The 60,948-nt window shown below is 40.4% G+C and overlaps 1 protein-coding gene across 1 annotated transcript; it reads right to left on the reverse strand.

Annotated features, from left to right (window-relative positions):
- Positions 1 to 29,891: 29,891 nt before the first annotated feature.
- On the reverse strand, positions 29,892 to 60,412 carry LOC124789668 (ORM1-like protein 3). The gene is made up of 4 exons (XM_047257104.1): positions 60,274 to 60,412; positions 59,932 to 60,104; positions 50,673 to 50,824; positions 29,892 to 30,251 (listed from the first exon to the last, which is right to left on the reverse strand). The coding sequence occupies exons 2-4, from the start codon at positions 60,100 to 60,102 to the stop codon at positions 30,116 to 30,118; spliced, it is 459 nt and encodes a 152-aa protein (XP_047113060.1). The 5' UTR covers positions 60,103 to 60,104; positions 60,274 to 60,412; the 3' UTR covers positions 29,892 to 30,115.
- Positions 60,413 to 60,948: the final 536 nt, after the last annotated feature.

Below are 60,948 nucleotides of genomic sequence, written 5' to 3' on the forward strand. Positions count from 1 at the left end.
TTCAACGAAACCATAGAGGTGATACAGTAATAAAAGAATTTACTTTTTTCAGAATTTCTGCTAAGTATTAAAAGTGTGAAGACCTATTCAATAAGTATTTGCTTTACCAATAACCTGTAGTACAAGCACATGTATAAGCAGGTAATCAAGGGAGTCAAGACTTATGTTAAAATTAAAGATACTGACTGGTATTACTTGCTCACAAAACATTGTAGTTGCTGTACAGTTTATGCTGTAAGTGGTGTACCCAATGTGATTCCTGGAGGACATAATATTCTGTTATCCTATGGGAGTGCACTGCTACCACACCTGTTGAAAGTAAGTTTTGCTGTGGAATAGTTGTATCAGACGTCTGTATCAGAAAACAAATCTCCACTGTGACACCCTCATGTTCTTGGTATGCTATTAGCTATAATTACAGGAATACTCTTCACATGGAGGAGGGAGGGGGGGGGGAGAGAGAGAGAGAGAGAGAGAGAGAGAGAGAGAGAGAGAGAGAGAGAGAGAGAGAGAGAGAGAGAGAGATGGGAGAAAATGATGTTCTTAGGAGGAGCAAGCTTTACAGCAGCATATGCTGTTAAAAGCATAGTGAGATTTTCTTTTTCATCATTTCCAACATTGTACACAACTTTCTTGCACTTTTGTCACATTTTTCCCTTGAGAATGGAGAAGAGAGAGGAAGAAGAAAAAAAAAGAAAAAGTAAGCGAGCTTTCATAAGAACTGAAAACTCTACTTGTGTCATTTGTTATTTTCAAAATGTTACTCTCTTTCCAAATTCTGTTCTATTTCTTCAAACCAATTCTGAATGTCTCAGGTTATTACATGTTATTTACTGTACATTGTCCAGCAATACTTCTGTTGTTACTGGATAGTTTGTAATTTGGCACTACCTTTGTACCACTGGTATTGTCTAGTGTACTTTTGCAGATAAGAAAATCCTGTCAGTATAGGACAAATTCAGACAATATGGAACTTTTTACACTAAATTTGCTATATAATGTCACCCTTGTCTAACACAGATTGTAGCAGCTATTGGGGTGCCTGTCAGGCCAGCTTCTACAGCTTTCGCTTTCAGGTTTGTTTTTTGCTTGGGCCATATCATGACAACCAGTCATTCCAGTGATTGACACCATGTCAAAGACTGGAACCAAGATTCACAGAAATAAAGTTCCATGGTTGTAATTCATAGTCTAATTAATTTTGCTCACTGACATGTTTTGAATTCAGTTTTAAAATAAAACCATGGTAACAGCCATTATTTTGGTGTCAGACTGGAAAATTACAGTTTTAAGACACCCCAACCTTAAAATTAACAGCTGTGATCGATATTATTTTCAACAAGTTCCTTCACTTCCTACATCATCATGGATCAGTCCAATATAATATTATTACAACACTTAACTTCCAAATGATAAGAGTTATGCATTTAAGAGGAGCCTTAACGTTGGCTTTGTGTTTGTCTCATTTAAATGTATTTCTTGTCTCGTATCGAAGACTAAGCACTGTCAAAAACTGGTGCTTCTACCTAATCACTCAGTTAAAATACACTGTGTCATGTACAGGCGTTAATAAAATTATGGCATTTAAATTTCTGATCAAAGTGAGAGCCAAATTCGTAAGTGAATGTTGCAATTACAGTGTCAGCATATATGGAGATCGGTAATGCATCACTTCAGATAAAGAAAAATAACAGTTTTTCCGTTTATAACTAAGTAATACTTTAATAGTTCAGTTGTAATTTCTGTTGTCAGTAAAGATACCCCTAAGCAAACGATGTCAACTTTTTTTCAAGACACGTCTTCACTGTTTTCCACACTTGATTTTCCGAATTATACCTGTAGTTAAAAGCTTTGGCAACCAAGGTAATTTGTTGAGCTCCATTGAATCTTAAATAGTATTTTAAAACGGGCAAATAAGTAAAGAACTCATAAAATTAATAGTAAACAATTTATAGGTCAGCTTGGGGACTAGTGCAGGAGGGGATACAACCCGTCGGCTTTGAACAATGACGTCACAAGTCGCCAGAGAGCATGTATTACAGAGATGAAAGAGCTGAGGAGAATGTTGAGAAACAAAGGAATGCGAGAGAGATAAACATTGATCTTGTCAAAAGCATAATTGTTTTTTGACTTTTTTAAAAAAAAATCTCAGAAGATAGAATAAACTGATCCTCCTTTATTAAGCAATATCTTGTCAAAAGCCGAGAAGCGATTGTTCTTAATGTTCTAGCTCCCTTCAGTACGTAATAAGTGTTTTTTGACTTAAAAAAAAAAAAATCTCAGGAGATAGAATAAACTGATTCTACTTTATTAAGCAGCTCCCTTCAGTACCTAATAAGTGTTTTTTCGCTTAAAAAAAATCTCACGAGATAGAATAAACTGATCCTACTTTATTAAGTAATAGTGTTTTTTTTTGGCTTTTTAAAAAAAAATCTCACGAGATAGAATAAACTGATCCTACTTTATTAAGCAATAGTGTTTTTTTGGCTTTTAAAAAAAAAAATCTCACGAGGTAGAATAATCTGATCCTACTTTATTAAGCAATATCTTGTCAAAAACCGAGAAGCGATTCTTCTTAGTGTTGTAGCTCCCTTCAGTAGCTAATAAGTGTTTTTTGGCTTAAAAAAAAAAAAAATTCACGAGATAGAATAAACTGATCCTACTTTATTAAGTAATAGTGTTTTTTTGGCTTAAAAAAAAAAAATCTCACGAGATAGAATAAACTGATCCTACTTTATTAAGCAATATCTTGTCAAAAGCCGAGAAGCGATTCTTCTAGTGTTGTAGCTGCCTTCAGTAGCTGATAAGTGTTTTTTGGCTTTAAAAAAAAACTCACGAGATAGAATAAACTGATCCTACTTTATTAAGCAATCAGTAAAAAAACGAAATTGAAACATAACAGCAAAAGCTTATTAGAACACAGAACTGCTTTATTATCTATGCCTCGAAGTGAAGACATTAAGATCTATGACTAAGGAATGACGTCATTGTTCAAAGCCGACGGGTTGTATCCCCTGCTGCACTAGACCCTCAGCTTGTCAAACTTCCAAAACACACTCGAATTTAGGAATTTCATAGCTGAGCTGTCACTGTTTTTTCTCACTAGATTAGAAACACTTCATTATGTTGATGTGTAGATATCTAGAACATCCAACATAAAAGACTTATCAGGGCGCAGAACGAAAAACATTTTCATCCGTGTTTTGACACTTCGTTTTTCGCCAAATTCAGATATGGCGGACACTCAATGATATAATCTTTGGCCGGCACGCGCTAGAGCCATCTATCGGTAGGTCCGGTAGTTGAGCATCCCTCATTTCGCTAGCTTTAGATGCCTGTAGTGCGGCCCGGCAACGTGCGAGGGCCGGTAAAACTCTGAAAGGGCAGGTACCGCTCGGAGCCGACGCTCCTAAGCACACCTGAGCTACAGGCTGACGTCAAGACCTTGCAGGATCTGTAGGATCATGTTCTATACTGACCTAATAATGACACCTTAAGTGCATTACTTCAAATAAGCTTCGACTGTACTGTGGTCATGTTTTAATGTCTGTTTGCTATCTGACACCTGCAGGGGTCACAGGCGTCATTCAGATGTTCGTGATTTGTAGATAATGTAACAAAAAATACAATTTGGATTCCAAAACACATTTTCTTAAGAAGGAAAAAAAGGAAACTGGATTCATTTGAAATTATATTTACTTTAAATGCGCATTTTTAAGATTGACTCTGACAGAGGACGTCAATTTAGTAGCATGTTTGTTCCTGGTGTGAGAGAATTAGCCGTCTACATTTATCATAGACGCCCGGGGGACGCCCGGATGTGTAGAAATTAGTAAGCGAAACACTTTTCCTGCTGCTTTTCACATTGGAAGGTCAATTAACCGCCATTACGAACAATATACGTTCAATAACTGACCACACAAAACAAAAGTTTACACGCTTTGATGTTAGCTTAGACGCTGGAACTATTTTAGACTGAGTAATCCGACAGTGAGCGCGGACGCTTATAAGCGTCAGTCGCTCTGGCCTGTGGCTTGTTGTGACGCTTATAAGCGTCAGCCGCAGCCAAAGTGTTAAGAGGTCTGATGACTTCTGAACTACTTCCTTATCGGACTCCGAGGAATGCGCTATATTTCAGTGCTGCTACGTTGATAACGAGGTGATCAACAATAGGATCTCAATCCACTAAAAATCCTCTTTTATGACGTGCTGTTCTGCATTTCGCCATCGCTCAGCAGTGACGTCTCACAAAGCTTCGTGCATGAGTTCCGGTAAGCTTGGCAGCGTAAATATCTTGTCTTTTCTCGTGGCATATCCCTTAACGTGGCTCCCTATCAATACTGTTGGATTCAGATTGCAGTGTTACGATGGCAACTGTAAAAATGTAACATTTGTACAATGTGCTCGACTCCGTAAAAGTTGTGTTTTCAATGTTTCCATGACGCTTATCACTCTGGCTCGTACGAGGCCACAACTATCTTATAAAACAATGGACATATTCGGACAGAGTATTCGATTTTTTATTTTTCTTCAAAAAAATGTAATCGTGTAATGGTTTCTTAACTCCAAAATCTGTTGATGGATGTTAATACATCAGAATGTCTTTACATTCCATTCATGGTGACATAGTAATAAGATATCTAATACATGAAGTTGGACCTATTTCCAAGAGCAGAAAACCACCGGTGTACGAGAGTTATGGCTGCGCACCAATCATCGCTTTGTGTTTTTTGACATGTTTATTCTCATGATGAAAGTGGTATAGGCAGTAGCACTCACTCAGCGTCGGCCGTGTCAGTGCTGTCCCTGCTGGAATACTTGTTATTCTTCGTGTTTTACTGTCCCTCTTAATACATATCAGTAAAATGAACGCCATAATAGACTAATTTGGGACCACTCTATCGAATGGGCCACATATAATTCTTCTTTACAAATCACTTTGTTTGTAATGGGAAACAAACCGACGCCTTCGTCGAGACACTGCGTCACATGAAAGACATGTTTGAACTGATTGCAGCGCTCACTCTTGCTCTCTCTCCCCCGCCCCCTCTTAACGAATGTTTAATATTCATAGCGTTACAAATACGGGCTATTAGCCGAATAGGAAGTAGTCCTAATTGTAACAAGTGAAACTGTGAAGATTAGTCAAGAGTGAGAGTGATCAGTTGATTGTGAAGTATTAATAATAGTAATTTCTCAGTAAAAATATTATGAGACTCGTAACAATTTTTTTACTAATAAGAAAGAGTAGCACATAGAATTCATCATTTAAGGAAGAGAACCACAATTCCAACTTTTTTTATATCATAAGATGGCATTGTATCGTACTGTGTATAATCAGTTTTATTTAAATTGATTTACACTTTGAGTGTGACTTGATTATTTTTTATTACGGTAAAAGTGAAGTTAGCTCAAGATATCTTTAGCGCCCCTTGCTTGAGGTTTTTCTGTATTCACCACTGCCCTGAACTGAGTCAGTTCAATTTGATCTACTGTGTTTGACAGGTGGCATGAGCCCCCTCTCATATTTCTATCTTACTCTGAGTAATTCGATTTGGGGAAGTATAGCCCAGTATGGTCATTACAAGGCTAGTATTGAGAACTCAGAAGATACGAATATTTTCCTCTCTAATTGCATGCAGTGAAAAGTTGCTGTTCCTTCACACGCGGACTTCCCATGAAGTGTCTCTCATCACCCGGGTGATCCGGTGACAGGCGGGTTCTGCTATCTTGAAAGGGTTATGCCGACAGGTGTGAGGGAGCCGAGTGGATGCTATCCAGACGCCGACATTGTCATAAGAGTGGGGGTGACATGCACACAGCGGCCAGAAGAACAGGCTGGCGTTAGAGATTCCATTACTTCGCAGAAACTTGGTGAAAACACTTTCTGACGTGCTATGAGCGAAACGTTGGAGTGACTTGTGTTCCCAGGCAGTTTTTGCGGGCAAAGTGCCGCGTTTTCTGCAAAATCATAACTGTGATTGGCTTGCTCAGGGGATAGATCCGTGACGTAGTAACATCGGCCCAGAAACTGGCGCCAAGTATCTCCATTGGTGAAATAGTAGTGCTTCGGCAATAGAGTGGAATTTTCCGCCAGTTTTCGGGTTGCTGATTGGCACATTTAACTACGGCTACGGTCGTGGGGGCGGTAATGTTCTGTGTTCGACTTGTACGGGTGCTCAGAGAGCTCTCGCTCCTCTGGACAGCCTGCCTTCCGTTGGCTGTCTAATATACTTTCACTTAATTGTAACTGTTTGACGAAGTTGCTGAAGTTTCGACTTCAACGTAACTTTCCGAGTACAGTTGGCAATTGAGCGTTCTGCGTACAAGCGGCCTATGTTGTCTGTCTTGAGCAGTTTTGGCTAAAGTTGACTGTATCGGAGTTACTGTGTGACTTCACTTGTTAAAATCAATCACTGTACCGTCAGTGATTGATCAGCGAGCCTTCTTTGTCTCCCTCAGGGGCGCATTTGTGTTGCTAGGAAGTCTTTAGTCTGGAACAACCAGACCAGGATAATTTGTTTTGGGCTATACTCGCGACATTATCATCACCATGACGGGACATCGAAGCAACCAGCCATCGTCTCCAGTACGCCAGATCGTGTCCTTGCAGTTAAGAAGACAGCTTGGTAATGTATGTCCGCAGCACCGGCAAACCAGGGAATTTTACTGTGTGACAATCAGAGCTCAGCAGAGCGCGCCTGTTCCCGTCTTTTCTAACGTGGTTCATTGTCTGCGTTCTCACTACTGTAGCAGCAATTAATGTTGGGTTGGCTGGGTGTTTCTCTTAAGATTTGAATTGCAAGGAATTGGCTCCACATACCACTTGGTCATGAATGTCAATCTAGTTTATGGACGAGTTCACCTTCACAGCATTTATTTGAGAATCCAATTTGACGTATTTTAAATGTTTCATGTGTTTTGTTTATTATTTTGAGTTCTCATAATAAATCAAATTGTTATTTTGGACAGAACTTTCATTCTGTGGATCGGTAAAGCAACCCTTTCATTTCTCACTACTTTAATGAAACTTTCCTTTATCAAATTAATTTCTATCAAATTAAATTATTGCAGGTGGGTCAATTACAGTCAGTTCGCGTTTCTCCTTAATCCGTGTACAACAGCAAAAGACGGAGTTAGAAAGGGGGGGGGGGGGCTTAGTGCATCATTTCCATATGAAGCTTCTAGAAGAATTTAGTGTTAAATACATGGCTAGCCCCGGCACCTCGCATGCTTAGTGGGTATTTTTATTGCGTATTTCCACCCACCAAGATATTTAGCCACTCAGTAAACTCAGTCTTCTGCGAAAACTAATGTAACTTGCATGACTGTTTTCAAATGTGTATAAACTGCTTTGTATGTTATGTTGTGTGTTTATTGTGAGAGAGCAAGCAAAGGCGATGAAAGAGTCACCTAACGCGTGTGGCAAAAAATTTGAACAAGGGATGCTGTCTGCCATTAACACCATCACACAAAAGCTGCAAGGAGAAAAAAACCATTTGAGCTGGCCACTAAATCTGAAGTCCATCATGATAGTAGTCATTGTAAAAATTAACAAAACTGCTCCTGTTTTAATAATTGTTTGAGAGAATTCGCTGGAGTGCTGCTTGAGCTAGTACATCCATCATTGTGGTATACGTTGGGCCGGACTTATATATTACAATGTGGCAATGTATGTGAAGGGACATGCTTTGAATATAAGGGGGGGAATACGTGGGCAAGGAAAAATATTCCCGGATTTCCCGGTTAAAATACACTTTCTCCAAGATGAAAATACACTTTTTTCCGTGTTAAGTGACAGTATACTCTTCCTCGGCATTGTAAAAGTCATCAATCCTTTGAATGTTTATGGTTTTATATACCGACAAAGAATTTCTGGGCAGTTAGCTGATGACAGCAATTGGACACGTGATGTAGTCAGCCAATAGCAAGATCACTCTTAAGTAGCACGAATACACAAATAAGGAAAGTTAATGGCTTAAATTAATATACATACCATTCACATATAATATTGGTCTCGAAGATTAATAAGTTGGAAGAGAAGCTAAGCTTCCACATATAATGTTGATCTTTTTTGCGCTGTTGCACTTTGATACACACACAAATGTGCCAGTAAAATTTTAGTAACGACGCAAATGTCTCATCTTCTCGGCTCGAAGTACTTCTAAATGGTCGGCCTCAACGAGTTGATTTTTAAATGAGAGTCAAACGCTTTGTGATTTAAGATATTCGTTGTACATTCTCGCACATAATTCATCTTCCGTAAAAAGAAATCTGCTTTGAATGTAACGCTTTTCAAACCACCATTCGCAATATTTTCCCGCGACCTGTTAGAAATAGGTTCGTTTCAGCAGTTGCAAGATAGCCAACAGATAACTGGCGTCACCGCGCTTGGGCAGCTACGACGACGCAGGAAGCCCATATGTTCGTACGTGTAAAACATTAAATGATCTTACATTATGTCATAAAAGAAACAAGACATCAAACGATACTTCAAGAGCGTCGGGATTTCGCGCACTAAAGTGCATAATTTGGCTTAAAATGCATATCCGTATGTAAATTTTCTTGGAGTACCAGTACTCATGTTTGGTTCTTTATTATTGCATAATGCCATACGTGCCCTTGAAATGCAGCGAACAGTTGAAACTAGCTAACAGTGTGAAATTAAACACTTCGTTTCAAATAAATTGACTGCCTCAGTAGAAAGGATTAAGAAAAGCCAAATCTCTTTAGCAAACCAGCAAAAATAACTTCATTGTTCTGTAAGGCATTAATGCTTGGCTGTCAAAGGTGGAAATAAAATCTGAAACTATTAACATATTTTAGCCTACCGTAATTACGCGAACGTATTTTAATTCATTTGATAGCTCCCGGCCACAGAAATTCGTTTTGTTATTTAACGTGAGAGCAATAAACGAAGAGGAAACAACAAAATCACAGAACTTTAAACACAGGGCACATGGAGACGACCCATCTCCCCACCACAACTCGGACTGTTCTGTGCATCATCCCCGGATCCACGATTATTTCCGAACCGGGGCAATATTAAGTAGTGGCGCCCAGCCACAATTCCGTAACCAGAAGCGGGAGAAGGTGCTACCCATACGCGACTCAACTGCGCATGCGCAAGAGCCCGCCCGCAACTGCTCAAACGAATCTAATTTAAACAGCTGCCAAATCACGCTCATCGGAGCGAGACAATTTGTTGTTATAAAGCATTGCAATGTTCCTAAAGCCTTTGACACAGTTTACTGTTGGCAGACGCTTGTATGAGCACTGTTTTGTTGTTGTATACGGCGCATTTCCTTTGCAACTTTATTTTTATTTTCTTTTTTTTTTCTCTCACGTTCATGTTTTGTTGGTGCAGTATCATTCTGCAGTAGTGGGATACAATAATATCCTTTGTTAGAGTATTGGTTCTACCAGTCAAAATCACAAAAATTTAACTGAAAACTAAAACAATGAAAAATTCCCGGAATTCTAAACAATTCCCGGTTTTCTCCCGGATGGAAAAATTCCCGAGTTTTTCCCGGGTCGTATACACCCTGATATATGATGTTGACAAGAGTGCTCCAATCTAAATTATAAAATATTTTGGAAAGTGATACGTGATTAGTTTTAGGGCAAGTTTGCAACAAACACATGTAAGGGGTAAAAAGCTATTTGCTGTTTGGTATGAGTGAAAGGTGGCATAGCCGAGTGATTTTGCTCAAATTTTTGTTCATTCTCTTGATTAATAATTTTAGGGTAAAGATTGTACAGAATTAGCGGAATTTATGATTTTTCTTTGATTCAACATCACACCCATCAGTCCTTTTTTGTATAATAAATGAAGAATCTTGGTTCAGTATCCTCATGCGTTCATTTTATGTACAATTAAAAAGGTAAATAAGAAACTGATACAGGAAATTTGATTGAAGTGAAACTATTAAATGATGGGCCAGATGCCTTACGTGAAAAGTAAGTAAACAATTTTCTAAGGGAAAGATAAAAGTTGTTTCTTGTGAAAATACTGCACTCCAATGCTGATGAGGCAAAGATAATACAAGAGTGCGTTGCACTTGGCATACCTCATCAATGAATAAATATGATATTGAATGACAAGCTTGAACACCACTCAGTGATCATTGCCTAGTGACATTAAACTTCATAATTGTGAAACACGAAGTAAACCACAATTTATAATGGCTAAGCACATTTTTGTCCCCCTTGGAGTATCAGATACCACATTTTAAAAATCAGAGCAAATTTTGTAAAAGGCAACTGTTACGTAAATGATATAAGTTGTCACTGCCACATTATGAAGTCAGCAGAGAATGAAATCGTACTGGTACCCAAGTAAACAATGAGGTTTCTATTTTGAAGCACGTAGGGAGAGGTAGTGTTCAATAGTGGCATGGGCATGGGCATGGGCATGGGCATGGGCATGGGCATGGGCATGGGCATGGGCATGGGCATGGGCATGGGCATGGGCATGGGCAGTGACATACAGAAAGTAATGCTGAAGAGATGGTAAAAGAAGTGGTTGGTACCTTCGATGTAGGAGGTTACCTATCAGGCATTTTGTTGGAAGTGTTGGTCAATGAGGGCTGAAATTATCAATGGAAGCACAATAGCCAACTACAATAGGGGGTCCAGGATTGAGTTTGTGGATCATTTAGAAGACAGATGTGCAGGGTGTCATGTGGGTGATGTGGGAAATGGATCAAGGGAAGAAGTTCTGGGAAGAGCCTAAGGCTTTACGTAGGGATTGGAGTAACTACCATGAGCCACACTGAAATGTGTGGTGGCCCTAGCAGAGGTCGAATTGCGTCATTAAAGTTTCGACATCTCTGCCTCGGCCAGTAAGCATGGTACCACCCCACAAGGGGTTATGGGCATTAAAATCTCTCAGAAGTAGGAAAGGTTTAAGGAGTTGATCAATCACCTGTCATTCTGACAGCCACATCTTCAAGAGATGTTTGAAGGGGCACATGTTCAGTACAGACCAAGTTTAGGACAGAAACGAAAACTCCACTTGACACTCGGTTATTGTCGCTACGGTTCCTGTAATATCCCTTATAGCCATGGAGGGCAGGGATCCGCATTGCTGGGAACCAGGTTTCCTGGAGGGCAATGCAGATAGCAGGTGTAAAGCTTAACAGTTGCCGTAGCTCAGCCAGGTGGTGGAAAAAAACGCCGCAATTCCACTGGAGGATGACATGGAATATTCAATGAGGCAGTTTACGCTTCAGTCACCTGTTGCCACCAATTTATTGCCTGAGTAGTCTATATCCATTGTGTCTGAGGGTCTGGCAAGATCCAGGTCCTCAGTGGACGTCAAAATCTCCACCCCATCCTCAGCCGCAGAGCTTGTAGGTAGCAGTGGTGTGGGTGCCACTGCAATTTCCTTGGTCTTAGGGGTTTTCTTTTTGGATTTCTCTCACTGCTCCTTGAGTTTCCATGGCTGGAAGGACTTCACTGGCTCAGTCTCCAGACTGAGGATGAGCATGAAGTCATTTCACATTAGAAGAAACCTGGGAAGGGAGTGACCCAAGGGACCCCTTCATAGCGAGAGAAGCCAAAGAAGACTTACGCTTCTCCGGCTTAGAAGTGGGAACGGATATCCCAGATCGTTGTGGGGGGGGGGGGGGGGGGTGTGTTGCTCCCGAAGTAGGTGGTGCAGCAGCAACAGGGAGGGAAATGCCCCCCACCATCAAGGGGGCAGGTGTAGTCTTCCAGCCCTGAGAGGGGACCTGGGTTGGCGGAGCTGTTGGCGCCAGAACTGTTGTAGAGGCAGCGTAAGACGATGCCATACGCACAGGATGCAGCCGTTCAAATTTGCTCTTAGCCTCAGTGTAGGTCAGTATGTCCTGGAGAATCCTGCAGTCAGGCGAGCAAGGCAAATGGAGCTTTCCACAGTTGACACAGATGGAAGGTGCAGCACATGGAGTATTGGGATGTGATGGGCGTCTGCAATCTCGGCATGTGACGCTGGAAGTACAGCAAGAAGACATATGGCCGAACTTCCAGCACTTAAAGCACTGCAATAGGGGAGGGATATAGGGCTTTACATCACACCGATAGACCACTTTGAACTTCTCGGGCAATGTGTCACCCTCAAAGGCCAAGATGAAGGCACTGGTGGCAACCTGATTATCCTTCGGACCCCGATGGACACGCCAGACAAAATGGACACCTTGCCGCTCTAAATTGGTGCGCAGCTCATCGTCGGACTGCAAAAGAAAGTCTCTGTGAAATATGATACCATGGACCATATTTAAGCTCTTATGGGGCGTAATGGTTACAGAAATATTCCCCAGCTTGTCACAAGTGAGTAACTCCCGTGACACGGCAGAGGATACTGTTTTAATCAAGACTGACCCAGATCTCATTCTGGACAAGCCCTCAACCTCCCCGAATTTGTCCTCTAAATGCTCAACAAGAAACTGAGGCTTCATCGTCAAGAAAGATTCCCCATCAGCTTCCGAACATACAAGGTACCAGGACGAATAAGATCCACTGCCATCCTTAGGCTGACGTTCCTCCCATGGTGTGGCCAGGGAAGAGAACGATTTGGGGTCGTACTTCTGTGCGTTGAATTGAGCTCGTGATCACTTAGAGACTGCAAGAGATGATGGACTATGCTTCATCGCATGTCATCTGCCCTGATGCCACCCACTCCAACCACGGGTCCTCCCCACAGGCACCGCCCAGCCGCAACAGAGGCCACCTGGAAGGATGGCCATCGCTGGGAGTCCCAATGCCCCAGGGTGACTGGCATCTACTCCTTGGCACATGTGGTGAGTTAACAGCGCAGGCATTAGCAGAGCGACCCCTGTGTGGTCAGGGGCCTACAACCAACACAGTACACGGCGGCCCCACCACAACGGACTGGCTACCGTGCTGGATATCAGGTGCAAAGAAGTCCATGGTCATCGTCGATGCAGAAATCGGCACTGCATAGTGCATGGTGGAAAACGCACCCAGGAAGGAGTCCTCGCCCAAGAGATGGAGAATGGGCAGGACTGCAATGCGATAACGAGAAAGTGGGCTAAAGATCTCAATGCACGATGGACACAATGCACCTTGAAAGACGCCCTTCCCCAATTGGCTCGCTCTTCAGGAAAATTTTGAAGAATGGAGGTCGAAACCCTACAGCCCTACAGTGTACCATCACATAAAGACCAAAACGTGTGAAACTTCTTTTAGTCACTTCGTACGACAGGCATGAAAACCTCAGTCCTATTCTAACACCCAGACCCACTGGGGGGGGGGGGGGTGAGGGTGGAGGGAGGGAGGGAAGGAGGGGGAGGGGGGGAGAGAGAGAGAGAGAGAGAGAGAGAGAGAGAGAGAGAGAGAGAGAGAATGAATCTGTGGGAGGAATTTGGGGTATAAGATGCTATACCAACAATCCGCACAGCCACATACCTATGTGCTGTGCACAGACGAGAAGGTCAGAGTATGTGCAGTTTTCCAAACAATGAAAAAACATGGGAAAGAAGAGAAAGAATGGACACTTGAATAGAGCAATGCCTTAGAAAATAGTAACAAATACTCATTGTACAGGTGACATGTCAATCTGTAGACAGGCACAATGAAACGACTGTTACACATTGAGCTTTTGGCCAAAGCCTTCTTCAGAAAAGAACAACTGCATTGCACAGAAACAGAAATTGGAAGTGGTATGGGGCAGGAGGAGGGATAGCATGTCACATGTGGAGGAGTGCTGTTGAGATTTATTATTCCAACTCTTCCAAATGTTGCCTTGTCTGTAAACAAGATATTTGTTGTTCTATCTCTTCCAAACGTAGCCTCATCTGGGAACAAAATATAAAAGACAAACAATGGATTGGCAGTTTGTGCAACAAACCAAGGGCAAAAATTCCCCCGTGGTGGGTGCAGCAGGCATAAGGCACTGTACAAGGTGAACAGGATACAGCTACCAAGTCGTTCATCCATGCTGAACTTTGAGATGTACCACATGCCAGGGCGACTTCACCTTGTGCTCATACCTGGATCTTCTTCAACAGCCCTCAGAATGTGGTCTTCCTGGTACTCTTAGAAATTCCCAGTCTCTACAAAGTCCAATCTCGCCACTTTCATGAATGATGATGAAATGCTGAGAACAACACAAACACCCAGTCCCTGGGAGGCATATGAGCAACACAGTTTTCCACAATCCTATGGTGCTTTGGATCCTCTCTCTGCAATGCAAGAATATACAGCATCAAAGGCTGGATCAGTCATCTGTTTTCAATATAGGAATGCCGTTTGGTACAAGTGTGCAGCTTTGTATCTATTACCATTTGTGTGAGTGTAAATGAAAATGTCTGCCTGCTCACAAAACGAATATCTTGCCATGTCTGAACAAAGCACTTTCAAGTAACCCACTACCTATAGTAAGTGTACACAATTGACATGTTCAAGACAGAAATGACAAGCAAACACAAATCTTTGTGGCAACATAACGCCATCTACAGTACAATGACTCAAGTGGTTAAGTGAAGTTGTTGGGTTGTGTCTAGAAGCCATTGAACATTAACTTAATAACTAGAAAACAAAGAATTTTTGGCCACAGGTTTACATGAACCTTTTTTCCCTTGTTTTGGTGTATGGAAGCTTCTCCAAAGTTTGTGTAAGTATTTTTTGAAGTATCTTTTATATTCACTCTGGCAGCTTCATGCAGACAGATTGCAAGAGCAGATTTTAGATGTTACAACTGGTTCCACACTAGCTCTTTATTTTTCTACACATAAAATTACATAAGAAATGGAATCATGTCTACCTATAGTGATATTTTTTGAATTTTAGCTTTGCCTCCAGAGGTAACCATAATTTCCTGAATGAAAAAAATATTCATGCTGTGAGAAATGGGGCAGCAGTCTCACTTCACTTGACTTCACAATATGTAACTAATTGTCCAGGGATCTTTTATTCTGATTCAGAACACAAATATAAATGAATTTGTAATGCCTTGAATCTGAAAGCAAATCCATTATAATGTGTTATTTTTCATAGGATGAAATTTGTTTCACCTTATACTTTCTTGTTAAATTAGCAACCTCAATTACACTGCCCAGAACCATCTATTATTAATTCAAGACACAAGCAAACACACTACATGGCCGTTAAAAACAAAAGTGAGGAAAAATTAATAATGTTGCCAAAAACCTGACAAAATCATAACTCACAGCTTTAAGCCATTACACAGTTTTGCCAAGTCAAGGGTCTGTGATAAAACAAGTAGAAGATGGGGTGGAAATTGAGCTAGGTATTGCACATTTAATTCCTGCCAGAGGCTTTTACAGAATTCTGCTTATTGTCCCACTTGATTTGGATTTAAATGGCATCAGAACCAATCAATCAGCAAGGTAATACTGAAATTTGTACATTCAACACTAAATACCTCTTTTTTCAGTATTTCAGCCTTGTCACCACCACCAGTGCCACCAGCGCTAGGACTAGTCGATTTAATCCTCGCAGTATTTTCACCATACAGTGAGGCATAATGTTATGTATAGTTCATGCAAAATTGTTTCAGGTGTACTAGTTACAAACCTTTGCTCACAAATATTCCTGAATGGTACAATGAGTGTAATAACACCACAATATGTATTTTTGTTTTCAGACAGTAAGTTGTGTATGCCACAATGAGTTTACATTGCTCCAGTCGTTCTAGGTTTATGCTCACATGTACATTTCACTTAACATTTAATGTACATTGATTAATCAGCCATTTCACTTTATTTAATAACTTTTTTTTTATAAAAGCAGCAGCTGCCACTGCTTTCTTCCCATTTTCCACAAATTTCTGCTAAGCAACTATCCTCTTTTAAGTTACCTCCCAATCAATGCTTTACAAAGAATTCTTTCCTAATTCTACATTAGGATATTCTCCAGTGTACACTGGAAAGTCTATTTTCAAAGTTCTTTGGCCAACTATCTTCTGCAGATATTCTAATCCCAAAATACTTCGCTTGTTAACAATTTCTCAACCTTGAATTGTGTTTGAGCAATACAGTATATTTTGTTCCAGTCCCCATGGTTAAAATCCATTCTGTACTTCTGCATCTGTTTTGTAGTTTTACTGTTCAATCATCTGCTGCTTAATTCCTCTTAAATGTTTGTTATATATTTTTAACCAGACATCATACACTGAGGTGACAAAAGTCATAGTATTGTAATATGCACACATACAGATGGTAGTAGTATCACATACGAGAGGCATAAAAGAGTAGTGCATTGCCAAAGCTGTCATTTGTACTCAGGTGATTCATGTGGAAAGATTTCCAGTGTGATTATGGCTACAGAAAGGGAGTTAACAGACTGAATCCATATGGCTAGTTGGAGCTATATTCATGGCACTTACTATTTCAGAAATCATTAGAGAATTCAGTACTCCGAAATCCACAATGTCACAAGTGTACCGAGAGTACCAAATTTTAGGCATTACCTCTCACCACGGACAATGCAGTGGCTGACAGCCCTCATTTAACAACTCAGAGCAGTGGTATTTGCAAAAGACTGTCAGTGCTAAGAAACAAGCAACACCGTGAGAAATAACTGCAGAAAACACTGTGCAATGTACAAAGAATGTATCCGTTAGGACAGTGCAGCAAAATTCTGCATTAATAGGCTTTGGCAGCAGATAAGTGATGCGAGTGCTTTTGTTACCAGCATGACATCGCCTGCAGCACCTCTCCTGGGCTCATGACCACATCAGGTGGACCCTAGACAAGTGGAAAACCATGGCCTGGTCACATGAGTCCCAGTTTCAGTTGGTAAGGACTGATGGTAGGGTTTGAGTGTGATGCAGATCTCATGAGGCCATGGACCCAAGTTGTCAACAATGCACTGTGTTAGTTGGTGGTGGCTCCATAATGGTGCGGGCTGTGTTTAAACAGAAGGAACGGGTCTTCTGGTCCAACTGAACCAATCATTGACTGGAATTGGTTATGTTCGGCTACTTTGAGATAATTTGCAGTCAATCATGGACTTCATGTTCCCAAACAAAAATGGAATTTTTGTGGCTGACAACATACCAAGTCAACAGGCCACAGCTGTTTGTGACTGGTTTGAAGAACATTCTGGACAATTCAAACACGTGATTTCGCTACCTGGACTGCCTGACATCAACCCCATCGAATATTTATGGGACATAATCGAGAGGTCAGTTTGTGCCAAAATCTTGCATTGGAAACACTTTCGCAATTATGGACAGCTACATAGGCAGCATGGCTCAGTATTTCTGTAGGGGACTTCCAATGAGTCCACGGCACTGAGTTGCTGCACTACACTGGGCAAAAGGATGTCCAACATGATATTAGGAGATATCCCATGACTTTTGTCACTTCAGCATAAATGCTTAAATGATCACCCCACAGCTAATTATTGCCCAACACACAAAGAATCTTTTTACTGAATAATTTACAGTCTTGATTAGCAGACACTTTAATTTAATATTGAAAGCAGAAAATTCTTGAAATCCTTTCATTAACGAGGGCCTAATTTCAACTATATGCTTTATGAATTGGAAAGTCAAACAACTGGTGATCTGAAGAGAAGTTTTTTCCTATGAAACTCATTGTTTAATTTTTGTAATGTGTGATAAAATTAACAAGCTAGTATCAATCCAATCTAAACAGTTTTACTTCATACACCGCCTTACAATATGGCCCAGACAAAAATCAGCAGATACCACTGTCAGCTTTAATTTCACCAATGAAGTCTGAAACTCTCATATTTCCTCCATTCTTCTCCCAGTCATGGCAGTGAACTGGCAATGATGATTGTAGTAGGCAGCTAACAACATTATTCTGGCAGTTATTTTAAACAGGCTCCTTGCCTCTCCTACACTTCCCTATTTTAGCTAATTCACTCAAATTCATCACCCTCTTCTGGCAACCCAATCACAGAATATTTTCTTTTCCACATTCCTTGGTCTTCCAATTTGTCCAAACATAAATATACGCCATAAGGAGCTAGTAGTCAGACAGTTACTGGTTCATGTCAATACTGTTATTTTCTGGAAAAGAAAGAATTTTTTGTCTGGACTACACTTATTTTACATGTGCTTTACTACCTTCATCCACTGCTGTGATACAGCTTCCAAAGTATCCACATATCTAATTCCATCTCTTACACTATTTTTATATTCTTTTTTGTTTTCATGTCAAACTTTTGTATGAAGATTTCATTTTACTTGTGGAATGCTTTTTGTAACTTTTTCCCTTTCAGTTCAATGAGGCAAATTAATCATTCTACAATAATTTGTCCAGATGCTGCTTGTTTCTGGTATTATTTTACTGTATTAGTGTTTCCTGACATTAATTGCCAGGATTGAAGTATGTCACATCTTTCTTCGCGCCTGTAATAATCTTCTATTTTAAAAGTTCTCCCATCTCTACTATTTGAAAATGTTTTCTACATGTCTGTAGCCTTGGGTTTCTTAGCCCAGGACTAATAACTTCCATAAAATGAAGACATGAAAGTGATATTCATGAATTTAGTAGTGTAGCTGTTGAGCCTGTTTTACACAAGAATCTTTCTAATGAAAATAGAGTACCAATACTCAAAGTGTGTGTGCCTTTTGTGTGTCTGTGTAAATCAGCAACCAACTACAGTGTGAGTGTGTCTGTGACATCAATGATTTATAGATTGTTCTGTCTGAAGTATGCTGTATGCCCCACATGCATACACAACAGACTATGGGCCATCTGCTAACATCAGAAGTTAACCTATTCTGGCAAAGCTCACTCCTATTACCGAATTTGATTTTGTGCTTCTGTGTCTTCTTTACCTTTAATTAAGTTGTTTGTTTCATTTTCGTGAGAGACTGAAAGCTACACAGGGTTCTGGTATTCTCTCTTAGTGTTCTCCTACAAGAGACAAAATACTGAAAACAAAGAGGTATTGACGTTTTACAGAGGAAAAAGCTTACACTATGCATAAGTAAGACTAAATAGATAAACATGTTTTCAATTAAATTATTTCAACAGCAAAGAAGTCAGAATTATTTGATGAGAAACATGTTTGTTATTATTTGGCACTCTGCAAGAAAACGAGATGGAAATAATAAAGCAAAAAGGTGCTATTTGCTGTACTCTAGATATTTTCTGACGTGTTTGCAAATATACATTTTCTCAAGCAAATAAATTTTGTTCTGACTTGTTTGGGTGACACTTTTCCTATTCTTCCATTTCTCATAAATGTTAAGAACTTACCTAAAGCTTTTGACAAGAACTTCCTGAATTCTACTTACGTTGTTAATGAAATCTTATCATTGCTTGTTCCTACATTCGATTTTTTTTAATATCTTTTTTCCATAAAAAGTATGGACCCTCACCACCTCACTTAATATGCCAAACTGCATAGCACACAGCTATCACAATACACGCAATTTTGCACCAAGATATAAATGAAAATGACCCTAGAAACAGATGAGCCTCAATACAGGAATAAAATTCCAATGGGCGCTAGAGTAGATTCACTTGTCTCAAGTAGTCAACTGAGACAAGGAAGTCCACTGTGCAAAAGTGGCATGAAATAATGTTTTCTGTGTGACCCATTCATTTATGGACTAAATTAGATCATCAGCAAAGAGGTTTTTCACAAATTACATCCTCAGAAGAAGACTGTAAAATAAGCAATGTCTTACCCCCAAGAGGGATGTCTGAGCTAACTGATTATTCTTGACTTCTAACTTCTACTACTGTTCATCTCATGTCTGGAGGTATTATGCTTATATCCCCCCCCCCCCCCCCCCCACACACACACACACACACACACACACACACACACACACACACACACACACACACACACACACAGAGAGAGAGAGAGAGAGAGAGAGAGAGAGAGAGAGAGAGAGAGAGAGAGAGAACTGAATCCAAAAGAACTTTATGAATGCCATCTGTGATTCAAACTTTATCCTTATTATAATACCAATTGATTTACATAAGTAAGGTTTCTCAAAATTTGTGCTGCTTATTCTGTTGTATACAAACAAACGGAAGGATCACATACTGCAAATACTGTCACATAATAACCACAATCAAGTCAAAATCCAAAAGCAGGGGCATCAGTGAAGTACAACACTTAGCACTGAAAGCCTATTTATTACAGACACCAATGTACAGACAGGACAGGACAGGACAGAACTGAATTGAAGAGTCATAATCCTCAACTTATTATGTAATGTCCAACAAGTATACGATACAGCCCAAAGAAGCTTTAGTAACTTATTCAATAGTCCCTCTTTCCACACTGGTGTAAAAGTCCGTGCTGAGTCTACCTGAATATCTCACTGGAAAGTGCTTTGCTTTAAAGTGCTCTTATTCCTCTTCCTGGGTGTTCTGTACTGGAGCCATCTTTCTTGCTTCTTCAGTCTTTTTGATGAGGTGTTCACTTAGTCATTCCAATTATTGTCCAGCTGAAACAGGATGTATCAGTCTCATGATCATGGAGCAGAAAGAACAGTGTTAAGCCCTTGCTTCACTGTGTTATATGCAAGTGTCATGATGGGCAGGATTGCATCCCAGTCTCTGACATTAAAGCCGGCCGCTGTGGCCGAGCGATTGTAGGCACTACAGTCTGGAACCGCGAGACCGCCACGATCGCAGGTCCGAATCCTGCTTCGGACATGGATATGTGTGATGTCCTTAGGTTAGTTAGGTTTAAGTAGTTCTAAATTCTAGGGGATTGATGACCTCAGATGTTAAGTCCCACAGTGCTCAGAGTCATTGTACCATTTGACATTAAAATATATCAGAAGCATGTCTGCCAATGTCTTTATCAAAACATTCTGCGAGACCATTCATCTGAGGGTGCTAGGCAGTTGTCTTCCTGTGGGTGATGACTTAAAATGACTAACTTTGATACTTGTCTTGAGTGGAGGACTTTTCAAGAAACCCCATAATTTCTGGAGCACCAGCAGTCGGCATAGCTTCGGTGAAGCGTAGAAGGTGAGGTAGTCAGTGCAAACTATTATCCATTGATTCCAGTTTGTCCACTTCAGTTATCTTCATATGGGGTCCATTTCAATTCGGTGGAATGGCAGTGCTGCAGGCCGAATTGGTACCATATGCCTCTGAGGTAATTATTGTGGCACATGCTTGCTCATTGGCTCTCCTTACAGTGTCCATCAAACTGAAAGAGACCTGGCCAATGATCCTGCATCTGATTCTGTCTAGAGACTTTACGAATTCCAGGTGACCAGATGTAGGTGCATCGTTGGAAAATTTTAGAACTGCTGTCTATTGATGAGCTGGGATGATGAGTACCCATTTGTGGCTGCATTGGACCACAGTTCCTTTTATAAAATGTTTCATTTATTATCAGCAATGCTGATACTTCCCTCTGTTCAGTAGTAATGTCACTTAATGCAGCAATGACATATTTTCTCCCAAGTCGCTGTGGCCCATCAAAGAATTCCTTGAAATGCAGTCAGTGTCTTTGCATTCATTTTGATAACACTGTGGCATCGTACTCCTAAAGATCCGGTGTCTACCTTAACAATTGATCTGATGGATCCTTCACACATGGCAGAGACTGGTGGTCATTACAGTGGTGAATGGTTTGCCAAATTAACAAAGCTGAAAAACTTGTTTTGGCCCAAGCAACTACAAGGCACACTTTCTCAGTTGTAGAGTAAATCACCTCAGACAGACTACTCTGGAAGCATAAGCTGTCACCTTTTCAGTGTCTTCCTGAATTTCTACTAAAACGGCCCCTATCCCAAAAGTGCTACTATCGGTGTGAAGTTTTGTCTCAGTTTTCTCGTCATGCAGTGCTTGGGCTGGAGCAGACGTTAGCACCTCACCTACATTTACCTATGTAGTACACAAGCCACAATATGATGCATGGCAGAGGGTACATTTTAATACTACTGGTATTTTTCTTTTCTGTCCCACTTGCACATAGAGCAAGGGAAAAACAACTGTCTATACGCTTCTATACAAGCCCTAATTTCTATCATCTTGTCTTTGTGGTCATTATGCGAAATGTATGCTGGTGGGAGTAGAATTGTTCTACAGTCAACTTCAGATGCCAGTTCCATAAATTTTCTTGGTAGTATTTTGTGAAAAGAGCGTCTCCCTCAGGAGAAGGAAAGAACTTTCTTGTGCCTCATTATTTGGCTTCTCCTTGCAGTGGTTCTTGCAATGGCTGTGCCTTAGTACAGAAGTCCTTTAAGAATCATTTTCCAAGAAAACTTGCCACTTCATAATGTGTCAAAGAGTCAGAAAATCTGTAACTCCTTATTTTCTCTGGATCAAGACAGGCTGCATCACCATTAAGTAGGTGCCTCAAGATTTTTATTTCTTTGGTAGTCAAGAGGCACTCTTTTGGATTCAGATGGAGACCTACTTCTCAGACTGCTTGATGTCCTGCAAAAAAGATCATGTCATCCAGATAGAAAAGGCATATCGTCCATTCACAGGGTTGAAGCAGGTTATCAGTCATACGTTTGAAGGTGGCTGGAGCATTATCTAGTCCAAAGAGAATAAATGTGAACTCATGGATACTGTCAGGAGTTATGTAAGCAGTATTTTCCCTTTCAGAGTCATCAGCCTCAATTCTGCTCCTTTCACGGATTTTAGCGTGTCATCAGTGCACGGTAATGGGTAGACATCCTTCTTCATAATTCCATCCAGTCATTTGTAGTCAACACAGAAATACCATGTGCCATCCTGCTCCTTCACAACAACCACAGGAGAATACGAAGGATTCTCCGAAGGTTCAATGTCATTTTGCATCACCTTCACCACTTCCTCCTGAATTATCCATCCTTCAGCTGGCAACACCTATAAGAGTACTGGCTGATAAGTAAATCACCTCAGTATTAATATAAGGCTTTTTTTTACCCTTGTCCGTCTGCTCTGTCTTTTTCCCCACATCAGATTTGGAAACATCCAAAACTTGTCAAAAGAGCAGCTATCACTCATCGAAATTGTTACTGTGTCAGACCAGATCTTCCTAGCAGTTTGACAACAGCTTCCTCCACTGAACTGTCTGCAGTGATAGTAAAATATGATTCTTGGTCAGTGACACTGAAGTGCTCACCCTGAACTAGTTTCATAGTTCTTACTTTTAGGGACGAGTTGGGAGTGCTCGTGACAGTGATCCAAAGTACTACTAGACCACCAGTAATGACTGTCACTGGCATGAAGATTCCTTTTGCGAACCTGAGTAGCTTTTTGCAGTCAACAGAAGCTTCACAATTTATCTGAGCACCTATACTGCCAACTGGAACTTGTCTTTGATGGCAGGATAATATCTCCAACAGCTAACAACCATCAAGAGCCGTATCTGTTGTGTGCACTTGTTGAAATAGCTTCTTCAATCTGGGGATTTTATCTTACACAGTCTACGGGTGATTGTAATAAGTCCTATCTGAAAAAGCATTATGGCTAAATAGTAATAAAACAATAAATTTGAAAGGCTGTGCTCTGTCATTGATAGTTACTCTTGTAAGACAGGTTCTTGTTGGCTGGACGTATTTCCCATTTGCAACCTTCAGCACAATCACTTTTGAACTGTGAAACAGTCTTCTTGAACCAATGGTGAAAAGCATTCAGCATAATGGGAGGGGAAAAAAAAAAGCCATCGAGTCAACTTGCACTTATGCAGATTGGATTACATTATAAATGTAAGGAATTCTGAGAACCTTGCAGAAATGATAAATACTAAATAACAACTAACTGTTGGTGGCAATGTTTGAACTGGCCAACTGCAGTACACCAGGTAGTGACACTAGCCGCTACGCTACATTTTATGCAGTACTGCTGGAGACAATAACATAATACTCCCGTGTGTTCACACTAATCTTCTTGGTGATGTTACAGCTTGCAGGGTAAACTTGAAGTTGAGGCTGTAAACATGATTTTCTCTGAAATACTCGTGTGTATCAGTATCACAGTAGCTAACCTTACACCTTATATTTAACTTTATAAGGGCATCTTTATTTCTCATGTAATATACACCAGTGTATGTGACTTTTTTTTAAAAGTTATCAAATATTGCACAATACTGTGAAATGGTACAAATATGGAAGCCTTCAACTCTCTTATGCAGCACACCAAGGAACAGTGGAGCAAGCATCACTAAGATTAGACGAGAAGACTTGTCACTGGCGGAAAACCTAAGAGACAAATTCAAACATACCTTTTTATATAATATAAACTCTTTTGGATTTATCACTAAATAAGACTGCAATGTTTTATTTTAGATACAGAGAACAACTAAAAATTTTTGTACTATACTGAACAACACAAGGCACAGTGAAGGTCCACCAATGACAACCTTGGTTGGTGTGGCAGAGCTGTGGAAGAGAGATGAGAGTGGGTCCCTCCACTGTGTGCGAGTGAGATATGGGGGATGGCAGTAACAGCAGGAGAGATCATTGGCACAGTCCAGCAAAGAATGGACACAGTGCCTGGTCCTAGTTCACATGACCACACCTGATATTGCGTCCAACTCCTGTCATGTTGATTGTACCCAGAATTATGGTATAACTCAGCTCTAACACCTATGCTGCAAGGATCAGATGGGTAATGGTCGAAGATAAAGGTGGCTACCATTTGTGGTGTCACAAAGGAAGGGACCACCACTATCGTGTGAAAGGATCCCTGCAGCACAGACTTGGTGGAAGAAGATTTTTATTCATTGATTTAATGCATCAGCAATAGAGTTTCATTTACATAAGCCACCATGTTTGTTAAGAAGACATCACTGATGCAACATTTGAACCCATGAGTTATTATCTCCATAACTACCGACACTGTCCCCACGGCAAACTTCCTTGAGAATTAAGCAGGGAAGAATGTCATGGGAGGTAGAGAGCTGCCTGGCACCATTTTGTCAAATTCAGAGCTGTGAAGACATCACAAGCAAGTGGACTTTCTGACTGCATACAACTCTGACCAACATAATTTCTAACAACATACTTAAACGCCTCAATTACTTTTTGCTTGATTAACTGTCACTGGAATACAGATGGTTACTTGCATTTTTATTAATATCTCAGTAGAAAATGAAGGCTCAGTTATTTCTCCATCATTTTCAGGTATCCATTGGTTTTGATTTCTTTCATGAAGCTGAGAGCCTTTAAATGTTATTGGCCAGCACATTGTGTTCTGAGATCAAGAGCATTAAATTTCATGACCTAGCAAACAGCTGGAATGAGCTGCCGACTGAAAATGAGATGACAAAGTTCCTTGTGTCAATAGATAACTTTGTGTCTAAGAAGACATACAATACCGAAGCTGACACAAAACTGTAAAAAATGAAGTGTGATGGAAAAAAATTGTGACCTGAATAAAAAGGCAGTTTTCTTGTCAGCTTATCAACTAGTGCTTGGTGTGCTATGGGATCACAATATAAATACCCTAGGCATTAACAAACATTACAGTGGGACCTAATAATACAAACTGCATTTGCACATGTCCCAATGTTTCACATTGGGCAGCTACTGCTTTGTCATTCACATAGTTGAGACATCTTATTTTCATGTACAACTGATAAGAAAATCATATCGAAATATGAGGCACAGAAACATGTCTTACACCACAGTCCAATGTCCATACAATTAAATCCCGAAGAACTCTTATGGATGTTGTACAGTGGGGCAAACAAACTACCTTCACAGATATCACTTTTCTGGCATCTGAGTTTACTAGTTTTGTTATTCTGTGTGTTACTGGAGTTTGTCAGTGAGCAATTACATATTACATTTTTCATAGTCTGATGTCAACCTAATTATCACCACCACCTTCTTTGATGTTCCTACCTTTTGTCTACTAGAAAGGAATTCAATAAACAATTTTTACCTGATTACAATTTGATCCTGAACACAAGACATCCCACTATCTTCAAAAAAATCCTTGAAAATATTCTTATTTTTAATAAGTTCTAACTAGTAAAAACCACAAATTGTTCTATTAATGTAAACTATTTTAAAACCCATCCAAAAAGTTGACACTACTTACTGCAAACATATGACAGTTCTGGGTACCTGAATTATTTTAATGAAACAAATCAAAAATCAAACAGCTAACCTGTAGCTTACTTTAAATTTCTCTCTTTTTACACACTACCAAGTTAATATTTTGTTGGATCACCTATTTCATTTTCATCATCACTGGTATCACCATCTGGAAGGATGCCATATCTTTCTCCTTTCTAGTCTCGGCATTTAGAATCCTTGAGTTCAGGAAGCATTTTGACAAAATCTTTAACTTCTTTCCTAGAGTGAACGTGGTGCATCATTTAAAAGGAAAGTGGTCACAAAGCTGTTAGTGATAACATATGAAATATCAGTTCACAATGACCACTACTAGAAGCTACAAAGTTGTGTGAACATGAATTATTATAAAATCAGTGTTGTCTTTTGCTATTGGATCCTCAGCTTTTTGTGTAAGGTATCATATGAAAAATAATACACACCCTCCACTCCCTTTCTAGCCCCCCAGCCCACTGTTATCGTAATTTGTGCTCTTTTTGCACGTCAGAAGCAGCAATTTTTCCATCAAATACTTTTCTGTTGCTCTGGAACATTGTAGGCTGCTATTTTCCTATAAAATCTGTCTGTTGCTCTGGAACATCGGAGATCACCATTTTCCCATTTGAAACATTGGGAGACATGTTTTACATTTTCTCCAGTATCACTCACATACTTACACAAGCTTTCTTGCACCAACAAATCTGTAACCATATTGCCAAGCTTATGTATGGAGCCTCACTTCAAGATATACAACACTCAGAAAAATTATAAAAGAAGTTTATTGCACTTTTATAATGCTGAATGCAATTTTCATGTTTCCCACATTATTTACATATACCAACTCTAAATTAAGTTTTTTGTTTTCTCATTACATTCCTTTAATTCTATCCTTAAAACTATTCTAATTATCATACAAAAATGCCCTGTGATTTTGTACAGAAAAATCTGATGTCATCCACAGCTATAGAGTTAAGTAGCATTATCTTCTGCTCTAAATGTCCTTCAATCAATCTACAATAAAGTATTGGCATTTAGAAGTACGTCCTGCAGGCATTTTTTCTTTTGCCACTGCTTTCCTGCGAAGCAGCACAGCTTCCTGGCATCTTCCAAAGCACTCAAGTGTGTATTATTGCAGCCTTTTTATTCCAAGTGCTTCAGATAAGGCCACTTAACACTATTTGACACATCAGAGTAACATGTCTCTAACTGGTATTGCCCCCACATTTCATCAAATTCCAAGATATGCAATTGTTTACTGTAATGTTCTTCACTGTAATGTAATTCCATGTCTTTTCACCTCCCCCTCCTCACATATTTGCTTCAAATTACATTCTACCTGCCTCTGGAAAATTGCCATGCCTTCAGTTCACTCATTCTGATAATTTCATATGAAGGGTCAGCTTCTGTTGTCTCTCACCTGTGTGTACTTATACTGCACAATCTGCTCCTCCAATTCATTAAAAGCTTATCTGCTTACATTGTCTGTATATGTTGCATGCATAGATAGTGCTCTTCAATGTATTCTTTCCCTACGACAAATTCAATACATACACTTTTGTAATACCACCTTTCTTCATTCTGCATACTTGCTTGTAACTTCTGCTTTGTAAGATCATTTATTTAAAAGTTGGCATTGCATAGTTTGCATGAAGCAGTTACCAACTGTAAACTCTTACACTGACATACTCAGTAAAATCATGACTATGATTCAATTTCACTGCAGGACCTCTACAAATTACCATTCATTACAGCTTTGAGTCTGAAAGTAAACTCAATCAGGGTTGCCCCAAGTTTCACCAACTGAAATTCCCTGATACTTCCCTGATTTCCAGACAAATTTTAGCATTTTTTGCTGACAAATTTTGAGACCTCAAGGGTACGTTAGTATGTAAGCTGACAATGTATTTGCAGCTATGGTACAAGAAACAATATTGCAAATGAAGAAATATCTTTTAAAAAATGAAAAAAGAAAAAAAAGAAAAGACAGAAAGCTTGCAAGCAGATGGCATATACTGTTGTAAGCAAAAATCTGAAGTACGAACATGAACGTCTTTTGTAATGAACTGTTTTTAGATGAGAAAGCAAGCCAAGTGGTTTGTGTGTTTCATTAAGATTCCTGATATTTTATTTCAATAAAACAAAACACATTTGGTGACAAAAATATGCATTTCCTTGGAGTTGCAAGACAGATTTAAAATAGCTTCACTGATTTCAGAAATAACCTCAGAAATACGTAGGACTCTTGAAGGACGTGCATAAGTCAGGGAAGAACTGTGTATACCAACATTGTAAGAGACCAGCAATAAACTGTTGGTTCTACTATGTTCGTTATTGTCTGTTATTACCCACTGTGTTATATCTATTATTTTAAAGATATTGTGTGAGTTTTCTTTCAAGAAATATATGAGTTCATAGCATACAAACCGCCAGCGACTGACAATTTTCTTCTTCTTACTGTCCTTACTTTCTGATGTATTAACTACTTTTGAAGTGCCAAAATGTACAACAACAAATAAAATGTCTACAAAATGCCACATTGTACAATGTTCTTGCTGTGAGACAGTCACAATTCCTTAAATCCATCACCTATGACCGCTGGTCTGCTGAGGAGCACCGCAGTCCTGGGTCCATGGATAAACCATGAAAATCCGCTGCATTATGCCATACACAAACAGACCCATCCTGCAGGCAGATTGGTGAGACTAGATCAGACGGGCAGTGCATGGACATTAGTGGAAACAGAATGGCTTCGGATAGGCAGGCCCGATCCATTAAAGAAACGGCCTGCGGTTCTGGTCTGTCACAGAAATCCAATCATGCGGCCAGCTGTTCACGAGCCACAGATAGCATGGTGATCAACCCATGCAACAGATAAGTTGTTCAAATACTCTGCGAATCAATAATAATAAGAATAGGTAGCAATTCACCGTAAAGATCATTGCCGAGCTGCAGCCAGCCACATACAAAAGAAAATCACACACTCACAACTAAATTTTCAGCCACAGCTTTTGTCAGAAAACAAGAGCATACACACATTCACACAATCACTCTGACCTAACTCACGCATACATGACTGCTGTCACCGGCTGCTGCGTCTACAGTCACTGACAATCAGATCCAAACAAACCACTCGTGCCTCCCTGCCTCTCATCAGCAGCTGCTAAGGCTAGTGGCAAGTAATGGTGGCAGCACTGACTGCAAGCTGAATGGAGTGGTAGGAAGGGGTGAAACGTAGTAATGAGGGGAGTAGGGAAGCGGCGAACGTACTCAGCAGCACTGTCAGTGACAATGCATGACTCTTCCGTAAACAAACTGTTTCATCTACTGAGACAAAAACGAGATTTTCCATTTTATTTTTAAACTTCCCTGACATTTCCCCAATTTCCCTGACATGTTCAAAATTCCCTGATATTCCTTAATTTCCCTGATTTCCAGAACCTGTGGCATGCCTGTCAATATTGATCATCTTTAAAAAACGTTACAAAATTTAAGTGTGGCAGTTATAACAAAAATTCCAACTAAATTTAAAAATCAATGACTAATAATATTAACATAAAAATAATGACACGTACCAATGCTTCAGCTGCAAAAGAGGATCCTGCAGTTTTTAATAATGAATTTGGAGAAAAGCACAATAACTGCAGTTATTTGACATATTATAAGTATTTTCACAAATATGTAACATGACATTAAATTAATCGTGTTAAACAGCAGTTACAAATCTGAATCTAGTTTAAATATGTGAAAGATGTAAGAGCTGCTTCACACAAATGCAGAGGGTGATGATAATGCAGAATGTCACCATTTCAGTGAGTTTATTTAAACAATACTGGATTTCTTTCTTTCTACACAAATATCCTAACCAAAAGAAATTTGTCAAACAACAGAGGTAAAATCAATGCAACGAAAGTCTGAACAATATCGTGTTTATCTGGAAAGTTTTACACACAAACTGAAGTAACAATACCTGCCATACACTTCTCAAAGCTTGAGAGTGTTTAAAAAACACACACACTTAACTGCAATCTCAACCATAATGGCAGTTTATACTGTAAGTACAGAGCATCTGCAAAAGATGCAGTGACGTCTGTAACATTGTATAATTTTACACACAGTAAGTCATCAGAAAAATACTTAGTACTTATTTATACCAAAAAGTCTCACTCTGTGGAACTGTGGTAGCTTCGGCAGCAAGACCAACATCATCGATACAAAATTCACTACGAAATGTCCAGTTGCATACCTTGTGTAGTAGCTAGCCAGGAAAAACCTGCCAAAAAAGAAAAAAATTGTGTAAAAAAAGAGTGAACAAATAATACTCAATTTATTTTCACTTCTCATACCCTATCTACACTGCTTACCTTCCACCATCAGCACCATCACCACTCTCTCACTCAAGCCTGCATGTATTTTGTAAGCACTCAAATTATATATTAAAGCTACAATTCTTGAGTGAGAGGGAAGTGGTAAATAAGCACTAGTGCTGAGATTTGTTTAAACTCAAAATTAAGGTCTCTACAGTACATGACATAAATGCCATACACCTTTATCGTAAACATTTACAAGTTTATTCATATTGTCACATTAACTGCATTGTTTAATGTCTGGAAAGCACATTTTGGACCATAAATTTCTACCTTTGTTTGATATTGAAACAAAGTTATCATTCTTTGGGATTCCGAAATGGATGCCATGTTCAACACCAGGTAGCCTTTTGATTTGGCACCACACTAGTAGTCTTCAAACTGCTGTCAATAATTATCTACTGAAGTAGATTCTCATTTGGCATCACAAAATCTAGTGAACCCCATTCTGTAGCAATCTTACTACAGGACTAATCCAGGATCTGCACTTTAGCAACTAGCAATGCTAAACACTAGACCACAGAGATGGTATATTAAGGTTGCTGCATGTATGTACAAGAATTCGTATCATTTTGCAGTGGACACAGACAGTCACTAGACATTTCAAACTAATGACTATATACAAAAGTGTATTAAACTTTGTGTACTAATGGTTTAAGTTTTAACATGTTTTTGTAGCTGGACATTTATGGTTGGGCACAAAAAACTGACAATTGCAAAAGAGAAAATATTCTCAATACAATGTTGCTGCCAATTCTGATTAAAATCAATCAATAGAAATTCAAAATCAATAATGAATATATGCTTACACCACCCATTTCTCTATAAACATAATTCAGTAAATAATATGGTTATAATAGAAGGAAACATTCCACGTAGGAAAAATATATCTAAAAACAAAGATGATGTGACTTACCAAATGAAAGTGCTGGCAGGTCGACAGACACACAAACAAACACAAACATACACACAAAATTCAAGCTTTCGCAACAAACTGTTGCCTCATCAGGAAAGAGGGAAGGAGAGGGAAAGACGAAAGGATGTGGGTTTTAAGGGAGAGGGTAAGGAGTCATTCCAATTCCCGGGAGCGGAAAGACTTGCCTTAGGTGGAAAAAAGGACGGGTACACACACACACACACACACACACACACACACACACACATATCCATCTACACATATACAGACACAAGCAGACATATTTAAAGACCACATAAATATGTCTGCTTGTGTCTGTATATGTGTGGATGGATGTGTGTGTGTGTGTGTGTGTGTGTGTGTGTGTGTGGGCGCGAGTGTATACCCGTCCTTTTTTCCCCCTAAGGTAAGTCTTTCCACTCCCGGGATTGGAATGACTCCTTACCCTCTCCCTTAAAACCCACATCCTTTCGTCTTTCCCTCTCCTTCCCTCTTTCCTGATGAGGCAACAGTTTGTTGCGAAAGCTTGAATTTTGTGTGTATGTTTGTGTGTTTGTGTGTCTGTCGACCTGCCAGCACTTTCATTTGGTAAGTCACATCATCTTTGTTTTTAGATATAATTCAGTAAATATATATGTATTCAATTTGGGCATTTAAAGCCTTTTTGGACCCATAGAACACTTGATACAGGAAGTTATGATTATGCGCAGCAGTGATGATAAAATACAAATCACTAGAACCATGACATCTGTCAGCAGTTTAGAAAGGGTAACCGAAAGAAGTGCACAAATTGGTTGAGAATGTACAAGTACTTCAAGACTAGATTAAACAAGTTCATTGTAATTCAGTTGTACAAGACTGAGCCAAAATCAATATATTTGTTGTTTCTCGAGTACAACATTGTTATATGTGACTGCCTCTTTTCTGCCTTTTTCAATTCTATTACTTTCTCTGCTGCATTTAATACATATTTTTTATAGTCAAACCAAAATTTTCCACACTGTAACTCCCTGAAGAGCCGTTTCATTCAATGCATGTTCTTCCATGGCAGTTTGTGATTTTGGTTCCTCTAACTTGTCAAGTTCCAACATTTTGGCTGCTTTCTCTTTACCTTCTTGAATTTCAGCTGGTATTTTATTAGTACTATGTTACTGTGACTACCACAATAACTCTTGTTGACCAGAACTTGATTCCTGAATCTATGTTTAACCAAAATAGAGCCAAACTGATGTCTTATTTGATCCCTCATTATCTCCTATGAGTGAAATATTATTTGTATTTGGTACTAGCCATGAAACCCTGCCAATTCAACTTCTCCTTTGGAAAGCAATGCTGTGCCTGCAAGAAAACAGGATACAGAAACAGTGATGGAGAAGTTAAGTTACACGTCCTTAAAAGAGCTTTATACAACCAGTGCAGCTGGTATTACCCTAGTATAGTTCTCTTGCTAGAAAATTAAAAACCACTGTCTCTCTCTCTCTCTCTCTCTCTCTCTCTCTCTCTCTCTCTCTCTCTCCATTCTTGCCCACAGTTACACTTCCCAAATAAGTAAACCAGCGACCATATTTTGGAAAGAGTGCAGTGAACAGTAGTCATTGGTCAGTTTACGCTTGGTGGGTTTAGGTCATAGCTATATTTCATATGCAGCAAACTAACATTGAAATTGCTTTTAACAGTGGATGGAGAGCGATATTCTTTCCAGTCTCAAGAAAATACACTAGATATATTGCAGGTTGTCTGCAATGAGGCTGGCTGCTACACATCACACTTGCCGCTATTGCCATCTGCTGTGGCCTGCTATGCAGAGAGTGGAGCTACCTCCGGGGATGTTTTTTCACTCTATGTTCCCTCATTTCAGGAAACTTTGCAGAGGTAAAAAGATATTGGACAGCTACACTCCTGTTACTTCTATATGAACAGCTGTACGAAGCTGAAGAGGACAACATAATAGGCTTCTATCATTTCTTTAAACACACTGTCTAGCCCTATGACACCAGTCACGGAATAGTCAGTGTGATATTCCTTGATGGCATGGTGACTACAGAATGCTATGTGAATGTTTTGGAAGGTGATTTCATTGCCATATCCAAAGTGACCCTTATTTCGACAAGATGCAATGCAAGACAGAATTCAACCCCATTGAAGCAGGAGTATGTGTGATGTTCTGGAGGAGCACTTTGGTGACTGCATTCTGGCTCTGGAGTACCCAGAGGCCACTGGCATGGGCCTCGATTGGCTGATGTATTCCCCGGATCTGAACACATGCGACTCCTTTTTGTGGGGCTATATTAAAGACAAGGTGTACAGCAATAACCACAAAACCATGGCTGAGCTGAAAACAGCTGTTCAGGTGGTCACCGACAGCATCAATATTCCAAAACCTCAGTGGGTCGAGCAGAATTTTGTTATTCGTCTGCACCACATCATTGCCAATGATGGCAAGCATATCAAACATGTCATAACCTAAATCTGAATATCTGTAATGATGTTTACATGTTGAATAAAGTGTGTACATGCTCTAGTTTGTAACTAATTTCCTTTATTTCATATAGTTCAATAACTGTCACCCCGTATATACACACAAAGAAGTGTGTACTGCAGGTGTAATGCTATTGTACTGTTCCTATACCAATCAGAAGGGCACCCCTGATTGGTTTGTGAACATACATGGGTACCACAGATGCTACCTGTGGGTAGAGTGCAGCACTCAAATGAATGGCAGCATTCCAGTTGAAAGTAAAGCACCAATAGACGCATTACAGACATCTGTAGAACAAAATAATGGGCATCTATCATGCCACATAGGGGGCACATTATAGAGATCCCAACAGGGGGAAGCGACACACATCCAACGGGCAGTCCCATCCAAGGGCTGGTATCAGGAGAGACATCCCTCATTTTCAAAGAGGACAGTACACATGATGGGTAGGGAATCATCAAATGGCAATTGCATTAAGTAACCAGGAGTTGGCCCCATCGTATTTGTAGAGGGGAGAGTCCCGATTTCTGTGGAGAGGCTGTCAACAGGACTAGGGGGAAAGGCACCGATAGCCAGATGCACCCCCGAATGATGAACAGGGTCAAGTAGTTTCAGAGTGGAAAGAGCCACCGAGCCATAAACCTGACAACCATAATCTAGTGTGGACAAAATGGCTGGCTCAAATGGCTCTGAGCACTATGGGACTTTACTTCTGAGGTAATCAGTCCATCTGGACAAAACAAAGCACAGAAAAGGTGGAGAAGATTAGCACAGTCTGCACCCCAAATTATGGGCCAGGAGGCAGAGAGCATTAAGCTTCCACATGCATGTCGTCTTTAAGTGGTGAATATGAGGCAGCTGTATCAGCGTTTCATCAAAAAGAAGGCCCGAGAAATGGAACTGCACTACAACATCTAGGCACTGGTTGTCTAAATAAATTTCTGGATCGGGGTCTGCTGTAATTCTACTGTAGGTCTACTGCGAAAATGCATAACCTGCATTTTGGAGGGAAAGAACTGGAAGTCATGAAAAAGGGTCCATGCAGAGGCCAGTTGGATGGCACCTTGGAGTGGGCTTTCAGCAGATGCTAACAAATGGGAGCTGCACCAGATGCAAAAATTGTGAATATACGCCACCAGGGTAACCAGAGGCCCAACAGAAGGCACAAGCCCACTGATTGTGGTGGTGAAGAGTGTGACAATACAGAACCCAATGGGATGCCTTTCTCCTGGGTCTGAGGGATGTCAAGTGAGGTGTCAACTCTAACCTGGAAGAGTTGGTGGGATGAAAACTCACAGATAAAAACCAGAAGGAGGCCACGAAATCCCCAGTCATGGAGAGTAACTAAAATGCAACAGCACCAGGCCCTGCTGTATGCTTTATGTATGTCAAAGAAGATCACTGTCTCCAACCTGAGTAAATGGCAGTTGCAAATCATACTTCCCAGAATCCACACTGATACAGTGACAAAAGGCCCCGAGATTCAAGTATCCAACATAACCTGAAGCTAATTACCCTCTCGAGCAATTTAAAACATTGGTCAAGCTAATCAGTCGATAGCTGTAGAGACACGTTGGGTTCTTCCCAGGCCTAAGGACATGGATAACTATGTTGTCTCACCATTGTAAGGGAACACCACCTGTGAACCAAATGCGGTTGAAGACCCTGAGCAAATGTTGCCTCCGTGTAATGTCCAAATGTTGGATCATCTAGGTGTGAACGGAATCCGAGCCCTGAGCCATGTCGTGAAGAGGTAAGAGCCTGCACAAATTCCCATTCAGTGAGGGGTTCATTATAGGCTCCAGCTTTGGAATGGTTGAAACAGAAAGGGGTTTCTTCAGCTCTGCCAGAGAAAGGTAGCAGGATAGGAAGAAGATGCCGACTTTGTCGCAAAGTGCTTCACGAGATGTTCTGCGAGGATAAATGGATAAGTAAGCAGAACACCCTGTAGGAAAGATCTGGACAGCTGATTGTTGGTGGCCCAAAAGGCTACGGGGCTTGGACCAAACCTGCAATGAAGAGACATACATCCCCAGGGAAGAAAGATATTGCTCCCAGCATAAGGTAGTGGGCCTTAGCACAGAGATGCTTAAATGCCATAAGGCTGATCTGTGAAGGATGTCACTTAAATCATTGCAGCAGCTATCAGCGGTCCTACACAGCAAGCGCAATTTCCTTGGTCCTCCACAGTACTAATCAGCAGATTTATATAAAGGCCAATTGGCTCTGCAGAATGCCCAAAAAGGGGGCCTGTCTGCCTGGCAGCAGCAGGGGAATAACAGAATCACCATAAAGTGGTCAGTGACTCAAAGATCATGATACGGTGACCAATGTAGGGAAGCCACGAGAGCGGGGGAGGACATCATGAGATCAATAGCAGAAAAGGTGCCCTGAGAGTCACTGAAATGGGTAGGGGAACTGTCACTGAGGAAACACAAATCAAAGCCCATAGTAAGCTGGTCAATTAGAAGACGCATACCCGTCAGAGTGGCAGTCCCCCACTGGGGGTGGTGTGCATCAAAGTCCCTAAGGAGGAGATAAGAGAGGTGGGAATTGCTGTACTAAGATAGGCAGTTCAACATATGGAAGTGGCCTATCTGAAGGGAGGTAGGCATTGCAAATGAGGATCTACTCACTAATGACATTGATACAAACCAAGGTGCAGACACCTCCAGATGCTATCCCAGGACCAGCACAGTTCTGATAGAAAACCAAATAATTACAAAACATTGAAGGGTGATCATCTCTGAAGCGTGTTTCTTGAAGAGCAAGACAGAACGCAGAATAAGAGGAAACAAAGTGTTGTATTTCCAGGAGGTGACAATAATATCTGTTGCAATTCCACTGGTTAAGTGTGTTGCATGAGTCCAGGATGGACATAAAGAAGCCAAAGGGAGGTCACTTCTTCTACTCCTCCTGCTCCTCCTCTTTAAGAGCATAAGGAGGGCAGGATACCCAGGGAGAGCAGGCCTCTGCAAGCTCCAGGATCAAAAGAGAGCAAGCGGCCTTGGGCCACAAAGACAGTGAGTCTCGTAGCCGAGATGTGGTAGCAGGCTTCCAGCCTGAGAGACCTTGGGGGACCCAGGGGGGAGCCCCATCACTGGTGGGTAATGAAGAAGGGGGGCACTTCTACAGTCAGGAAGGAAGAGTGACACCCAGAGGGGAGGGTACGGAAACTGCAGGGGAGGGGGAGTGGGAGGTGAAAGCGGTAAGGAGCTGCATTAAGGAAAAGGGAGGAGGGTGGAAGGTTTCACAGAGGCAAAAGTTGAAAGCGACACCAGATAGTGTCATTTTTTGCAAGCCTCAGCATAAGATAAGTGACCCATGGACTTGTACTCTTAGATCATCTTTTCTCTGTTGTAAGCTAGGCAGTCTGACAAGTGTGGAGAGTGGCAGTCATGACAACTTACACACACAGGTGGTGAAACACAGGTGCTTCCCTCATGGAGTGGGTGTCCACAGTCATCATACATAGAGAGCCCGCCATACAGCAGGAAAACATATGCCCAGAATGCAAGCACCGAATGGCATGTATGGTTTCAAGTCACATTGGTAGCATGACCTTGACCTTCTCTGGGAAGATACCTCTCTCGAAAGCCGGAATACACGCGTCGGTATCAATGTGGTTGTCTTTATGACCCTTCCGCACACGGCGAACGAAGTAAATGCCGCGTCACTCCAGATTACCCCATCAGTTTCCACGATGAGGTCCCAATGAAAAATCACTCCCTGGACCAAATTCAGCAACTGGTGAATGGTAATAGACACCGGGACATCACATAGATGATCCCAAGCACAAAGAGTTGCAGACTAGGCGGCAGAGGTACACTAGACTCTCGCTAATCTGGCCCTCAGTCGTCCAGCCTCTCAGTAATCCAGTGCACACCCAAAAACATGTGCACAATGAATTATAGTGCACAACAACGCTTAGTTAAACAATGCTTTATACACTGTATTTTAAACTGTAGCTTTCTTTACAATTCAGAATCATATCTTCTGAAAGGAAACATGTTTCACTAAACCTCAAGAAGAAACTCGAAATTTTAGACGAATTACATCAAGGTTCTTCGCAGAAAGCAATTGCTGCTGTGTTCAATGTTGGATGAGCAACTATTTATGACATCAGAAAGAAAGAAGATGTTATTCGATAGTACTCAAGACAAATGGATAGTGAACAGCGAAAACGGAAGGTTATGCGAAAGAGTGAGAATGAGAACTGGACGTAGCTGTTTATAGATGGTTCATACAAAACACAATAAAGGAATTCCAGTCAGTGCCCAATTATAAAGGACAAAGCAGCTGCATTTAACAACTTGGCGGTAGTAACTTGTCTGCAGTGAGCGAAGGTTGGCTACCAAATTGGAAAAAAGACATGGCTTTCAGCAGCTGGCAGTCACTGGGGAAAGTCGCTCAGCTAATGGTAAGGATGGTGATGAGTTTGTAAGCTAGATATGGAAGATAACAGAGGAAGAATATTTAACTGCTGATGCCTTGTATGATGCTGATAAAACAGGATTCTTTTAAAAGATGCTTCCTTCAAAAACATTAGCGGCCAAGAATGAGAAGGAAGCTTACGGTTACAAGCAACAGAAACAGCATGCAACATAAATGACGTGTTTTGATGCAAATGGGAGTCATAAACTACCGCTTATGGTGATAAAAAGAAAGAGCTCCCACTGAAAGCTATCCTTATAACTGACAATGCCCCCAGTCATCCTTCAGATGTTTCTCTGAAGTCCGATGGTATACAAGCACTCTTTCTCCCACGCAATGTGACAGCCCTAATTCAGCCCATGGACCAGGGAATTTTGGAATCAAATGCCATTATCGACATTTGCTTCTCTTCTCCTTGCTGAATAAAAGTGAAAACGACTATCGAGACTATACTGCAGGCGTGGAAAGCAATTAACATACATGGTGTTTTCCAAGCAGCCGAATCATGGGATAATGTGGATAGCGCTACCATAATGAAGAGCTGGAGAAAATTGTGGCCATCCATTTATGCAGAGTTGGATCAAGTACTGACTGACAGCGATGAGCCAGTCAATTCAGAATTACCAATTAATTTGTACACTGACATGTTTCACAACCTTCCAGGGGAAGAAGAAATTGATGAAGAAGTTACTAAGTGGCTGAATGAGGAAAACTGTGATAGGGACCAAATTTTAACAGATGAAGTGTGTAAGAAAGTAATGATGAAAGTGATGAAGAAAAGGACACATGAGGAGAGAGCATGAAGATTTCTCACACTGCTGGTGCTGAAGCTGCCGAGTTCTTCCTGGAGGACATTATGCAACAACCATATACATAAAGTACCTATGTAACACTTGTAAAGCAGTTGCGTGATACAGCATGCCACCATCGCGTATCGTCATTGCGACAGTTAAAAATTAGGGACATGTTTGATAGTGAGTGATACAACTGTATAATTATGTACAGAACAGAATCTAGGACTAAGTTTACTTTGAAAATTAATGTATTTTTGGATGTAATAAAGTATATCCTCTATTTTAAAATTGTATCCTTCAGTTTAGTAAAGTACAAAACACTATATTCCCTATGTTTTCAAAATAAACAAATAAATAAACAAAATAAATGAATAAAATAAATTTCAGACACTCAATAATCCAGCACCCAAATGTGCCAGGAATGGCCGGATTAGCCAGAGTCTAGTTTCGATCAACAGGGAGCCTGACCACATCTTAGCGAGAGAGAGACTCTGCCAAACTTGTCTCAATTTTCTCCACAAAAAACGACTGTGGCAATGAATGTGTTCCTGTCCATCCTAGTACAGACCAGGTAGTGGGGAAAGTGTTTAATACCAAGACGGTGAGCCTGGCCTTCTCACAGGGTGTAGCCAGAGATGGTTGGTTGGTTGGGGTTAAAGGGACCAAACAGCAAGGTCCTCAGTACCTTGTTTCAAATGTGGTACATTCGGACGGATTTACATCTCAGAAGAGTCATAACGATAAAAGGTAAAAGGCTAAGAAACATAAGAGTGCAGTTGTGTTAATGGTGAAAACAAAAAGAGAAGTCAACAACTGGACAACCCCAAGGCTAAGCTATAGGCAGGAAATATTCGACCTCTGATGGAATACAGGCAAGACCACCTGCTAGAATGTAAAAGCGTGTATTGTAAAAGGAGACTAACCAAATCTAAAAATTGATAAGAACAGAGTAAAAGGGGAGAGAAAAGAGGATCTTGGCCAGAGAGGGGAATCAGGAATCTCCAAACACAGCCAACAGTGGGAGACACCCCAACCCTCACCACCCTGCCTAAAATCCAGAGGGAGATTAAAAACCTCAGAACTGAAAATAAAACCACTTTCATGGAGGAAACCGAAAACCAGTACAACCATCTGGGAATCGTCAGCCAATATTAAAGGTAAAGTGCGTGGAAGCCTGTACTCAGTACACAGAGCCAAAAGAAGAGGCATTCCACCAAAATGTGGACTACTGACTGGAAGGCTCCACAACCACAAACTGGGGGTGGGTCATTACACACAAGAAAATCATGGGTCAGCCTGGTATGGCCGATGTGGAGACAACACAGGATGGTCGAGTCCTTTAGGGAGAGGCGGAAAAAAGAACACCACGGGAGAGGCGTCACCTTAATCGCACCAAGTTTATTAGACAGGATGGTAGCCTCCCAAGAGTTGCGAAGTGGGATTTGATATGAAGCTGTAAATCCGCCACAGGAGGGGTTACAGAGAAGGAGGGGTAAGTGACTGCTACCCAGGCAAACTATCAGCAAGCTCATTACCTGGGATACCCACATGGCCAGGGACCCAAAGGAAATCAACGGAACAAGCAATATGGTGAAGATCAGAGAGACGATCATGGATAGCAGAGACCAAGAGATGGGGGGAAAAACACCGATCAATAGCCTGAAGGCCACACGTTGAGTCTGTACATAACAAAATGTAGTCCAGTTGGAACAGTTTAATGAAGGTAGGGCCTGGGAAATTGCCATCAATTCCATAGTAAACACCCCATATGCAGTTGGCAGGAGGTAATTTTCCACATAGGAGACAGGACAAAAGAAGCTGAAAATCACGACAAAGAGACGCAAAGCGAAGCCCAACAGGTACACCCGCCCAAGGGTGGCAATCAAGTGGGCGACATCCATGGTCTGAGAACAGAATAGAACAGGAAGGATGTGTGCGAGAGAAATGGAGAGTGATTGTGTAAGAAACCAGAAGCTGGGACCGCCGACAGAAAGTGGGGAGGGGGATCCCAGCTTCAATCAGGAGACTATCAACAGGGCTAGTAGGGAACACACCAGTGACCAAACGGATACCATGATGCTGGACCGGACCTCGGAGGCGCAGTGTGGAAGGAGCAGCCAAACCATAAACTTGACAACCATAGTCCAAGCGAGACAGCACTAAAGCCCAATAAAGGCAGAGAAGAGTGGAACAATCTGCACCCCAAGAGGTGTGGGCAAGGAAGCATAGGACATCGAGCTTACGGAAACATCCTATCTTCAGAAGTCTGATATGAGGCACCCAAGTGAGCTTGTTGTCGAGAGGACGACCCAGGAAATGAAACTATGGGACCACAGGTAATCACTGTGCATTGAGGTTGAGCTCCAGATCGGGGTGGACCATAGTACGGTGACAGATGTGAAAATTGGAACCTGTGTGAGAGGGTCCATGCAGAGGCACACTGTATAGCACCCTGGAGCTGCCGCTCTGCAGAGGCCATCAAAGAGGAACTAACCCAAATGCAGAAATCGTCCACATACAAAGCTGGGACAACCAAAGGACAGATGGAGGCCACAGGCCCATCTATAGCAATGAGGAAAAGAAATACACTCAATATGGAACCCTGTGGGATGCCATTCTCCTGGGTCTGCGGAGAACTAAAACAGTACCAACCCGAACCCTGAATGACTAGCGGATAAAAATTGGGAGTGGACCCCAAAGGCCCCACTCATGAAGTGTAAGAAAGATATGATGGTGCCAATCCATGTCATAGGCCTTGTGAAGGTCAAAAAATACTGCAACCAAATTGTGGCACTAGGAAGAAGCCTGCCGAACTGCAGATTCCAAGTGAAGTAAATGATCGATTGGAGACCACCCCTCTCACAACGAGAGAATCAACAGGAAGGGCTCACTATTGCAAAGGTTGTCGTGTGGCAAACAGTGTAATAAGGCAGGAGGGAGAAAGAAGAAAGAGAAGGGTCAATGGCACAAAAGGCACCATGAGCAGCACTGAAATGGGTGGGGGAGCCATCATTAAGAAGGCACAAGTCATGGTCTGCAAGAAACTGGTCTATGAGAAGACCCCAACTAGCTGGAAATGCACTGCCCCACAAGGGATGATGAGCATTAAAATCCCCAAGAAGGAGGAAGGGAGGAGGAAGTTGCTGAAGAAAGGCATTTAAGGCAGCAGGTGTAAGAGTCCTGTCAGGAGGGATATAAAGATTGCAAACTGTGACCCCAGAGCCCAGGTAGACCCTAAAAGCAAATGCTTCCAATGTAGTTTGAAGAGGAAACTACGTGCTAGCAACATCCGTATGGACCAACATACAAACACCACCAGAGGCCCGCAGTCGGCTGACCCGATTTTGACAAAAAGCACGGAAACCACGGAGGGTCAGTGAGTGATCATCAGTAAAATGAGATTCCTGCAGAACCACACAAGCTGCAGAGTAAAACAAAATAATGGATTTCAACTCCGGAAGGTGACGGTGATACCCATTACAATTCCATTGGATAACCACAAAATGATGATTCAAATGAGGGGAGGGGGGGGGGGGGGGTGAACAGGATGAAGCCAGTCATGCCACCAGGTCACCAGCGGTCACCGACAAGGAGGGGGCGATGTCCATGAACAGCAGGTCAGAGTCAGATTGTGAAGGTGGGGACGGGACCTCTGGCGACACCAGAGGTTCCTTGTACCGGGACTTATGTTTCTTCTTCTTTTCTGTTTGAGATCGAGGAGGGCTGTGCTGCAAACGGGAGTCAGCTGCAGCAAGATCTAGAACAGAAAGAGAGTGGGCGACCTGGGGCCCACAGACCGTGGTTCTCGTGGTCGTCGTGTGGCAGCAGACCTTTGGCCTGAAAGGTGCCGGGAAGAGGGGTCCAGGGAGTGGCGCCCTTGACCGGCACATGGTCAAGTGGGACACTTCTCCGACTGGGGAGGGGAAGTTGCACTCGGAGGGGAGGACGTGGGAACTGCAGGGATGGGGGAAGGAGAGGGGTTTGGGACTGGGGTAAGGAAGGGGGAGGAAGGAGTGAAGATGTAACTAAAACCTAGCTAGACGTCACCGACACAGGATGAAGATGTGCATACTTCTTACGAGCCCCAGTGTAGGTTAGATAATCAAGGGACTTATACTCCTGTATCTTCTTTTCCTTCCTATAAGCCGGGCAATTTGGTGAATGCGGAGAATGATTGTCATGACAATTAACACACACAGGAGGGGGAACACAGGAACTACCCTCATCGAGTGGACATCCACAGTCACCACAGAGAGGGGTCTGCAAACAGTGGCAAGATGTGCCCAAAACGCAAACACTTAAAACATCGCATAGGTGGTGGGGTGTACGGCTTCATGTCACATCGATAAACCATAATCTTGACCTTCTCAGAGGGGGGGTTATCCCCTTCACAGAATAAGGCACCAGTATCAATGTGATTGTCCTTCAGGCCCTTCTGAACACAGCGAAAAAATGAACACCACGCCATCCTAGATTGTTCCTAAGTTCCTCATCAGTTTGAAGGATGAGGTCCGTGTGAAAAATTACGCCTTGAACCATATTCAAAGACTGGTGGGGGTAATGGCCACAGGAATTGGGCCAAGATGGTCACAGGCACAAAGGACCGCAGACAGGGCAGCTGAAGCAGTTTTGATCAACAACGAACCTGACCACATCTTACTCAGAGTGTCCACTTCGCCAAACTTGTTTTCAATGTGTTCAACAAAAAATAAAAGTTTGGTATCGGTGAAAGTATCCCCATCAGTCCTGGTGCAAACCAGATAGCGGGGGAAAGGTTTTGTCCCTAGCGTACGAGCCTGACCCTCCTCCCTGGAGCAGCACTAAAAGAATCAGTTCCATTCAAAGGGACGACCATAGAAGAACGGCCAGAGTTCTGGACCCATATGCGTTTCATTCGCATAGCGTCCGCCCTGATACCACCCACTCTGATCAGGGGCGCCACCAGTCACAGCAAGGGCCGTCTGGCACAGCAGCCATTGCCAGGAGTTCTGATGCTGCAGGATGACAAGCAACCACTCCTAGGCTTACATGAGGTCGTCACAACACAGGTATCAGAAGTGTGATCCCTGTGCTTTCAGGAGGCTCAACCAAAAGGGTACATAGCGACTCCACCACACGGGCTGGCTACCGTGCTGACTATGTACCCTAGCATCAGACAATGATGTGAAGGAAAAGATGGAAGGAACTATGAGGGCACATGCCGGAGACACTAGGTAAGGTGCTCTTCCCCAATTGGCTCACACTACGGAATAGAAATTTAGTAATGGAGGTCAGGAGGCACTAGGTCAAGTGCTCTTCCCCAAGTGGCTCACACTACGGAATAGAAATTTAGTAATGGAGGTCAACCTCAGAGGGGGACCAGAGGATGTCAAAAGGATGAGGTAATTACTCAACAAAACCAAATCGCAAAACCAACATAACCAGGAGGATAGTGGGGCCAACATAAACAAGGACACCACGAGAGGGAGAGGAGAGGGCGGAGGGGAAGGAGCAAGGACAGGAAAGGAGGGGAAGAGAAAGGGAAAGGAAATGCAGCCTGGGAAACAAGGCTGCAATAGCTCAGGGCGCCGTGCTCGCCACACACATGCTCACAGAAGGACTGTGAGCCCCCTGGGGGGTGAAGCCAGGAAAGGCAAGGCTGCAGGACCATATGAAGCAACATTCAATGAATGTTTCCCACTCAGAGACACGTCGTCTGATAATGGCCAGATTTTTGCAGCTTGAAACACTTCATGCGCCAAACAACCCCAATCGAATCGGAGGCTCTCCCCATGGGTGCCACCCCGCCACAGCAGGGGTTGCCTGGCACAGCAGCTGTTGACAGGAGTTCCTTTGCTCCAGGATAACAAGCAACCACTCCATGGCATACATGGGGAGGCAACAGCTCAGGTATCAGTAGTGTGCTCCCTGTGTCTTAAAGGGGCTCAGCCAGAAGGGTACATAACAGCCCCACCACACAGACTGGCTACACATGCTGGTGACCTGGCGGGGTGGAGAGGGCCTATAGTGGGGAAGGAAGAGGGGAAGGAAATTAGGGAGAGGAATCCATGACAGATGCTAGGAACGGAGCTCTTTCTCAAATGGCTCACACTAAAAACAAAAAATTTAGAAATGGAAATCAAGCCCCAAGGCTGAAAAGGATGGCTGTGACAAACCTAAAAATGGGCAGCTGCATGGGGGATTTAAATTACCGCCTTGGTAAGTGAGGCACCCGTTATGCTCAGTACCATCTCTGAGCTGTATTGGAGCAGCCAATCAGCTAAGCAACTCACAGAGTGCGCCTAATATGAATCATATTTAAAAATTGATGCACCTGACTAATTGTGATTGACTTTTACAAGCTGATCATATCATACACAAACAAGCAGAACACAAAATGCTTCCAAAAACATGAATTTTTAGAACTACGAAAATCCGCATCAATGTTCTAAAATCTGAAGGAAGACAGTATCAAAATGAAGATAATAGTTTACTAATTAGTTTTTCTGTCTTAAGTGCAGTGCTATTTGAGAAAGTATTACACCATATGTTTCTCTTTTGTCAATAAAACATCTGTGAGACCACAACTAATCATTTCCATTCCTGTTCCACTCGCAAACAGAGCGATGGACACAGAATTAACTATAAGCCTCTGTATGAGACCTAATTTCTTGTACCTTATCTTCATGGTCATTACGCAAAATCTATGATGGCGACAGTAAAATTGTTCCGCAGTCAGCTTTAAATGCCAGTTCTATAAATTTTCTCAATAATCTTGCTCCAGAAGAATGTCGCCTTTCCTCCAGGGATTCCTATTTCAGTTCCCAAAACATCTCTGCAATACTTCACTGTTGTTTGAACCTTCCGGTAACAAATCTGAGTTGCTTCAATGTCTTCCTTTAATACAACCTGGTGCAGATCCAACGTAATCTAGCAGTACTCGAGAATAGGTCACACCAGCATCCTATATGCGGTCTCCTTTACAGACCGGTCACGCTTTCCCATAATTCTCCCAACAAATCGAGGTCGGCCATTCGCCTTCTCTCACAATACTCGCATGCTTGTTCCATTTCATATCATCTACATAGTTACTCCCATCACACACATACATGCACGCTGTCTCCTCTATATGGTGATTAGTAATCACTCCCTTTTATAATACAGTCATATTTCAAAAATCTTCACAGCAAAACAAGAAAATAAGTTCAGATATCATATGCCCAAAATTTGTTCCTTTTTCAAATTAATAATGAAAGTTTACAATTTAGGTGATTGGAGCTCATTAACACAAAAAGTCATAATAAATCCTGGAAATGTACTCTTGTTGCTAAACATGAATGCATTTGTCAAATAATGGACTGTCACACTCTTTCAAATACTCCCTGGTAGTTTCCAATGGTTTCACAGGCTTCCATGCCATGTCGATGAAGAGCTTCTGCATCAGAGTTGTCTGCTGCATAAACCAATTGTTTAAGGTGCCCCACAGATAATAATATAAAGGTCAGGGGAACATGCAGACAATGGGACACTCCTCTTCTACCTATACCTCCGCCATGGTAGACACCAGCCACTGCATCTCTAACACTGACTGAAATGAACTCCAATTCCATCATGCAAAAACCACATGTTTCTTCTTATTTACAGCAACACATCTTCTAGTAGCTTTTTACAGCATTCTGAATAAAGTGCCTGTACAATGTACTGGGAGAATGTATGGTCCTACCAGTCACCTGGAACTCCGCCTCTCACAACACGATCTAGAATACAAGGAGACAAACGGGTGCACCAATAAGTGGAACTGTAGTGATGTGCTGCAAAAGGTGTAAAAGCACAGGGTATAGATAGATAGATGCTAAATGAAATGCATTTGGCTCTCAAGAGAGCAATGCGCAATGCCTTCAATGACTACCATAGCAGAATACTGTCAAGTGATCTTTCACAGAACCCACAGAAATTCTGGTCATATGTAAAATCTATTAGTGACACTAAAGTTAATGTCCATTTCTAGTAAATGGGGCAGGAACTGAAATTGAGGGTAGCAAAGCAAAACCTGAAATACTTAGCTCCGTTTTCAAATGTTCCTTTATAAAGGAAAAACCAGGACAATTGCCCCAATTTAATCCTTGTACCACTGAAAAGATGAATGAAGTAATTATTAGTGTCAGTGGTGTTGAGAAATAACTGAGATCATTAAAATTGAACAAAGCTCCAGGTCCCGATGGAATCCGTCAGATTCTTGACTGAATTTGCAGCTGAGTTAGCCCCTCTTCCAATTAGGCTGCGTTCACACTGCCGGCCGGGCCGAGCCGAGCCTGGCCGGGCCGCCGCCCGCTTCGATATCAAACACATGGTTTTGAATTGCGGTGTTCACACTGGCGGCCGGGCCGCGCCGACACGGCGTACGCCTCCCGGAGCCGAGCCGGCGACATCTCGAATGTTTAATATTGCCGGCGCGAGCCGACCGCAGGCGCGAGCCTGTGGCGCAGCACTACTGCTCCTGCAGTATACGCATCACACGTCTCCCTTCTGCTTTCATCACAAGTGTGACTGCACACGTCTTATTTTACGATGTTACCTCATTTCACAATCAGTGAGGAAAAATTACGTTTATTATAATGATACATGAGAAATTACTTTTATTTCATTTATTTAATCTACCGTATTTACATTCAAATTTGTGTTCTGTTTCGAAATTTTGTCTTGAATGTTCTGCAGCACATACTAAAATGTATTATGATTCATTCTGTAATATGAATAAAATTTTTCAGGATAGTTTTTAAGTTCATGTAAAGAAAAAAACTCTCCTAAATGTCTGTCGCTATTTATGGAATGAATCCATAACCTCCTAGTTCTTCTGTACTTCAAAACTCGACGAGTTACAGCAGATTCAAAACAATACGAATAAAAGAGTGAAGACATTGTTCTACACGACAGCACAGACTAGCTAAAGGCGAGCAGCTGTTGGCTGCAGCTGCGTTTTCTACTGACTTGCTTGTCAGCTGTCGAAGGGTGGGGATTTTTTAAAATTTATTTATTTGGACTCCGGCAGCTGACATCCATTTAGCCAAAGAGTGGGGATTACCTTGACAGTGCAGCGCAGCCCGCCAAGGAAGAAAAAAAAAACAATGAAGAACAATGAAACGCACATCTGTGTCGATGTACAGTAGTTTCATTAACTCTCCATTATTTTTTCTGTCAAAGTAGACAACGAGACTACAGAATTGCGCTTCAGTTTCTGCAGTAAACGTATCATAAATCTCCAGTTTGTTTTTGTGATTAGTTTTACACCACTGATCACTAGTAATTAGTTTTTTTCTGTCCTGCATTATATGACTACATTAAACCAAGCTGTAACCGCTCGAACTCCGTGGCTTGCGGACGCGGCACTGACGCCACTGAATATCTCGCATTACTTGTGACCAGAGACAGATATCAGTGTCATTATCATTTCAAAAACTTTTTGGTACTTATAGCTACATTTCATTCGCAACAATGTATGGTCTAAAACGGATCTAACAGTAAGCTACCCGCTACATAACTTTTTCACTACAAGATTTGTGAATCGAGTGCACAACGTTGACAAATAGCATCATTTCACAATGACTGTTAAGAAATATGAAAAGATAAATGATTCAATACGAAGCTAAGATGTTACACTAGCACGTGTACAAAAATCAGATTTTTTAGCCGCATACTTTCTTCAAAATCGGTTGGGAAGCGTTACGAAACTAAGAAATCACGCGAAACGAAAAGTAGACTTTTTCTTTTTTCACGACGTAAGTAACGCTTTTAAGGAAAAAATGAGTTCATTAAACGATGTGGCGCAGTCTTATATACCGCTAAGAATTTTTAGAACATGAAAATCGGAGAAGTGGATTTTCCCCCATTTCGCCGTCCCGGCTCGGCGCGGCGCGCAGTGTGAATGCACTACTCGTCGGCCTGAGCTGGCTAGGCACGAGCCGAGCCAGTACGCGTCAGCCCGGCCCGGACCGGCCGGCAGTGTGAACGCAGCCTTATAGTCCATCATAGATCCCTCGAACAAAAAGCCACCTCCAGTTCTTGGAAAAAGGCACAGGTTGCACATGTCTACAAGAAGAACAGTAGAAGTGATCCACAAAACTACCGTCCAATATCCTTGACATCTATTTGTTGTAGAATCTTAGAACATATTCTGAGTTCAAACATAGTGAGAGACCTTGAACAGAATGGCCTCTTCAGTGCCAACCAGCACAGATTTTGAAAATATCGATCATATGAAACCCAACTTGCACTTTCCTCAGGTGATGTAGTGAAAGCTTTGGATCAAGGCAACATAACATGTTATCTAGGATGGAGATCATCGTCAAATGTAGAAGTAACTTCAGGTGTGCTCCAGGGAAGTGTGTTGGACCATGCTGTTCATGTACATGAATGACCTTGCTGGCAATATTAATATTAAAAATCAGGCTTTTGCATATGATGCAGTTATCTATAACGAAGTACTAACTGAAAGAAGCTGCATAAATTTTCAGTTTTTGATTGGATTTCAACATGGTGCAGACATGGGCAAGTAACTGGGGATACTGAGCGTATACAGAGAAGGGTAGCACGAATGGTTACCGGTTTGTTTCATCCCTAGGAGAGTGTCACAGAGATACTGAAGGAACTGAAGTGGAAAACTCTTTAAGATACTTAAACTATTGCAAGGAAGTCTATTACCAAGGATTCAAAAAGGGCTTTAAATGATTACTCTAAGAATATACTAGAACCCTCTATACATATCACGCACATAGGGATCGCAAGGAAACGATTAGAATAATTAATGCACGCCCAGAGGCATACAAACAATCATTCTTCCTGCACTCCTTATGTTAAGGGAACCATAAGAAACCCTAATAACTGGTACAATGGAACATACACTGGGGTATATATGTAGATATAGAAAGCCGCTGACGTTCAGCTTGCATTAATTGCTCAAAAACTGAAGATTGTCAGACATATGTTTATGCTAACTTTTTTCTTGTTTTGGTGTAAGGAAGATGTCTCCAGAGTGCATATAAGTATTTTCAAAACACCCTGTATAATAAAATCGGATTGGAAAACCCACTCACTATCCATCTAAGACACTAAGATGAGCAATGTGTGTAATTAATTCTCGGAAAAGGAAGTTAACGCAGCCAACAAACATGAAATAGTAAGGGAATACAAAATTCAACATGCAGGGATTCAGTTTTAAAATCAGTAAGTAAGGCAGTACAGAAGTAAAGTAAAAACTGGATAGTCTTAGCAGTCTATAATGAAGAATAACTCATTCTTGATACCATTCAAAAACAACTTACAACAATACAGTATTACAGTACAATATCACTCATTATACTACCATGATCAGTTACAAATGGTTCAAATGGCTCTGAGCACTATGGGGCTTAACGTCTGTGGTCATCAGTCCCCTAGAACTTAGAACCACTTAAACCTAACTAACCTAAGGACATCACACACATCCATGCCCGAGGCAGGATTCGAACCTGCGACCGTAGCAGTCGCGCGGTTCCGGACTGAGCGCCTAGAACCGCTAGACCACCGCGGCCGGCACGATCAGTTACAGTTCATATTTTAAGCATTATAAAATTTTTATTTTTGAACATATTCAGTTCCTTATGATCATGCACAAAACCAAACACCAATGTGGATTCTTAAAGTGTTCAAAGTTAATTGTGAAATATAATACTGAATGTAGTTAACTCACAGTACAATGGGCACAACCGTCAAGAATTTCCGAGTAACAGTAAACTGCTCTCCATAATCAATTTGCTCCCAGTGGGTAAGTTCCCTACTGTCCCCTTGATCTTGAGGAACCCATGGTGAGCCTTTCACGAAGTGAAGGAAAAAAAAGTGACACTGTAAAATGTAAAACATGTAACATTATGATACGACAGATGTGTAGTCACTAAGATTAAAAATTATGTTTACAAAATCTAAAACTTTTGAGACAGCATTAGTGATGGCACAACTGACAGGTTTTCGCAACTCATTGGCCAGTCGATTGTTTTTTGTTCGGCATTTTTTTCCCAGTCAAATAAAACAACCAAATGAGACTAGTCTTTGCAGCCATGTCAGCTATTATAAGATTTTTCACTCAGTCTCCGAGTTTGAATGATTTCATTTACACATTTTTCAGCCTTTTCAGTTAACATTTTTAGTAACAAATAACACATCTTATTTATGTAGAGCTGGACAAAAGGTGTATTTATAAAAATGAAGTATTTTCAAAATTTATGTAGGCTATCCATTTACTCAAAAACAAATTTTTGATACTTCTGGCATTACATATGGATTTTTGGTTGGTTTTAAAAGGTTAATAATTGGTGCTACATTATAAATTTATGTTTAAATGTACAATTACTTTTTTATTTAAGTTTAAGAAAGCCCCGTCTCTCTTTACAGTTGGTTTGCACTCATCACCGATAATTCTACTTTTGTAAATTCTGAGATGTTGTGAACCCAACCTTGTATTATATGGTGTCTTAATCACTGGCTTTTTGAACATTTACTGTGAATTGTCAGAAGTTCTTTTTTGCAAGAAATATTTATCATTCTTTAATTTTCTCTGAATTTCTTTAATTAATGTAGTTTCTTAATACGAATCATCCTTGCAGATACTGTGTAGTGCACTGAATTTATCTCGAACATCACATTTTAGGGTTCTGTGCTTCAATCAGTAAAAATGGAACCCTTATAGGACTGCTTCCTGTTTGTCCATCCATCAGCCTATCAGTCTAAAACCCCTTTCTCAGGAACAAGTACACAGATCAAGTTACATTGAAATTTATGTCACGTATTGAGGTCCATTGTCCCACAGTGGTGTAAAAATCTCAAGCTTCTAAGACAATGAAATCGAAAGATATGGCCATTTGTATCACCATAGTTTAATACTCCCAAACTCAATCATAAAAACTTATAGCATACTTCCCGTTGATTTACAAAGATGAAATTTGGCAAGTAGTAAAGTTTCATAGTACAAGTAAAAGAAAAAATTCGAAAATTGTTAATTTGTAAATACATCATATGAAAAAAGTATTTCTTTTGTCATATGTTATCCAACATCAAAACTGGAAATTAAAACAATCAGTAGTTCTGTATTCAGGCTGATTGGGTTGCACTGGTAAAAGTCAAGTATCAGGCAAAGAATGACTATTGCTCATATGACATGTTTCAGAATTTATACAATATCAGATATCCAGCAGCAATTACTACACATAGATACAGCATTCCAAGTCTTACATGAAACGAACATTCACAGGCGTTCCTAGACATCTGATGGTGGATAAATTCCTAAATGCATCATATGACTAGTAAGTCATTCCTGGCCTGATGTTGGGTTTTCCAATAGCGACCCAGTCAGTCGAAGTGCAGAACTACTGATTATTATAATAATCAGTCAACTGCCTCCTGCATGACTGTCACATTTATATTACTGAAATTAGAAGATTCTCAAAAATCTTGGAAACCTTGGAACTGATAGCTTGTCATTATCAATGTTGATAACAGGCAAAAATGGTCGAGATTCTCAATTCCCAGAATGGATGAACTGTCTATGCACATAATTCAGTCTGTACAGAACCATCAGCACAAGATGTCCTCTCACTTTGCAAATTTTTATGCAGTCTAACAATTCCTTCCATTCCCACATTAGTTGAACATTTCGACATTATGACTGTGACACAAAGTTCGCTATTGAGGAAACACGCATTCATAAACATGGCCAAATAACTGAACTAGAAGCTAATTATTAACACTTAATAAAAAACAAATCACAATGCAGTAAGAGTGCTAAACAGGCAACGGCAAAGTGCAGTTGACAACCATTTAACAATGGGAAAAGGTCAAATGTTTCCGGCCAGAGCTGAAATCTCTGGACTGCATCAATTTTTTTCGTTTTATTGCTAAAACAGACTGGTTTCTCACATAAAAGAATGAACAAATAACTCAACTGAAAGGTAAAACTACAACTGAATGAGTCTATTGTTTTCTAAATACAGACTTTCTTTCAGTTAGTCATTCCCATAAATAGACAGGATTTCTGGTCAGCACTTACCTTCAGGAGGTGAAATGTGTATTACTATATCACCTATAAATATGTATAACGGTACATAGCACCCTAGCCTTTGGAACTATTAGTTCCATCCTCTCGGAGAGGAAGGAGCGACTGGTTGGGAGAGTTTAAAAAGGAGGATAGGTAACTCAGACCCCAGGATGAGGCATCCAAATGTTTACAAAATCTGTGTCACAACAGCCACATTAGAATTTAATCTGGAGCTGTACATACTCTTCACAGACTATGCTAACGGTTAAGGAAGTGCCATAATTAATAATTACAAATATAATATTGATCTACTGTCTTCTGAACAGACAATGGAAAATTACAGCAGTAAGGTTTAACATCCAGTTGATGAGGTTATTAGAGGCATGGAATCTGTCATGTCATTTTCAGAGCACCCATCACCACATCTGCCTTATGCAACTTAGGAAAACCATGGTAAGCCTAAATCTGGCTAGCCATATAGAAATTTTAACTGCTATTGTCCCAAATGCAAATTCAGTGTAATCACTTCACTATCTCACCCAGTTACTACAATAGCAACAAAAATATGAGAGGGGTAACATGAAGGTCATGTAAGAGTACATATAATTATAACTTAAATGGCATTAAGACGAAATAGGCCTCCTGAATACAATATACTCAGGTATAGCAGGGTTTACAATATATATGGTTGCTCACTGTTATGTAACAGTTGTTTTATGTTATATATATATATATATATATATATATATATATATAGAGAGAGAGAGAGAGAGAGAGAGAGAGAGAGAGAGAGAGAGAGAGAGAGAGAGAGAGAGAGAGAGAGAGAGCGGGGGGGTGGGGGGGGTGGGGGGGGGGGGTTAGTGTTCACTTCATTTTCATTTCATATATTCATAAAAAGTTAGGCCAAATAGCTGAATGGTGTTCAGGAAAAACCACAAAAAGATCCATTCTGGAATTCTACAGCCAATTGAAACAAAAAATGTATCAATAGTCTGGCAGAATGGCCCCTCTACCATTTCTGTACAGGGTCAATCCATACAAAGTGGTCCAAGAAAAAAATAATTGGTTGCTTGACCGTCTCAGAAAAGTTTTATATTTTCTGGGTGAATTCCCCAATATTTAGTCGGCACAAATTTTTTTTTTTTAAGTTTATTGTTTATTATTTTGAAATGGTGGCCATATTTGCTCCAAGCCACATGCGTTTTTTCGTATTTGCAAGCATCTACATTTTCTTTTAAGAATTATTCAGTAGTGGAATGTCCTAAGCCTTTCAGATAAAATGCATTTAGTTCACCACACACTGGGCTACAAATTAACATCATTATTACTTAGCTGAATGTATTCTTTAATATGTTTTTAAAAGTTCAAAGTTATGAGTCACAAATTAACAAACTCAATTTTTGAACAGTAGTTTTCCAAACAAAGAATTTCTCAGCTTTAATCTTTTTTCTGTTATTACACTATATAGTATTACTTTTTACAGAGCATCAATGGTGAGCAGCTTACACTTAAAAAAAATACACTTTTTTTAATTTTTCCATTTTGTGGTCTGGCAATATCTTTGTTGGGGGACCAGATAAAACCTGAAAATTTCACAGCGATTAGACCTTTGCGATATCAAACTTCAGTATAAATTTCATCATTGAGATTCAATTGGAAGTTATGGAAAAAAATACAAACACGAGTCAAAAATAGGTTTTAACATTTGCGATACCTAGGCTTATAGAATAAAATATATCAATTACAATATATAATTTAATCATATCTATGATTACATACTTTTTTAATGAAAATAAGCCTACTAATTACATTATATTGTTCTCTTGTTATCTGTTTTTAGTACATCACTTATTGAACATTTAAGAAATTTGTTCACCCAGTTTGGGTGTTAGATTATAAGTTCACCCAGCCACAGTTTTAAATTCCATAGCAGACAGTTTCCTTGGCACATTTTTAAGTGGCATCCAAATTTGGTCCCTCAATTTTTTAAAAGATGTCCTTGGTCCTGGAGGGTGATAAAATACAACATGTACATCTTGGTTTTTGACAGTCAATATTATCAACTTCACCAATACACCACTGTTCATCGTAAACACAAGCCACTATGTCTTTATTTTGAAGAACCAGTTGTACAAGTTTTCCACACTGATGAAGTTCATTATCAGGCAAGTTCTGTCTTGTGCCACCCCTCGTTAGTATTTCATACTGTCAGGCATCAAACTGTCTTCTCCTGATTCTTCAAACATGTCATATAAGGCTTGTTTGCCTGGACACTCTTCACATTTTCCCTTGATCATACAATTTTAACTGCCAATATTGTGTACCATAACTTCCAAAAGGTCTTTACAGTCAACTCTAAGATTGGCCCCATCTATCATCAACTTTACGTTCTGATGATACAAACACGAACATTATGGGTGCCAGACGCCCCTGCAACAATACACCACCTTGGTCTCAACTTGCGAAACTTTAATCTTCCACTTTAATTTTCAGTGAATAGTTCATTTACATTACACAATATTAACCTTTTTTTGTCTTTGAATCTTAGAAGCATTTTCTTTCACAGAAATAGTCTTTTTTGCCAGACATCAAACGGCTGTTATTGTCATTGTCATAATACTTAATAACTTTATTGATTGTGTTTTCATCTGCCAAATTAGATGCACTTTTCTTTTGTAACGCTGGTAAAATTCCCTGATCTTTTACTAATTGCCTTAACTGAACAAGACGTTCTGCCCAATTAAATTCATCACTAACTTTTGCTCGACTCCAAGAATTCGGCAGTAAACTGATAATCTTAATTTTATCCTCTTTGTTTGAAGTACTGCATTTAGTTTTTCTATCAAATCATCATATTCGGTTGGTGAAGTTTTAGAACTTCCATCTGTTTTAGCTCAAATTGTATTTTGAAATGAAACTTCCACATTCTTTTTGACTGTGACTGCCACTTTCTCAATCTTTGTATTCAGGGCACTTGGTCTTTTACCTTGAATTAGTTTTCTAATTTTACTAGTAGGTGATATAACCAGGATTTCACAAGCTGTATCTACTTTTTTAATGGTTGCTGATAAGTCAAAAAATTCTGCATCTGAGGTTTCACTATCCTTTCTCCTGTGAATTACAAATATCTTAGAATAACATGTTGGACAATGATTTTCCTGGTATGAGATTGACAAAAGGGCTTTTATTTTTAGAATAATGATCAAATGTTACTTCTCGCAGACCGTTTGTTATAGGTTTCTTATGTTTCTCAAAAGGGCCCATGCAAGTCTGACCAAAAAGGTCATGATATTTTAAGTATTTCGTTTCATGGTACTTACACGTTGATTTGACCTATGGGCCAACTCCCAATTAAAACAACACTTTTCCTTCTTCACTGTAATCTTCGATTAAAGTGATGTCTTTAGGACATGCTCCATACACACTTTTATGACATGCTTCATTAATAATAAACATCAACAGAACATTGAGACACCGTTTTCCAGCTGTACACTTCAAGAACTTCTAACTAAATAAGTGTGAGCAGACAATTGTTGGTGTAAGGGGGAAGACAAGAATCAGAATTGTCTAGGCTTGCAGATGCTATTGTTAGCCTGCTGAAACAATTATCATAGCAGTGTTTGGAAATACGGAAACGTCCGATCCCGCCCGTCTGCTTTGACCCATGACGTCACAAATATGGCGGAAACAAAAACAAACACACACACTTTCCACAAGAAGCCTGATGACACTAACGGGACAAGCGCGGGAAATGGGGTGTTTTGGGTGGGGGGCAAACTAAATATAAACAAATTTAGACGCCTTGCGTAGCTACAACGTGTAAGTGAAGACAGCCATGCATGAATACCCACCCACCTCCCCAGCGGTCGTAACCCCTGCAACCCATAGAAGATAAAGATGCTTCAGTAGCTGATTAGTGTTTTTTGCCTTTAAAAAAAAAAAAAAAAAAAAATCTCACGGGATAGAACGAACAGATCAGAAAGATAAATATAATAAACTAAAACAGAAATTGGAGGAAACAGATAATTAAAATAAGTAATAAGTGTTTTTAAATTAACAAAAATTTCACGAGATAGAACGAACAGATCAGAAAAGTAAATAAAATAAGATAAAACAGAAGTGGAGACAGCCACACTCAAACCAAACCCCACACCGTCATGACGTCACACACGACAACACCCTTACGTCACGGGTCAAAGCCGACGCGTTGGATCGGACGCTTCTGTCGACCCCATTCTTTCAACAAATTATTAGCTAGTGTAATGTGGTGTGCTACATTATGCAATTGGTATACTTTATTTGATTAGCCTACCAGATATTGCAGATGTTAAATGTATTTTTGATTTGTATTTGTAATCTTTTTCCATAACTTCCAACTTAATCTCAAAGATGAAATCTATCCTTAAGTTTGATATCATAAAGGTCTATTGACTGTGAAATTAAAGATTTTTATCTGGTCCCCAACAAAGATATTGCAGGCCACAAAATGGAAAAATTAAAAAATCCATTTGTTAAAACACTGTATTTTGTAAGTGTAAGCTGCTCACCATTCATGCTCTAAAAAAGTAACTATACTATACAACGTAATAGCAGAAAAAATATTAAAGCTGAGAAATTCTTTCCTTGGAAAACTACTGTTCAAAAATTGAGTTTTTTTTTAATTTGTGGCTCATAACTTTGAACTATTAAAAATATATTTAGCTAAGTGATAATGATGTTAATTGGTAGCCCAGAGTGTGTTGAACTAAATGTATTTTATCTGAAAGGCTTAGGACAATCAACTAGTGAATAATTGTAAAAATGTAGATGCTTGCAAATACGAAGAAACGCATGATGCTTGGAACATATATGGCCACCATTTCAAAATAATAAACACTTTTTTTTTTAATATTTTTGCAACTACTAAACATTGGGGAATTCACCCAGCAAATACAACTTTTTTCTGAGATGGTCAAGCAACGAGTGCCGGACCACTCGTTATGGATTGACCCTACACAGGAATGGCTTGTAGTCTATTCAAATCACAGAAACGAATTGCTGTGTGTTATAAATAGTTCACAGTGTGCTTCCAGTCACACGTTCTAAGAAAAAACCATGCATACCCTCCTAATGCTCTCATCTAACTAAATATTAAAATAATGATATGAATATATCATTAGATATAGACCCCACATCCTTTCGTCTTTCCCTCTCCTTTCCTCTTTCCTGATGAAGCAACCTTGGGTTGCGAAAGCTTTAAATTTGTGTGTGTGTTTGTGTGTTTTTTATTGTCTCCTATCAACATACCAACTCGTTTGGTAAGTTACAGAATCTTTGCTTTTAGATATAAATATTAAAATATTACTCCAAAGATTAATTCCATAAATGATCAATGAAACAAATAAATCTTTCCTTAGAAAGTAATGTACAATTACAAAATAAAACCTGCAATGCTCTATTGTGAAATTTGGGGATGGATTCAAAATAAAGGAAGACAAAACATAAATCACTTTCAGTATTTGCATGTTTAATACATGTAGTAGGCCTAAAACTCAATGGGTGTAATTTTACTAAAAGTTTGAGAGCACTGTTTGTATTTCAAAGTGGCAGCCCTAGATATGAACAAAATAATAACCTTCAATGTGAAAATAGAAGGTTTTCGAGTAGCGCATTATTCTGCTCAAAAAACATCTGACACCATGAACAGCAACATACTTGTTACCAAAGGCAACAATACGGTTTGTAAGGGAGGGGAGGGGGGTGTACTTGGAAGTGTGTAGTATTTTTAACGTTTTAGAAGATGAAGGGCAACTTTTATGTAGCCATAAGAAAGTACCAGTTAAAAACCTATGTAACACAAACATTTAAACCACTTTCTTCCCAGAAATACACCTCTGTATTATGATGGCAAATCCTGTATTATTGAGGGATGATAATGAGATGAATAAATAAAGCAAATGAAATAAAATGAATGATTATAAAATAACACATCAGTTCACTTTTCTGTCAGTTGACATATGCACTTCCACTCTACAGAGAGCATATCAGAGTGATTCTCTCTGATTAAAAAACATTACATATCGAAGTACCTCTATAACTTTGAAAACTGTGTATAACACATACGTTTTACAAACTGGTGGATACAGAAACCGATTCGAAAATATAAAAATGGGGAAATTCTGTTGCTTTACGCCTTATACCATAGATAATTATCAGGACTTCTAGGCCCTATAACTATACTTGTCGACACACTGGATTTAGTGCCATTAGATGCTGAGTGGCGATTATATTCTGGAATATACTTGGCTACTGTATTGATAAAGACGCAATAATTATTGCAAAAATGTGTATGTTAAAATTTCAAATGGGCTGCATATTTAACTACAAGAGGTGTTTAGATCTGACCACACTCTGATACATGACCATTTAAAAGCTTTACAGGAATTTTTCAGTGCAATTTCTATTGTGTAGTACTCAGTCTGCAGTCAGCTCAAAACAGTGACATTCCATTGCGCTTTTCATGTGTCTATTACCTGAATTGCAATTGTGAAATTCATTTGATGTTTTCGTCACACTATCACTGTTCTTGGTAACATTATTGTGTTTGAACCGTGGAAGTGATGTGGCATTTTAAAATTACCATCACCGGTATGTCAAATTTACAATACCTGTCACGAGAACAGATAAAGCTAATTCAACTGAGAAATGAAATCTTTTGGTGACAACTGCGGGTGATTAGCACATTACTTGAATGTAATAAAGTAATATCTTCGGTATCTCTTCATGAGTACATGCGCACCCCTCACTGTTAATGCGAGCTCAAACGTAACGCTTTGCTCACGCGCTATCATTAAAATCCTCACAAAATACAGTCGAAGATACAAACACAACGATCTATATTTTACTTATCACTTGAAACAATGAAAAAAAAAAAAATACTCACCAAATTATGGATGATATTCGTAAGAGTCCAAGCAAATGCTACACTGAAAACTGGTATACTTAGAAGAATCAGATGAAGCACAAGCATCCCCACAGCGTAACTAATCCATAAACCACGACTGTCCAGCCAGTTTGTGTTCGGATTAGATTCGCCGTGGCCGCCAACTAGCATTTCTGCAAATTATGGGGAAGATTTTCTAAATGAGAAGTACAGATTTCTAAACGAGAAGAGTCAATCGAAAAGTGCTATGAAATAAGACAATAATCGAGAATGTCAGTCTACAACAAAACACTTTTTCGAACATGCGTGTCTGCAAAACGGTAACTGCGACAGCAATCTTACTTATTTCGTCATCTGGAACATTTGGAAAAAAAATTATTACGATCTAACGTCGAGTGTCACGCCGGGACTTTACTCCACAAGTCAACACACCTTTCAAACATAACCATCCAAAGATATGCAATCACGCCCTGCACTTATACTCTATGGTCCTGCATGATCAGTGTTCACTGTTCAGTGATGTCGAACATCAGGTGTCTGAACTATGGAGGTAAAAATTCTACCTCCATGGTCTGAACGTGCCGGCCAAAGTCGTTCTTATTTCGTTTCGTGACTAAAGGTGGATTCACCCATGACGGAATGTCACCGAAACGTCCGTCATCTCGAAAGATTCTCCTCTGTAGTTCAAATTGTGGTATTCACACACACCGTCAACTGTACGTAATCGACACATCACGTCACGTCAAGGCTTCTCGGGAAGAATTTTTCGACGGCAAATAGCGTAGTCTACCTGGAGAGCAACTGTTACCTTAAGTCTTGAACTAATACGAAGGTATTCTCCACTGACTGCTACTGCGAAAAGGCCTTAATATGTGTTGGAAGACAGCACTAAGTTTAAGTATTTTATTTTATACACTAAAGGAATACATTGCTAAATAAACGTTTCATACTTTGTTCAGTGTGCTTTACTCACGAAAAGAAAAACCGGGAGTAAATCCGATGCGTCATGCAGAAGTT

The sequence above is a fragment of the Schistocerca piceifrons genome, chromosome 3, assembly GCF_021461385.2.
Source record: "Schistocerca piceifrons isolate TAMUIC-IGC-003096 chromosome 3, iqSchPice1.1, whole genome shotgun sequence".
In the NCBI taxonomy this organism is placed as follows: domain Eukaryota; kingdom Metazoa; phylum Arthropoda; class Insecta; order Orthoptera; family Acrididae; genus Schistocerca; species Schistocerca piceifrons.

Bases quoted from the DNA above. Each gene is read 5' to 3' on its own strand.
- LOC124789668 (XM_047257104.1), bottom strand. From the start codon at position 60,102: ATGCTAGTTGGCGGCCACGGCGAATCTAATCCGAACACAAACTGGCTG. The intron at 50,825-59,931 runs GTGAGTATTTTT...TACATTTTACAG, and splicing joins CGAATATCATCCATAATTTG to TGTCACTTTTTTTTCCTTCA. The intron at 30,252-50,672 runs GTGAGTTAACTA...CTTTTTTGGCAG, and splicing joins ACGGTTGTGCCCATTGTACT to GTTTTTCCTGGCTAGCTACT.